Genomic DNA, 72,089 nt, shown 5'->3' on the forward strand with positions numbered 1-72,089 from the left:
AAGAATTTAAATTCTGTAATGGGAAGTCGCTCGTAACCAAAAATGGGCGGAGAGTTCATTGCGTTAAAGAGATGAGCTTTGCTTTCAAACTGTAATTTGAATGACCGAGTACTACCAATTTGTACGGCCTTAACACAGTTCGGTACAACTGAGCGCAGTTCGTCATCTGAAGTTTCAGTGGGAACGTGGCGGATTATTCCGAAGAAAGCGGGAGTTTTTACTTTAACACTTATAGTTGAGTCACTTTTACCCACTGCCTCAGCCAGGGACTCGGCAGCATTCTTGTTGTTCAAGACTACTCTCCATTCAGATTTCCTAGGTTTCAGCTCCACAATATTCGAACTAGTATCACCACATACTCTGTCCAAATAGGATTTCCGAGCGCTAGGGTTCGAAAGATCTTTCGGGGGATTCTTCAAAACAACCGCATATGACAGTTTCGACATGATCGATATATATATCATATATATATATATATATATATATATATATATATATATATATATATATATATTATAATTATATTACATAGTGTTTTTTCTTTTTATATTGTGCTGAGGACGCCTAGTTTATATACAGGTGAAATATCCACGTTGTTTTAGTCTTTCATCTCTTTTCTCTTTGCTGGCTGCAGTCTTGTTTGATGTTTTTGTTTTCTCTCTTTATAGAAGATCAAGTCCCTTCAGACAATGGGCAACAATTCAGCTCAGAAGAAAGTTTTCATAGAAACCTGGGATATCAGTTATAACCCATCAAGTCCCCAGTACGTCTAATCATGTAAGATGAGCAAAAAGGCAGTCCACACTGCAAAACAGATAATGTGAAAGCTTTAGAAAGTGAAACAGATCTGTAGATTGTATTGTAACAAAATACTACAGTTAATGGAGCAAATCCTCTGGTCCAGCTGCTTCTGAGCAGAAAAAGACAGTCAATGATCCAACAGCTGCCATCACAACTGCAGCCAAAAATAATCACAAAGCCTGTTTTTGAGAAAGCTCAAGTTAAACAACAGAGCACTCACAACAAGAACAGCAAGGAGCTGAAAGAATTGTGCCCAATTCTTTGGGGGGGGGAATTTGATGAGTAGTAAATGATGTAAAGATATAGCAGAAAAAAGGTTGGAGCAGCCAGAGGACTGGTATAGAAGATGGCAGCTTGCTTTGTAGAAACAGGTGCCACTTAAACCCAAGGTGGAGCCGTTCATGATTGAGTCAGCACTAACACAAATATATCCATGAAAGGTCAGCTACTTTAACCAGTAGACTTTCAAAACGACCTGTTAATATGAACCTGAGCATAGGATGCAAAGACAACAATCACTGCCAGCCATTCTGCTCATGATCCAAATCTTTCTACATGAGGAAGAAAAAATACACTGATTTGCTTGCTTACTTTTGTTTATCATGGAAATGGAATAAAATGACTTAAAAATTTGGTACAGCTTTTAGATTACCATCTTGAAGATAAACTGAAGTTAAAGGTGTCTGGGAAGAGTCAAAATTATAGACTAGCCTAAGAATTTGGATCACAGTTTGAAATACTCATTACTAGCCAATAGGCAGAAATAACAGGATGCTCAGAGTTTATGTTATGGTTTGTTAATTCTTGATCCTGTATAGTACTGGGATACATTTTTACAGTTACAAGTTTAGTCAATTAACATAATCAAGTTAATGGACAGACCTTTTGTGTAGGCTATTCAGTTTTTCATTCTAACAAAATGTATCCAATATTAAGCTTAGTTTATTGAAACTTGTATTTTTAATTCAACTTGTCTATTAGACCATTCAACAAATTCTTGACTTCACTACTGTTTTGTAGAAGAAGCATACATTTTTTGAGATTAAGATGAGCTTAATTAAATTAAGATGAGCAAAATTAAGATTTTGAAATTAATTAATTAATTAAGGTAGTATTAGTGTTGTAACTGGTAAAATTTGTCATGGTAAAATTGTGTGTTTTATGTATTTTACTGTAATTTTATAGACCCGTGTAAAATCGGTGTTTTACCTGCTTTACCAATATTTTATATATTTTATGTACTTTACCAGTATCTTACATATTTTACTGATATATTTTATGACACCTTATAATTTTCACAGCACAAAAGTGCAAAGAGGCTGACAGAAACAGAGTTGGATAAAATTTTTAAAAGGCTGCTTGTCTTAATTCAGTCTCTTATGAGAACAGTAAAGTGTACCATACAACAGGTAATTATAATTTTAAAATGGTGAAATATTAGCAAAAAGAAAATTATATTAGTTCTATGAGCTGTTTAAAACAGAAAGGGCTACAAGCAAGATTGACATATGACAACCAAGGATAAAATAATAAAATTAGATCGTCAAGAAAATGAGTGTTTGTCAGCCAGTGGACAGAAAAGAAGCAAAAATGACAGAAGCAGATATTTTGTCAGGGACTTCTGCCCAACTGTCTTCAGTGCTCAAAAACAAAAGGAAAACTGACCTTTTGAAGTAATGCTAAACAGAGCATAAAGACTGAATAAAACAAACCAAGCTGGTATAAATGAAAGATAATTCACTAATTAGATTAGACAATAATTCTCTTCTTAGTGATTGAGTTAGCTTATCTGCTGACCTGATTTTCATTAAGAATGTGGTCAGATAATCTTTGCTTAAACTAAAGAAAAATTTTATTTGAATCCTTTAATTTTGAGTTATTGTAAATTCAGTTTATAAGAATATTTCCAGTATCTCTATTTATGATTTTTTTTTTCATTTCAATTGCCTTCCTAAAAGAATATTGGAAGCCATTTGCTTCAGATAATAAAGTTGGCTCATTGAAAAGAACTAGATGATCTGGATGTTCGAAAATGTGAAGGGCCAAAGCAGAATCAAATTCTCATTTTTATTCGAAATTTAATATCTCAGAGAAATCTTGTGCTCATGCTGTCATTTCCTAGTGAGCCAGCAGGTATCTCCTCCTCCCCTGGAAAATACTCCAAAGGAGAATATCCCCCAATTTTCCCAATGGATAATTCTGGATCTTCAATAGAAGGGATATTGAAATGTCTACTCTCTTTTTTTAAATTTGAGACAATCATAAGGCATTGCCTGTAGTAAAGACCCATAAGAGTTTAATATATTGATATTTATTCATTGATTTTTTCTCAGAGGCATTTCACGTGGAAGGGGTGGTCAAATTAACTGTGGAGGGGGCTCAGTCAATTGGGAATCAAAAGTTCCAGTGCTCTTTTCAAAAATTTAGCCTGCTTTTCAACTAATTGCTGCTAAATGAGTTGTTACTGATTACAATCTCTTTAAAGAAATTATTATTCTAGTTTAATAGCCATTGTGCTTCAGCAGTTGTTTTGAGATAATTTTTGAATAAATATAGAATTAGTTCCAAGGGAACAACAAGGGGATATGGGAAGTTGAAATTGGACAGACACATTTATCTGAATCATATTATGAAGAAGAGGAGTTAGATTTGCCACCAGATCCTTTTAAAGACAGCCTTAATGACTGAATTTTCTGCTATCTGATCTAGTTCTTAGTTAATTAAAGTGTTACAAACCCCTATTTACTTGTATTTAGTGTTTTTATAAATAAATGAAAAATAACATGTATGGGGTATGAGAAATGTGTCTGAATACAGCTATTTAAATATGTTAGACTGTTAGGGTAACATTTCTTAGGTTTAAATGTAGAAACAATTGTAAATCTGATCTTACTCCCAAATAATTGTAAATAGGGTAAAGGCACTGACAATTCAACAGTGCAATTTTGGAACCACTGTCAAAATTTTCAAAAAAAAAACAGAATAAGTCTGCTTAGTCAAGATTTGGAACACCATCTGTTGAAGCCATTGTTATATTTTGACAAAGCATAACATAGACACTATATCTAATACACCCAGACAAGAAAAGAATATTCAATTCAATCAGTTTCCTGTTTTCAACACAAAATGAGTTCTCAACAATTTTTTAGCTATGTAATGCTCAAAATGTCATTACTTGGTTACTTTTTTGTAAAAAAAAAAGTTGGGATCAGCATCAATGTATTCAGATACCTGATCATCTGATCTTCTGATCTTCTCTAAAATGCAGCCACATTGGCCTTTTCTTGATAAAATTAAGTTAAACTGGCAGTTAATATTATATTGACAAAACTGTGTTCCAAGTGTTGAAAATTCTTGCCTGAAGTAGTAAAATACCAGACCAACCAAAAATGTTCCTTCAGCTGAATTTAAATCTAGATATTGGCTTCTATTATGAGATTTTTTTTTCTTTTGAGAATACCTTGTTGTAACCTTGTCAAAATTTTTGACACACAGCAACAGACCTTGTCAAAATATAGGTGACTGTTGAAACTTCACTGAACATGTAAAATAGATAAGAAATAGTTGGTGTCAAAATGCAAGGGTTGAAAATACAATTTTTGAAAATGTTGAAAATACAACAAAAACATAGTTGTCAAATTACAGGTACTTTCTCAACAACAAGAGATTTTGATGATTATTATTTGTAATAATATTTCACATGAAAAAAAATTAAATGTTTATTTTTTAGATTGTAGTTTTACTGATTTGATGCTAATCAGACAGATAGTCCAATTAAGCCTTTAGACACATCCCTGAAACTTTCATTTTCCTAACCTAACCCCTTTCTGTGACAGCCAAAAGTCAATAAACTAGAATTTTACCTGAAGTCCTTTACAAACCTTCAAAGATGATAACCTTTTTTCTTATTCTAGACAGAGCTTATACACCTATGTTAACATCATTGCTGTTCAAACCAGTTTACCCATAAAGTGAATTAACAGAGACAAACATGAGAATCAATAAATGCCTGGAAAATATAAAATATGGCATATGTAGCCTATTTGGGTAAGGTTAGGTTAAAATTTAATTTTTGCCAAAAATGATTATTAAATTTGGAAAGAGCTTAAAAGGCACTGAGTGTTATGTTAAATTTATTTGTAGGTTGTTTATATAAATCATTCAAGATTTACTAAAAAGTTTTAAGGTAAAATTCTAGTTAATTGACTAATGAAAGTTCTTAAGCCAAACTGGCCAGATACAACAATAAACAACAAAGAGAGATAAAACTCTACAAAAAGAATATCTCAAACGAGACAATGGCCAGTAGAGAGGAAAGACTAAAACAATGCAGATATTTTGCCTGTATCCAAACAAGGTGTCCTCAACACAAGATAAAAAATTTTAAAAATCAAAAGAAAACTAATCTAAAAACAAATAAAAACCATCACCAATAATAAAAAATATAATTGTCACTACTTATCCACATAGAGAAAAGCAGCTATTTGAGTTACTTCTATGCTCTTTGATTCTCATTGAAGTAACTCAAATAGCTGCTTTTCTCTACGTGGATAAGTAGCAACAATTCTATTTATTATTATTGGTGGTGGTTTTTATTTGTTTTTAGATTAGTTTTCTTTTAAATTTATTTTAATTTTTTATCTTGTGCTGATGATGCCTTGTTTGGATACAGGCAAAATATCCACGTTGTTTTAGTCTTTCCTCTCTACTGGCCATCATCTTGTTTGAAGTTTTCTTTTTGTAGAGTTTTATCTTTCTTTGTTGTTTATAGTTAATTTACTTCTTACTATCTCAGAAAGGATTTAGGTTAGGAAAATGAAACTTTCAGGGATAAATCTACAGACTAAAGTATGTCCCAGGAAGGAATTTTGAAGCAACTACCTCTACTCCTTCTCCCTTTAGAGAGCCCTGACCTTTGATGACCTTTAAAAATATGTGTGTTATTAAAGTGAAATCTTGCAAAATAGATCTTCTGCTTAATTGAAGTACAACAAAGTTGTTTTCAGCTTCATAACTTTGCTCAATTCCATTTTATGAGGTTTTAAAGATGTGTAAACACATTTCCTACGTTTTGAAAAAAAACATTTATATGGCTCAAAAATCTACTCAAATAACAGGAATTGTATTTTCAGAACTAAAGGCAGAGAAAAAGCAACTAGTAACTGAAAATTAATGTAAAATGTTGTTTTGCCAAAATTTTGATAGATATAGACCTGTCATGTAGGCACATTTCAGAGGCCTCTAGAGGGAGAAGGAGAGGAGGTGGGTAGATTAAAATACCTTTCCCGTGACATACTTTAGCCTGTAGACCCATCCCTGAAAGTTTCATTTTTCTAACCTAAACCCTTTCCGAGATAGAAAGAAGTCAATTCACTAGAATTTTACCACCAATATTTGCAAAAGAAAGTCGTTCAAGAACCAATTAGTCATCCCTTTTTAGAACTACCAAAACTTACAAAGACTGAGCTATTTGGCAATTTTTTCGGCATGTATATTAAAGAATATAAAATAAAATAAAGAGTGGTGCTTGTTTGGCCACATACTTATATTATTTTTTAAACAAGGAAGTATGAAATTCCCCTATTCCTTGCCGGTTTATGTTTGAAAATAGTATATTTGTGAATTAGAAATGAAATAGCTAATACCAATAAATGTAATCCCAAAATATCACTTGAAAAAATGAAATAATTATGAACAGAACTTTATATTTCCTCTATGAATAAAAACTTTCAAAGAAAAATTTTTGTGAGATTTGAATGAGATAAATAATGTAAATGTTTATCCCCTAAAATATGTGATGTAGTTAACTAAATACCTGTTAATCAAAAACGAACATAAGTTAATAAAAAAAAAAAAATCCCAAAAAGAAGCTTTTTCGAAGAAAAGTAAAAGCAATATTAAGCTTAAAATCAGTAAACATGAATTTTTGTAATAATTCAAACTCAAAACGACTAGAAATTACCATTATAGAATAAATAACACCTACAACAAACAAAAAGTTAAATACACAATGATAGCAAACAAACAAACAACTGTTACAAATGGAAATGAATAAACAGATCTTAAACCGAGCAAAACAAAAAGTGAATATGCAAATAAAGCTTAAAATGAACAAAAATGACTAAAAACAAGATTTTGTATACGACCTCCCTCCTTCTGTGTAAAAACCCAAAGTCTACTGTGTCATTGACGTTTTATCGAAAATTATAGGCCTACGTGTCTTGAACAGTCATAGAAAGAACTAATATACTAAACTGAATTTTTTATATATATAATGATGTTAATCGCTTAAAGCTCATTAGTTAGCATTTTATTTCACTGTTTTCTTAATTTTTATGTTCAATGTTGTAATAACTACAAAAAATATTTGTGATACAAATCATTGTTCTACTGTTTGTTTTGAAGAGTCCTTGAAAAGAATTAATGAAATGTAATTGAATGTTACTAATATCAATTGTTGAAAACTCAGCAATTCAAAGTTTTATTTCATTGCAACTATTATTTTTGTTTTCAATATTGTAAGTACATAAAAAATATTTGTAATTTGAATTAATTGTTGGCAAATAAAATAGAATTCATCAACAAATCATTTCTTTTTTACGTTAGGCCAACACAGCGCCGCAAGGATGTATCAGTTTCTTGGCTAAATTCAAGTTTGAGATTACCAATCCCTTAGAAACTATTTACAGACAGGTTCAAACTATGGACCTCAGATTTCTAGGTGTGGTTATATCTAGTCCCCGAAGCCACACCGAAATAATATTCGGCGGAGGTGGCGCACCGACAAGTACATTTGCACGACACTGAAATTTTTTTAGTGACGATCCACCGATAATTGATTGGCTGCACGTCGTCAATGGATTGGCGTTTGTTCTATTTTTAGAATTGTATTACTTATTTCTTAAAAGTTTCAAAAACTAAATTAGTGTCAGTTCTTTCCGGAATTCCTTTTCAGCAAGTGTCTTTGGGGTCCTCAATTCCTTTTCAACTTCGTTACCACGACGAAACCTGGGACAAAATAAAGACGGGACTTTAATATTAACTTCTCCCATACATTTTTTTTAGCCCAAATGATTGACAGTGAGACCTTAAACTGTTTAAATAGATCCTACACCATAGGGAATTTAAAATTTAAACGGAATTTAAATCTTAAGACTTAAATAAAAAAATATTATTTTCGCCATATTTGGTGCAAAAAACGTCAATTGAAATCTCAATGGAATCTGATGCATATGTTTTACTCTTTTTCTGGATTTACTGGTCTTGCAACCTACATTCCACTTGTTTTTTTTTTTACTATCCTCCACCTATTTTGCGACATCTTCTCCTTTCATTACAATAGACCGTTGTTTCACATTCAATGGCATCACAACAAAAACTAAATGTGAAGGTAAAGAGTATAGCATTGGACTTAATAGTTCCTACTGCCGGTGCTGTTCTTCGTTTTTTGGCCCTTCAGCCTGGAAGAGCAAAGGAAGGCCGGGGGCCAGGTATCCTTTGCTTTCAAACACCCTTACTCTTTGCCATCACTAAATTTCTCCAGGTGCACATCTAGAGCTGGTTCGACTTTGGCTCATCCTAAAGAATCGCGCCAGTGAACCCTATTTCAGACCAAATAACCAGTGATACTAGGATTCGAACCCTGTCCTCACACACAAAGGATTTCAGCCCAGTATGCTAATTTTAACCTAACCTTGGCAGAGGATAAGGAGATAGCTAATTGACTTTGGACTTCTAAAGGCTATATGAATATCATTTTAGTTTTAGAGGCCATATTGCTACGTAGTGTCATATTTACCTCTAAACGTTAAGTCTTTTAGCCCATTCATGATGGCTAAATGATGATGGTTATTTACTATTGCATTATTGAACACAAACTTTTGGGAAAGTTGGGAAAGTCCGTGAGTTTCTTTTCTTTGGGGAAGGGGTTTTGGAAACTCTCAAATTTGTAGTTTTTAGGGCCAAATTCTCGTGAGCAGTTCTTCCTATCAATTTGGAGAGAGGATTTAACTTGTATTATCCCTTCAGCTGGAGTTTAAGAAGTTCATCACTTGTACCACGATCAAAGGCTAATTCAAAACTTTCACCTCCACTATCACATATAATGTATTCTTGAACCTGTTGATATCTATTTTTTATATTATTTTTCGCTTTGATACCAATATTAGCGAAAAAATAACCAAACTTATTTGCAATTCAAGACTTATCATCAGGGGCGAACCTTTCAAGTTGTGAATCCTCCTCTAAGAAATGAACGTAACAACCCGAGGCTGAAGAGAAGGCTGTAATCTCATGTGCTGTCAGGTGATCAGCTACCCCAATCAGTTGTTTGAATTTGACTTTTGGGTTTTCTAAAATCTTTTGAGAAATCAAGGGCGTGGTAGGGGGCCTAGTTGCGCTCCAATTTTTTTGGTCGCTTAAAAAGGGCACTGTAACTTTTAATTTCCGTTCGAATGAGCCCTCTCGCGATATTATAGAATCCCTGGGTAGACACGACCACCCCTGAAAAAACAAACAAACAACTAAACACACAAAAAATACCAAAATTCCACATTTTTTCAGACAGGTGCTTGAAACCTCTACAGTAGGGTTCCCTGATACGCTGAATCTGATGCTGTATTTTTCATTAAGATTTTATTACTTTTAGGGGGTATGTATTCCTTTTTTTCAAAAATCAGGTAAATTTTCATAGGCTCGTGACCTTTGATGAGTACGATTAAACTTAGTGAAACTTATATAATGGAAATCAGCATAAAACCCCGATTTGTTTGAATTATCTATTGGTATTAAATTTCTGCTTTTCAGAGTTTCGGCTACTATTGAGCCGTGTCGCTCCTTACTTACAGTTCGCTACCACGAGCTGTTTGATTTTATTACTCTTTTAACGCCCTTGTTAAAGTGAACTGTGTGTTTCAAATGAAAGTTGCTTTGCATCTTATTGTTATGCAAGTCGTTTTTCCATATTTTTTAAACCGGGCAATAATTATAGCACGTGACTGCAAAAAAAGCCAACAATGTCAGTCACTCTGACCCAATAAAACCTCGTGACAAAATTAACAAGTCAAACTACCATTGCTTATGTAGACTTTAATAAGGTAATTTGGAATGCTAAGTTTTTTTTAGTTTTCAATGTCGATTCAAATGACTTTGTCTATGCATAGTAATTGTGAGTTGACATTACAATAAATCCTGGTATGAAAGGAAGGGGGGGGTGGTTCATGCCCACATCCTTCAATATTTTCTTGCTTTTACTTAAAATTTCACTTAATATGTACTTATCCACTATTTACCCTTTTAGCCACCTCCTTCAAGATTTTGGACTCCTTCTAGAATCAATTTGTACCTAATTAAGCAATTAGAACAGCTGGAGCTTAAAACTGAAAATAAGAACTTATGAAATAAATTACAATAAAACAAAACAAATTAAAACTTTTTCTGCTGAGAAAGTTGACAGAGTAACTGATACTTACAAGTGTCAGGGCTACAGCAGGTACTACAGCCTAGTAAAGAGTGAATCATGACCCACACTAGCCAAAATTTCAAAATGGGTTTTTAAGGGAACTGCTGAGTGAGAATCACTTTTAAGAAACATAATTGTAAAGACAGTAGTTTTAAATTGCCTAAACAGTATTTTGTGATTAAGAGAAGGAATTTTGAGAGATTGTAAAAAGAGCCTAAAACCCCTCAAGAATGAATCAAACGGTTCGTGGTAACGAACTGTAGTAAGGAGCGACCCGACTCAATAGTAACCGAACTCTAAAAATTGAATTTTGATACCAATAGTTACATCAAAAGAATCGCATTTTGCTGCTGATTTTAAATATATAAGTTTCATTCATTCATTATATTCAAGTTTCAAGATCAGTTATACCCATCAAAAGTTACGAGCCTGGGAAAATTTGCCTCACTTTAGAAAATAGGGGAAAACACCCCCTAAAAGTCATGCAATCTTAACGAGAATCACACCATCAGATTCAGCGTATCAGAGAACCTTATTGTAGGATTTTCAAACTCCTATCTACAAAAGTATGGAATTTCGCATTTTTTGCCAGAAGACAGATCACGGATGCGTGTTTATTTGTTTGTTTTTTTTTGTTTTCTTCCCCAGGGGTGATCGTATCGACTGAGTGGTCCTAGAATGTTGCGAGAGGGCTCATTCTAACGGAAATTAAAAGTTCTAGGGCCCTTTTTAAGTGACCAAAAATATTGGAGGGCAGCCAGGCCCCCTCCCACGCTCATTTTTTCCGCAAAGTCACCGGATCAAAATTCTGAGATAGCCATTTTATTCATCATAGACGAACAACCTATTGACTATGTCTTTTGGGATAACTTAATCCCCCGCAGTCCCTGTGGGAGGGGCTGCAAGTTACAAACTTTGACCTGTGTTTACATATAGTAATGGCTACTGGGAAGTGTACAGACGTTTTGAGGGGGATTTTTTGGTTTAGGGGGAGATTTGAGGGGGGGTGTTATGTGGGAGGATATTTCCACGAAGAAACTTCTCATGGGGGAAGAGAATTTCAATGAAGGGGGCGCAAGATTTTCTAGCATTACTTGAAAAAACAATGAAAAAATAAATATGAAATTTTTTTTATACTGAAAGTAAGGAGCAGCATTAAAACAAAACGAACAAAAATTATTACGCATATGAGGGGTTTACCTCCTCGTTATACCTCACTCTTTACGCCAAAGTATTTTTAGTAATTTGAATTATTTATTCTACGGTCTTTGTGATTCGGGGGTCATTCTTAAGGAATTGGGACAAAATCTAAGCTTTAGTGTAAAGAGCGAGGTATCGACGAAGGTTGAACCCGCTCATATACGCAATAAAAACGTACGAAATTAGAAGCTCGTTACGTAAGTTAATTCGTAAGTTACGTATATTTTTTACCAATGAAAACGTTTATAAAAAATTAAAAGTTCTAGTTGCTTTTTTAAATAATCAAAAACTTGGAGGGCAACTAGGCCTCCTCCCTTGCTTCCTTTTTCTCAAAATCTTCCGATTAATTGCAATTAATTAATATGCAAATTTCGTTTTAATTACTTATGTGTGGAGAGCCAAGATCAAAACATGCATTAATTCAAAAACGTCCAGAAATTATATAAAAAAACTAGTTTTTTTAAATGAAAGTAAGGAGCAACATTAAAACTTAAATGAACAGAAATTACTCCGTATATGAAAGGAGCTTTTCCCCCTCAACGCCTCGCTCTTCGCTGAAGTCTGACTCTTTCTCTTAACTCTACTTTTTACAACAGTAAGAAACTTTAGGGTAAAGGGGGTGTTGATGAGGAAAAGCCCTTTTCATATACAGAGTAATTTCTGTTCGTTTTCAGTTTTAATGTTCCTCCTTATTTTCATTTAAAAAAACTTATTTTTTTATTCAATTTCTGGACGTTTTTGAATTAATGCATGTTTTGATCTTGGCTCTCCGCACATATATAATTAAAACAAAATTTGCATATTAATTAATTGCAATCAATCGGAAGATTTTGAGAAAAAAGGAGTGAGGGAGGAGGCATAGGTGCCCTCCAATTTTTTGATTACTTAAAAAGGCAACTAGAACTTTAAATTTTTTACAAACATTTTCATTGGTAAAAAATATACGTAACTTACGAATTAACTTACGTAACGAATCTCTATATTCGTATGTTTTTATTGCGTATATGAGGGGGCTCAAACCTCGTTGATATATCGCTTTTTACACTAAATCTTAAATTTTGTCTCAATTCCTTAAGAATGACCTCTGAATCACAAAGGCCGTAGAATAAATAGTTGAAATTACTAAAAATACTTTAGCGTAAAGAGTGAGGTATAATGAGGAGGTAAACCCCTCATATGCGTAATAATTTTGTTCGTTCTAAGTTTTAATGCTGCTTCTTAAATTTATTAGAAAAAACTTTTCATATTTATTTTTTCATTGTCTTTTCAAATAATGCTAGAAAATCCTGCGCCCCCTTCATTGAAACTCTCTTCCCCCATGAGAAGTTTGTCCGTGGTAATATCCTCCCCCGTAACCCCTCCCCTTCCTCAACTCTCTCCCCTAAACCCAAAAGATCCCCCTGAAAACGTCTGTACACTTCCCAGTAACCAGTTACTTTATGTAAACACAGTCGAAGTTTGTAACTTGCAGCCCCTCCAACGGGGACTGCGGGAGTGTAAGTCGTCCCTAAAGACATAGTTATTAGGCTTTTCGACTATGGTGAATAAAATGTCTATCTCAGTATTTTGATCCAGTGACTTTTGGGAAAAAATGAGCGTGGGAGGGGTCCTAGGGGCCCTCCAATTTTTTTGGTCACTTAAAAAGGGCACTAGAGATTTTAATTTCCGCTAGAATGAGCCCTCTCGCAACATTCTAGGACCACTCAGTCGATACGATCACCCCTGGTAAAAACAAAAAAACGAACAAAAAACAAATAAACACGCATCCGTGATCTGTCTTCTGGCAAAAAATGCGAAATTCCACATTTTTGTAGATAGGAGCTTGAAACTTCTACAAAAAGATTTTCTGATACGCTGAATCTGATGGTGTGATTTTCGTTAAGATTGTATGACTTTTAGGGGGTGTTTCCCCTTAATTCCTAAAATGAGGCAAATTTTCTCAGGTTCGTAACTTTTGATGGGTAAGACTAAACTTGATGAAACTTATATATTTAAAATCAACATTAAAATGCAATTCTTTTGATGCAACTATTGGTATCAAAATTCAATTTTTTAGAGTTTCGGTTACCATTGATCGGGGTCGCTCCTTACTACAGTTCGTTACCACGAACTGTTTGACAAGTACAGCCCTATTGTTTTTTAGACAATTTAAAAAAAATGTTTGTATGTCTTTTTTTCAGTTTTATGTGCATGATTGCTTTTAAACCCGTATCTATGTAGGCCCAGGTATGTTTTTTTTTGGCAATTTTGGTTTAATGACGGTGTGGTCTTTTGCCAGTTTCATCTGTATGATTGCTTTTAAACCCGTATATGTACAGGCCTATGCTTGTTTTTTAATTTTTTTTTATTGACATTTTTGACAATTTTGAAAAAAGGACAGTGCGTTCTTTTTCTAGTTTCAGGTGTATGATTGTTTTGAACCCGTATAGTCATGGGGCTATGCATGTTTATATTTTTTCTTTAATTTCTTTTGACAATTTTGATAAAATGACGGTACTTTCTTTTGCCAATTTCTTGTGTATGATTGCTTTTAAACTGGTATATGTATAGGTCTATGCATGTAATTAAATTTTTCATTGATTTTTTCTTGACAATTTTCATAAAATGAGGATGTCTTCTTTTTCCAGTTTCATATGTATGATTATATTAAAACCATATAGGCCTATGCGCTTTTTTTTACTTTTTTTATTGATTCTTTTTTGACAGTTTTGTTAAAATTACAGTCTTTTCTTTTCCAGTTTCATGTGTTATTAAACCAATTTTTTTGTTAGTCTGTTTTTGTATTGACGTTGAAATATGAATTCGGTCCAGCTGGGCTTTCGATAGCTATTTTTTTTCAAAAAATCCTTAACTTATATATCAGTTGTATGGCTGTAATAGGTATTGGGAAAAAAAATCCTCATTTAGACACTACGGACTCCCTAGACTAAACTATAGCATTGACCTAAATACATGACAAGCTGCCAAGACAGCAATTAGACACTTTTGGGTGAAACTTACATATTCCTGTCAGGACATGATTAAGAAATATTCGATCTTCACTGAAAAAAAGCAATGCCCAGTTATTATAAGTACTTAATATTTAAGTCATGACAATGATATGAAAGAATTTTTTGTCTTTTGAAAAAACTGTTTAGTATTGGGGTATGCATAAAGTTAAAATTACTAAAGTCGTATATATTTTAAGCCATGATAGTCCTCAGTTATCCATGTCCGAACCTAGAAGGGTGCCTTCAATAGCCCTTCTCTCAACTTTTTTGCTCCTCATACCCCCCTAGAAAATGAAGAAAAATAAAAACAAGTTTAAAATGAAAGAGTACAAAATAAAACAATTTAAAAATAAATGAAAATGAAAAATACAAATGAATTTAAACATGAAAAAAATAATGAAAAAAAGCTAATTTCTAAAAGTATTTAGGTATGCATAAAGTCGAAATTAATAAAGTCGAGTATAATTTAAGCCATGAAACGAAAGCCCTATGAATCAAATGATAGAATAAAGCCTTTTGAAAAGTATTGTTTAGTATTGAGGTATGCCCAAAGTCAAAATTAATAGTTACATGTATTTTAAGTGACGATACGACAGCTCTGTGAGGGAAATGATGTAACAAAGCCCTTTCAAGACTATTGTTTAGTATTAGGGTGTGCATAAAGTCGAAATTAATGAAGTTGTATACATTTTAAGCGATGATAGGAAATCCCCATGAGAGAAATGATATAAAGAAGCCTTTTCAAAATTTTGTTTAATATTAATGTATACGTAAACTTGAAATTCATAAAGTCGTATACGGTATATTTTAAGCGATGATACGACAGTCCTATGATGGAAGTAATATAATTAAGTCTTTAGAAAAGCATAGAATAATATTGGGGTATTGATAAAGTCGAAATCAATAAAGTTTTATTTATTTTAAGCGATAATACTACAGCTATGCATGAAGTTGAAACTAATAAAGTTACATATATTTTAAGAGATGATACGACAGCCCTATGGGAGAAATGATTGGACAGGTGAACATGTTTTTTTATGTGGTAGTCCCAGTGGTACTGTATGGCTAGTCATTGACACAATCCTGCCTTATTATATGTTTTCAATCAGTATTTCTGTACATTAGAATGATAAATATTTACATCATGTTTAAAAACAGTGAAGATGAAACACTCAAAACACATGTGTGCACATGATAAAGTTATAGTTGCGTTGATTGTTAACAAAATCGAACATTTGAACTTTGAAATAAGTACTAGTGGTATAACCATTGGAAATATACGCGTGCATTTTCATGACAGTGAAAGACTATATTTCTTTGGACTACCCATAAACCTCAAATTTTACGCTGGTGGCTATGAAATAGTAGCATCTCTAGAGAAGTTTGTACTCAAAGAAAATACAAGCTTGAATCTAATAGTTGATAGTAACGTTCAACTTCTTGATAATGGTTCTGGTAACATGTTACCTGCTGATAGATCATATTACCATTTTTCTGTTATTAGCATTCAAATGAAAGCAAAGGGAAAATAAAAAGCCTACTTCTGCACTAATGTCATTATGCTTATCTAATGTGCCAAAGCTGCAAATTATGTTAAAGCAATGTAGTAATAGACAGTCAAGTCGAAAGCAGAATAAAAAGGCATTGTCAGAAAATATAACAACGAGCGTAAAGATGAATGAATGAAAAAAGAAAGTACACGTGAATATATTGCTAGTCGACCGTACGTAGTAAGGTACGCTAGAAAGTCGACCGTATAGAATATTTATTAAAAAAGTCAGAGATGTAAGAAAAGGAATTTTCAGAGACATAGATACTACTAACGGGCTCATGAGGGGTATATGAGAATCTGATATAGGTTAACTGAGGTTTTACCAAAGTCTGAGAGAGATTAACTGCATTTTCCCCAAAATCCACACAGGCAGGTAAACACCTGCTCAGGCACACAGGCACATACACAGAGATAAGCGATCAGTCGCTCAGATACACATATACAGGGAGAGAGAGAGAAAAAGGCCATACAAACACACTGAGTCAAACACACAAACACAAAAAGACAGACACACAGACAAAAAACAACCGCTCAGACAAACAGACACACAGAGAGAGAAACAAAAGCACGTAGACACACACACAGAGTCAGACGAACAAACAGAAACAAAGATAGACACAGAGCTATGCAAACACCTGCTCAGACACATAGCCATAGAGGGATAGAGAGAGAGAGAGAGAGAGAGAGAGAGAGAGAGAGAGAGAGAGAGAGAGAGAGAGAGAGAGAGAGAGAGAGAGAGAGAGAGAGAGAGAGAGAGAGATAAACAAACAAACAGCCGCGCTAACGTGGTTTATGTTATCGGTAACGTGTTAACAGAACCTTTAGTAAGAAGTTGAACGTTATTCTCTACTATTAGATTCAGGATTGCATTACCTTTACTTGCTACTCTCGTATATCCACCAGCATAAAAATTTAAGTTTTTGGGTAATCCCAAGAAATTTAGTCTCTAACTGTCAGGACAACGCACGGATACATTTACAATTTTGTTACCACTAGTGCTTATTTCATAGTTAAAATATTTGTCTTGGTCTGCATTCAACGCAACGATAACTTTATCATCTGCACACACTTTCTTAGAAGATATCATCCACACTTCTTTTTTAAATATGATGCAAGTGTTTATTATTCCAATGTGCAAAAACACTGATTTAAAAGATACATCTTTCTAGGTAGTGTCGTTGACCAGCCATAGTTTACAACGAGGGCAGGAGCTTCAAAAAAATCTATAAAACCAAGTTCACCAATCCAATCATTTACTCCATAGAGCAGTTTTATCATTACACAAAACATACATGACTTTATTAATTTTGACTTTATGCATGCCCCAATACTAAGCAGCATATTTCAAAAGGCTTTATTGTGTCGTTTCCCTCATAGGACTGTCGTATCATCGCCTAAAAAATACACAACTTTATGAATTTCGACTCTACGCATACCCCAACAATAAGCAATATTTTCAAAAGGCTTTATTATACCAATTTCCTCGTAGACCTGTCATATCATCGCTTAAAATATATATGATTTTATTACGTTTACTTTATGCATACCTTAATACTAAGAGACATCCTTCAAAAGGCTTTATAATATCATTTCCCACATAGAGCTGTCGTATCATCACTTAAAATATATACAATTTTATTAATTTTGATTTTATGCATATCCCAGTACTAATCATTACTTTTCAAATCTTTTATCGTGTTTCACTATTTCTTTCGTGTTTAAATTTGTTTTTTTTTATCATTTTATTTTTTTTATTTCTAATTATTTTTAATTAGTATTTATTTTTCGATAGTTTTTTATTATTATTTTTCTTCATCTTTTTTTTTGGGGGGGGAGGTCAAATAAGTAGAGGTATAAGGTTTAGGGGTATAAGGGGTATAAGAAGGGATATTGAAGGTTCCCTTTGATGTTGGAACATGAATGACAAAGGGCTGTTGTATCATTGCTTTAAATATATACGACTTTATTAATTTCAACTTTATGCATACCCCTATATTAAACAATATTTTTCAAAAATAAAGAATTTATTCATATAATGTTTGTGGCTTTAATATCAAGTATTACGATAAATGGACATTGCTTTTCGTTAGTGAAGATTGAATGTGTAGGTCATACACCCAAAAGTGTCGTATACCTGTCTTGACAGCAAGTCATGTATGTAGGTCAATGCTCTAGTTTAGTATAGGCAATCTTTAATGCCCAAATAAGGGTGTATTTTTTGTGCCTGCTACAGCCATAGGCCTACTACTTCTATTCTATTAATTTCCGTAAGAATGTTTTTGTTTTTAATTAAATATAAATGTGAAGGCAGAATGGTCTAGAAAATCATTTCCCTAAACTGTGTTCAAGTTTGATGTAGTTGTAGAGGGAGGACTGATGGGGCACTTGCCCCCGGTGCAGAAATATTAGGGGCATAAAATTTCAGATAAATAATCCAGCGCTTTTAATAATTTTTTAATTTTAAAATTTTTATTGAAATAAAATAAGAGATTCAGTTAATGATGAACTAATTGATAAAATGCATTGAAAAAGTGACTAAAAATACTAATTAAATGATACATTTCAATAACAAAATTAATAATAAATAGATAAGCCATAGCATCTCTTGTGGCTTGGTCTCTAATGTGCAATTTGAAATGACTTTAATTTATATGGCAGCCACCTGCCTAGTTTTTGGTTTTGGTGAATTTTGAGGAAAAGTATTTTTTTTTTTTTTATTATTTTCTTTTCTGGAGTTGATTTTCTTAAAGTTGGGAACGTATTGCGTTGAAGATGTTTTTCTTAAGGACAATTTTTATTTTTGATTCTCCCCTCTTTTTTTTCCTGGCCACAGAGCCTTACGAGGGATACTATGTTGAAATCTTTTTCTTACCCAATCTTTATTTCCTGACTACAGAGCCTTACGGGGGAGACTATATTGAAAATGTTTTTTATATACTTTTTTCATTTTTGTTTTTTCCCTCTTTTTTTCCTTGCCACAGAGCCTTACACGGGGGAGACTATGTTGAAGATATTTTTCTTATGTACAATTTTCATTTTTGTATCTCCCCTCTTTTTTTCCTGGCCTTGGAGCCTTACGGGGGAGACTATGTTGAAATGTTTTTCTTATGTATAACTTTCATTTTTGTTTCTCCCCTTTTTTTCCTTGCCACAGACCCTTACGGGAGAGAATATGTTTAAATGTTTTCTTATGTACAATTTTTATTTTTGTTTCTCCCCTCTTTTTTCCTGGCCACAGAGCCTTACGGGGGAGACTATGTTGAAAATTTGTTTCTTATTTACAAGTTTCACTTTAGTTTCTCCTCTGTTCTTTACCTGGTCATAGAGCCTTAGTGGGGAAAATATGTTGAAATGTTTCTCTTATGTACAAGTTCTATTTTATTTTCTCTCGTCTTTTTTCTTGGCCACAGAACCTTACGGGGAGACTATGTTGAAAATGTTTTTTATGTACAAGTTTCAGTTTTGTTTCTCCGCTCTTTATTTCCTGGCTACAGAGCCTTACAGGGGAAACTATGTTGACACTATTTTTCTTATGTGCTTTTTTCATTTTTGTTTCTCCCCTTTTTTTACTCCTTGCCACAGAGCCTTGCGGGGAGACTATGTTGAAATGTTTTCTTTTATACAAGTTTCATTTTTGTTTCTCCCCTCTTTTTCCCTGACCACAAAGCCTTACGGGAGAGACTATGTATAAATGTTTTTCTTATGTATAATCTTTATTTTTGTTTCTCCCCTCTTTCTTTCCTGGCCGCAGAGCCTTACGGGGGAGACTATGTTGAAAGTGTTTTTCTTATGTACTTTTTTCATTTTTGTTTCTCGCCTCTTTTTCCTGGCCACAGAGCCTTACGGGGGAGACTACATTGAAATGTTCTTTTATTGATTGAATAAATTGATCGATTGATTGAACGGAAAATGACAAATAATTATTAATTAATTAATAGATTAAATACGATTTCGTTAGTAAATGAAAATTTTGCTAAAATTTGACTCGGAAATTTTTGTGGGATGTTGACTAATAGCAATATTTCAAGATCATGATGTCAATTTTTTGAAAGTATCATGCGGCTTGCGAGTGAAAGCCAAATTAGACACAAAGAAATCCCTTAGCGGTATTTACCTAAAAACTTAGTAGTTTAACTTGTTGAGTAAGTCACGAGGTTTTATTGGGTTAGAATGGCCGATATTGCAACTTGCTCTTCAGTCACGAGCCATAGAAAATCGGCCAGTATACACAATATTGCAAAAACTACTTTAATAAGAAAAGGGGAGGCATAACAAGTTTTACCAAATACTAAAAGACTTGTGTAAAAAAGATGCCAAAAAGCTTCAAAGACTTTATTGTATTCTGTTTTTCGTTATTTAATTATGAAATTTGTCCGTCAGTTCAAAGTGAAAGAACGATAATAAAATTAAAAATACCAAGGAAATCAAAATCAAAAAATTCAGCCTCTGGGCCCATCTTGGGTCTATTTACACCAGAAAACATAAATTTTCAAAGATTTTTCGTTTAGTTATTGCGTAAAAAGACTTGTGTAAGAAGATTCCAAAAAGCTCTAAAGGCTTGATTGGTTTTTGTTGCATGATTAAATATGAAATTTGTCCGTCAGTTCAAAGTGAAAGAACCATAATAAAATTTAAAATACCAAGTTCATCAAAATTAAAACAATTTTAACTTCTTGGCCCATCTTGGGTCTATTCACATCAGAAAACACGGATTTTCTAAGATTTTTTGTTTAGTTGTTTCAAAATTATAAAGTTTTTAGGGAAGTATCCTATTTTTGTTAGTGATGCCACGTTGAACCGTGAAGCGAAATAAGTGAAACTAATGAGTTAAAGAAATTTGTCTATTGAATCAAAGTAAAAGACGTTAAATTAAGTATAAACAGGGATAATTCCTTTGGCAGTGCAGTGGGTTTATCCCAGTTTGGTAGTGCCCATAGCTCAAACTCGAATTGACGAACCAATAATTATTGCAGCAATTGATTTTCCATATAATTGAAAGGAATACGTTTAAAAGCAAGAAAATATGATTAAAATTTCACTGTCTATCCAATAGGTCGTGGCAACAAACTGTAAGTGAGCGACTTGGCTCAATAAAAATCGAAAATCTAAGGACTAAATTTGATATCAAAAACAAATCGAAAGAATTGTATTTTAAGTAAATTCCAAATATATATCGCTTATTAAGTTTAATGCTACCCATGAAAACTTACGAGCATGAGAAAATTTGCCAAATTTTGAAAAGAAGGTAAAAAAAAAAAAAAAATTTATCTAAATGAAAATCACACTACCACATTCAGCACCATATTCAGCACCATATTCACCAGATCAAAAGGTTGGAGGGCAAATAGCCTCCCTCCCACGCCCCTTTTTTCTTTGAAGACATCTAATGACAATTTTTAGATAACCATTAGATTCAGCATAGTTGAAAAGTCCCATAACTATACCTTTGGGTATGACATCACCCTCATTGTCCCTGGGAAAAGGGCTGTAAGTTACGAAATTTGCCCATTGTTCACATCCATCATTTATTCTTGGGAAATACACGGAAAGTTTTTTGGGTATTGTCTGCAGGGGGATTTTCAACAGAGAGAATTTTCCGCGGGTAGGAAAATCACCAGGGGGAATTTTCAAGGGAAACTTTTACACCAAGGGGGGATTTCATGGTATTATTTGAAAAATATCAAAAATGAAAAAAGAAACAAGATTTCCGATCAAATCAGCCCCCAACTAGACTTCTAGGATCACTGGTTCGATGCGATCACCCCAAGAAAAAAACATTCATACGTGATTTTTCTTCCTGCAAAAATACGGAATTTACAATTTTTTAATATAGAAGCTTGAAACCTCTACACCATAAACTGGATCGTTTCTGTCCGTTTTAATTTTTAATGTTGCTCCACACTTTCAGTTTGAAAAACTTCATTTTTTGTTGTTTTTTAGATCTTACGAGGCTATTCCCTCCCCCATGAAAAATTCCCCTGGGAAAATTCCCCCTGAAATTTTCCTCTCCTAAGAAAATTCTCTCTGTAGAGCCCCCCTCCAGAAAATCCCCCGAAAAATTTTCGTATGCTCCCCAATTGTAAATACTATATGAAGATAATGGGCAAATTGCATAGCTTACAGCCCATTTCTCAGGGATGGGAGGGCCCTGGTCATCCCCAGAGGCTTAGCTATTGGACCTTGCAAGTACGATAAATCAAATGACTAAATTAAAATTCCGATTCAATGTGTTAGGGAGAAAAAAGGCGTTAGATACCCTCCAGTATCTTAGGTAATTTAAAAAGGACACTAGAACTTTCGATTTTCTTTCGAATGATTCTTTTCCTGATGTTCAAGAGCCATTGGTTCTGCACCATCACCCCCCCCCCAAAAAACAAAAACAAAAACGAATAAACATGTATCCGTGATCTTTCTTCTAGCAAAAAATCCACATTTTGTAGACAGAAGCTTGAAACCTCTAAAACAGGGCTCTCTGATACGCTGAATAACTATAGATATAAATAGACCGTATATTTTATTGGGGACGTTTCCGCCTTTTATAAAAATCAGATGCATTTTCTCAGGCTCGTAGCTTTTCCGGGGTAACATTAAACTTAATAAGTTATATATATACATTTCGAAATTGCATAACAACAATATATTTCGAATTGGCATAAAAACAAATTCTTTTGAATCAACTATTGTTTTCGAAGTTGCTCATTTTAAAGTTTCGACTACTATTGGGCCGAGTCACTCCTTACTCACAGTTTGTTACCACAAACTGTTAGACTGAAAAGAACGGAGCAAAAAATCTGGGAGTCAACTTTATAATGAATTTGAATTGAATTTATGTTGAGTTCATATTGAACTTATTTTGAATTGTACTTTATGGCCCTCTTAAGTAAAAGGGGGAGTACCACCTTATCAACTCCCTTTAAAGTTCAAGTTTTTAAATCAGTGCTTCGTGAATGATAATCATCCCAGAAAAATCGCACCCCTTAAGGAGAACACCAAAAACAAGAAGAACAATAGGGAATTTTTTAAGACAGTGAGAAACAAATTAAAATGAATATTTCGACCCTATGTCCAAGGGCCGTCCTCAGCAATACAAATAAGAAAAAACAACTTACAAAAGGATAAAATCAACAAAACTAAAATGAACAGTTTTCTAAAACAGTCCCAGCATCCTTACCTCAGCGAAGTCAAATAGTTCGTGGTAACGAACTGTAGTAAGGAGCGACCCGGCTCAATAGTAACCAAAACTCTAAAAAATTGAATTTTGATATCAATAGCTACATCAAAGGAATCGCATTTTAATGCTGATTTTAAATATATAAGTTTCATCAAGTTTAGTCTTACCCATCAAAAGTTACGAGCCTGAGAAAATTTGCCTTATTTAGGAAAATAGGGGGAAACACCCCCTAAAAGTCGTAGGATCTTAACTAAAATGACACCATCAGATTCAGCGTATCAGAGAACCCTACTGTAGAAGTTTCAAGCTCCTATCTACAAAAAAGTGGAATTTTGTATTTTTTGCTAGAATCACGGGTGCGTGTTTATTTGTTTGTTTGTTTTTTTTTTGTTTTTTTTCCCCAGGGGTCATTGTATCGACCAAGTGGTCCTAGAATGTCACAAGAGGGCTCATTCTAACGGAAATGAAAAGTTCTAGTGCCCTTTTTAAGTGACCAAAAAATTGGAGGCCATCTAGGCCCCCTCCCACGCTCATTTTTTCCTCAAAGTCAACAGATCAAAATTTTGAGATAGCCATTTTGTTCAGCATAGTCGAAAACCATAATAACTATGTCTTTGGGATGACTTACACAATCCCTGGGGGAGGGGCTGCAAGTTACAAACTTTGACCAGTGTTTACATATAGTAATGGTTATTGGGAAGTGTGCAGACGTTTTCAAGGGGATTTTATTTTGTTTGGGGGTGGGGCTGAGGAGAGGGTGCTATGTTGGAGGATCTTTCCTTGAAGGAATCTATCATGGGGGAAGAAAAATTCAATGATAAGGGCGCAGGATCCTCTAGCATTACTATAAGAAAACAATGAAAAATAAACATGAAAACGTTTTTTCAAATGAAAGGAAGAAGTAGCATTGAAACTTAAAACGAACAGAGATTATTACGCATATGAGGGGTTCTAAAAATACTTTAGCATAAAGAGCGAAGTATTTAGGAGGAGATAAATACCTTGCTCTTTATGCTAAAGTATTTTTAGTAATTTCAACTATTTATTCTACGGCATTTCTGATTCAGGGGTCATTCTTAAAGAATTGGGACAAAACTTAGGATTTAGTGTAAAGAGCGAGGTATTAACGAGGGTACAAACCCCCTCGTATACATAATAAAAACATAAGGTTATGAAAGTTTGTTACGTAAGTTAATTCTTAAGTTACGTATATTTTTTTACTAATAAAAACGTTCGTTAAAAATTAAAAGTTCTAGTTGCCTTTTTAAGTAACCGAAAAATTGGAGGGCAACTAGGCCTCCTTCTCCAGCCCTTATTTCTCAATATCGTCTGATCAAAACTAAGAGAAAGCCATTTAGCCAAAAAAAGAATTAATATACAAATTTCATTTTAATAATTTATGTGCGGAGAGCCAAAACCAAACATGCATTAATTCAAAAACGTTCAGAAATTAAATAAAAAAAAATTAATTTTTTTAGCTGAAAGTAAGGAGCGATATTAAAACTTAAAACGAACAGAAATTAATCCGTATATGAAATGAGTTGTCCCCTCCGCAATCCCTCGCTCTTTACGCTAAAGTTTGACTCTTTGCCACAATTCTACTTTTTAAAACAATTAAAAGCTTTAGCGGAAAGAGCGAGGGATTGCGGAGGGGGCAACTCATTTCATATACGGATTAATTTCTGTTTGTTTTAAGTTTTAATGTCGCTCCTTACTTTCAGCTAAAAAAATTATTTATTTTTTATTTAATTCAACCAGGACTGATAAATAAATTGTTATGAAACGAGGCAATTCATTCCAGCCTAGCTTTTTTCGTTTCTGATCTTACAGGTGTATTTGTAACAGGTTCTGTGTTAATATCTATTGTTTTTTTTATAATATTTCGTAAGGTCATTTTTAATTAAATTTGTGGATAAGCATTCATTGAATATTCTCCTAAATCCCTATTTAAGGAAATATTGTTGTTAATCTTAAGTCTGATTTCAATTGCTTCTCGAACTACTTACTTTATGCCTTGATCATTGCTCATAATGGCGGATTCTTCAAAAAGTATTTTGTGGCTAGGATCAAACAGTTCGTGGTAACGAACTGTAGTAAGGAGCGACCCGGCTCAGTAGTAACCAAAACTCTAAAAAATGAATTTTTGATACCAATAGCTACATCAAAAGAATCGCATTTTAATGCTGGTTTTAAATATATAAGTTTCATCAAGTTTAGTCTTACCCATCAAAAGTTACGAGCCTGAGAAAATTTGCGTTATTTTAGAAAATAGGGGGAAACGCCCCCTAAAAGTCATAGAATCTTAACGAAAATCACACCGTCAGATTCAGCGTATCAGAGAACCCTACTGTAGAAGTTTCGAGCTCCTATCTACAAAAATGTGGAATTTTGCATTTTTTGCCAGAAGGCAGATCACGGATGCGTGTTTATTTGTTTTTTTGTTTTTTTTTCTTTTTCCCAGGGGTGATCGTATCGATCCAGTTGTCCTAGAATGTTGCAAGAGGGCTCATTCTAACGGAAATGAAAAGTTCTAGTGCCCTTTTTAAGTGACCAAAAAATTGGAGGGCACCTAGGCCCCCTCCCACGCTAATTATTTTCCCAAAGTCAACGGATCAAAATTCTGAGATAGCCATTTTATTCAGCGTAGTCGAAAAACCTTATAACTATGTCTTTGGGGACGACTTACTCCCCCACAGTCCCCGTGGGAGGGGCAACAAGTTACAAACTTTGACCTGTGCTTACATATAGTAATGGTTATTGGGAAGTATACAGGCGTTTTCAGGAGGATTTTTTTTTGGTTTGGGGGAGGGGTTGAGAAGAGGGGGATATGCTGGGGGAACTTTCCTTCGAGAATTTGTAATGGGAGAAGAAAATTTCCATGAAGGGAGAGCAGGATTTACTAGCATTATTTAAAAAAAAAAACAATTAAAAAATAAATGTGAAAAAGCTTTTTCAGCTGGAAGTAAGGAACAGCAATAAAACTTAAAACAAACAGAAATTATTACCCATATGAGGGGCTCACCTCCTTCTAATACCTCGCTCTTTACGCTAAAGTATTTTTAGTAATTTCAACTACTTATTCTACGGCTTTTGTGATTCAGGGGGTCATTCTTAATGAATTGGGATAAAATTTAAGCTTTAGTGTAAAGAGCGAGGTACTGACGATGGGGCGAATCCCCTCATATCTATATATATAAAAATAAGTTGTCTGTGTGTGGATCTGTGGATCAGGTGACGTCATGTTTGTCCGCATATGACGTCTGAATTATTTCACACTAATACAAAAGAAGAAAAAAACTAAAAAAGGTAAAAACTACAAAAAAAACTAAAAAGAAAAAAAAACTAAAAAAGCTAAAAAACTAAAAAAAACTAAAAAAAGGTAAAAATCTAATAACTAAAAAAAAACTGAAAAAAATAAAAAAAAGGCAAAAACTACAAAAAAAATAAAAACTAATAAAAAAACTAAAAAAGCTAAAAAACTAAAAAAACTAAAAAAAACTAAAAAAAGGTAAAAAACTAAAAAAAACTAAAAACTAAAAAAGAAAAAAACTAAAAAAAAGGAAAAAACTGAAAAATAAAAGAGAAAAAGAAAACTAAAAAAATATGAATAAATATATATAAAAATAAGTTGTTTGTGGGTTATGTCTGTCTGTCTGTCTGTCGAGTGACGTCGTGTTTGTCCGCATATGACGTCTGAATTATTTCACACTAATACAAAAGAAGAAAAAAAACTAAAAAAGGTAAAAACTACAAAAAAAACTAAAAAGAAAAAAAAACTAAAAAAGCTAAAAAACTAAAAAAAAACTAAAAAAAGGTAAAAAACTAAAAACTAAAAAAAACTGAAAAAACTAAAAAAAGGCAAAAACTAAAAAAAAACTAAAAACTAATAAAAAAACTAAAAAAGCTAAAAAACTAAAAAAACTAAAAAAACTAAAAAAAGGTAAAAAACAAAAAAAAACTAAAAACTAAAAAAGAAAAAACTAAAAAAAAGGAAAAAACTGAAAAATAAGAGAAAAAGAAAACTAAAAAAACATTAATAAATATAAAAAATATAAATATAAATATAATATAAATTAGCAATCAACAAAGCACCGAGACACAAATGACGACCGGGACACAGGGAGTATAAATGACGACCAGGACATAAGTAAAAAAAAAAAAACTAAAAAAACTAAAAAAATGGTAAAAACTACAAAAAAACTAAAAACTAATAAAAAAACTAAAAAATCTAAAAATCTAAATAAACTAAAAAAGAAAAAAAAGAAAAAAGGAAAAAAATAAAGGAGAAAAACAAAACTAAAAAACGAATGTATATACAGACCGGGACACCGGGATACAAATGACGACCGGGACACAGGGAATATAAATGACGACCGGGACACAGGGACACAACTACAATGGGGACGCCGGGGGGCACAGGGGGATATAAATGACGACCGGGACACCGGGACACAAGGAATATAAATGACGCCCGGGACACTCAAAGAGAAATCACAGACTGGAACACCGGGACACAAATGACGACCGGGACACAGGGAATATAAATGACGACCGGGACACAGGGACATAACTACAAAGGGGACGCCGGGGTGCACAGGGGGATATATAAATGACGATGGCGACTCAGGGAATGGTCGATTAGCAATCACCATCAACAAAGCTCAAGGGCAATCATTAGAATCATGAGGTATAGATCTGAATACGGATTGTTTTCCCATGGACCATTATATGTTGCATGTTCAAGAGTCGGTAAACCTGAAAATCTATTTATATGCACAGACAATGGGACAGCAAAGAATGTTGTATATTCGCAAGTTTTACGTAGTTAAAAACATATATATATATATATATATATATATATATATATATATATATATATATATATATATATATATATATATATATATATCTATCTATATTCACAGGTGGGACATAGGGACACAACTACAATGGCGCGTAACTAATATGGCGCGTAACGACTTACGCGCGCGGGGGGGGCTTGGGGGGCGCGAAGCGCCCCCACCAACTAGGTGTTGGGTACCCCAACAGCTAGTATGTAATAAAAACATGAGAATACAAAAGTTCTTTACGTAAGCAAATTTATAAGTTACGTAAATCTTTTACCAATAAAAAGATTCGTAAAAAATTAAAAGTTCTAGTTGCCTTTTTAATTAACCAAAAAATCGGAGGGCAACTAGGCTTCGTCCCCCCCTCTGTTTTTCTCAAAATCATTCGATCAAAATTATGAGAAAGCCATTGAGCTAAAAAAAAAAATATGCAAATTTCGTTTTGATTATTCCTCTGCGGAGAGCCAAAATCAAAACATGCATTGATTGAAAAACGTTCAGAAATTAAATAAAAAAAACAAGTTTTTTTAACTGAAAGTAAGGAGCGACATTAAAACTTAAAACGCACAGAAATTACTTCGTATATGAAAGAGGCTGCTTCCTCATCAACGCCCCGCTCTTTACGCTAAAGTTTTTTACTGTTTTAAAAAGAAGAATTGAGAGAAAGAGTCAAACTTTAGCGTAAAGAGCGAGGCGTTGATGAGGAAGCAGCCTCTTTCATATACGAAGTAATTTCTGTGCGTTTTAAGTTTTAATGTTGCTCCTTACTTTCAGTTAAAAAAAACTTGTTTTTTTTATTTAATTTTCGAAAACATGTCTAGTGAAAACACTAGGTGCTCTATGCACAAATTTGTTTAAAATTGACTTTGCGAAATACTATAAAAACTAATTGATATTAACACAGAACCTGTCACAAACAGACCTATGAGATCAGCAGCCAAAAAAGCAAGGCTGGCATAAAAACCGTATTTTTACATAAAGAAAAATAAATCAAAAAGAGTCCTGGTTGAACTTTGCTGAGGTAAGGATGCTAAGACTGCTTTGAAAATTTTTCTTTTTAGTTTTATTGATTTTATCCTGTTGTAAGTTGTTTCCTCTTATATATTTTTGTATTGCTGAGGACGGCCCTTGGACCTAGGGCCGAAATATTCATTCTAATTTGTTTCCCACTGTCTTGAGAAATTCCCTATTGTTCTTCTTGTTTTTTTTTGTGTTTATTACTGACAACAAAATATATTTTAACCAGTTTCCTTTTTACTAGTAAATAATTTTAAAAACTAGGTTTTTCTCATAAAAGTCAAGAGCAAAGTTGAAATTTAAAATCGATACACAAAACAACTTTTACAACTTTTACTTATAGACCAATGATGTCAGAGTAGGTCAGGGGCCAATCTTCTGATACTCTGCCCTCAATAAGGAGTGCTATCCATGGTTGAGGGCAAGTCATCTAAAGCTTTCCGTGTTTTCCTCGGGAGTTGTCTAGGCACCTATTTTAAGCTTGCTTATAGGGAAATGCCAGTCATCTTCACGCCTAAGCCCAACAATTTCCGCCTCTAAGACTCAAAACAGCGACCCTTCGCTGATATGTCTTGTGTGCTAACCATTCGGCCAGCTTGAACCTTAAATTTTAAAAGGAACAAAATTAAAAACTAAGTTTTTCTGATAAAAATAAAGAGCGAAGTCGAAATTTAAAATCAATACACAAGACAACTTTCACATGTAGGCCAATGATGTCAGAGCAGGTAAGGTGCCGATCTCGAGGACTAGTAAGGAGAGCTATGCATGGTTGAGGGCAAGTAATCTAGAGCAAGTAATCATGGTTTCCATGTTTTACGCGGGAATTGTCTAGGCACCTGTTTGAAACTTACTTGTAGGGAAATGCCAGTCATACTCACGCCCAAGCCAAACGATTGGTGCCGCTAAAACTCAAAACAGCAACCCTTTGCCCATATGTCGTGTGTGCTAACCATTCGGCCAGCTTGAACCTTAAAGTTTAAAAGGAACAAAATTACTGCTTCGCAGCCTATGCAATACATATCAGAAAAACTGCTTCAAATAAACTGCCACGTAATATTTCTTTATTTGTAGAATTTTGAAAAACTACAAAAAACTGAGCTTGTTTGAGTTTTTAGAGAATTGAAACTGTGTAATAAATTTTATCGATTTCATGGCTGGTGAAAAACTATTGAAAACTTTATAAATTAATCTTTTATTATTTTCTGCAGGCTACTTAAAGATTTTCCTGCTCCTAATCCTGCTTTATTGCATTGTTTTTGTTTTTTTTTCGACGAAGTGCTAGCTTTTCAGAATTTTACAATCAGAGATCAGAGACAAGGACGTAGCTCCAGCACTTTACTGGGAGGGGGACAAGAGGGGTCCATATCCAGATAGTCAAGGGGGCATGGACTATATAGTAAATTTCTCTCCAAATTATTGGGAGAGGGCAACTCCCCCTCCCCTCTGAAATGATGGCCCCGATCAAAGGGTACCCTTTGTCACGGGCTGTAAAAATTTGCCCAATCAGGGGCAAGGTCATAGCGTTGCCTATAATAAAGGCAACAAGACTTCAATGTTTTATTATTTATTTATTTGTAGATTCATGCTGCCAAGAAAAATTATCATCTTGGACCAAGCAATTCTAATTCTGATTTCAAGGTCCATATATGCATATCAATTTTATTATTAAAGGCATATTCATAATGAGATTTCATAATGCGATAAGGAGATTTTACTCGCAACCACTATTTTGAGCCAGTTTTGCACTAGTTCGAGCCAGATTTTTCATTGATTTTTGATTTGTCGAAAAATTCTGATTGCCTCAAATTAGCACTAGCTAAATCTTGATATTAGTAAAATCTCATTGTGAGTGGGCCTTAAACACACTTAATAGGCTAAGAAACCAGAGCAAGGCCAATGACTTGTCAAGGATCTAAGAATTTCTCCCATGGGACCTAAAGATGAAGAAAAAATGCCCAAAATAAGTACATTGTGCTATTTGGAGGAGAATGGCACTTGGGAGGTGAGTGCAAGCAACCTTGTATAACTTTCAGAATGTTCCTAACGAAGTTCCTCAATGACTCGGTTTTTGTCTTTTAACTCCGAGAATCTGTATCTCGAAAGCTACTTTTTCCCGACCTGGTCCTCTTTATTTCTGGTTCTTATAAGTTGGCTTTAGTTTAGTTGGCTTTAGTTTCTTATAAGTTATAAGTTGCACTAGTTCGAGCCAGATTTTTCCTTGATTTTTGATTTGTCAAAAAATTCTGATTGCCTCAAATTAGCACTAGCTAAATCTTGATTTTAGTAAAATCTCATTGTGAGTGGGCCTTAAACACACTTAATAGGCTAAGAAACCAGAGCAAGGCCAATGACTTGTCAAGGATTTAAGAATTTCTCCCATGGGACCTAAAGATGAAGAAAAAATGTCCAAAATAAGAAAAGCGTCCAATATATGCTAATAGACCAACCAAAACTGACACGTTCAACTGCTTCGCCAAATAGGAGGAGAAAGAAGGAAGACTGGATATTTTAGACTACTACTTATGCCTAATTAGCATATCATGTGACTCTGTCTCCGCGAAAAAATATAACCCTTGAAACTTCATAAACTTTGGGAGCCTAAAGGGAAATGGAGTTATTTCAAACCGGCTTATGGTTAGTGATTACGGCTGTGTCCACAATTTGTCCTCCTTTGGGTTTTGCGCTGCTCAATTGTCCTTATCATTTCGTTTGTGAAAGCAGCCGAATATGGACTTACATATACACATCTTGCTTTTCATGCTCCTTAGCCCGTTACTTTCAGAAGTGAGTTTTTTCTTTTTAACAAGACATGGGCAACTGTGGACTGGATTCGAACTGACATTTTTTTTTTCGTTTTTTTTTTACTATAGATCCATGCCAAGGGTAGTATTTTGGGGACGAAGATTATTTGCTACTGAAGTTTAAAGTAAAAAAAAAACATAAAAAGTAACTTTCCAAAAATAGAGCCTTTCCTTATTCTTGGCATGGACGCATGAATTTTTTTTCGGGGGTTACAAAAAATAAAAGAATAAATTTTGTTTGATAATTTGAATCAGAAGTGCCCAGAATTTGAAGACAATTTAGGGCGAAAGCCTCGAATTGGGAGCATTGAAGGGCCATCGAATTGAGGCCATTGAATTGGGGCTCGAATTTTCTGTTAAGAAGAAAATTCAATAAATATGTCACAGTTCATATTATTGACTTTTTTATAAAGTGAACATACCACTCGATGCCTTTTTTTATGCTCTTTACGAATATAATGATCGCTTCTATCGCAAATTGAAATTTAAGCACTATTTGACATAACCCAGCCTAACTATAAATAATTTTGGCACTGAGAAAATGTAGTATTATTTTGTCGAAAACGACCGAGAAAACGGCGCTGACAAAACGTATTATTTTCTCAAAAACGACCGATACCTCATAGTTGAAAATTTGTCATTTTTAAGAGCTCAAAAAGTGCCTAAATTTGGATTTACCATAGAAGCGACTATTATGTTCGTAAAGAGCATAAAAAAGGCATCAACTGGTATGATCACTTTAATGGTAAGTCAATAATATGAACTGTGATACATTCTTGCTTTTATATACAGAACAATTGCAGTTAATAGGTTTTGAATGTGCTTCCATTATACTTTAACCCCCCTCCTAATGTGCAAATATATAGCCCAAATAATACAATTTCCATGTATTTTGCCATGCGTCAGTATTGTTTCAACCCATGTACCCGTAAACTGAAACAACACTGCCAAACTCAAGAAACGGAAAGCACATAGCAAATATATAATTTGGCCAATATATTCGCACTTTAGGGGGAAGGGGGCTTCGGGCAAAGCATAGTGGAAGCACATTCAAACTGTGTTAACTATAATTCTTTTGCATATTATGAAGTAAAAATTGTTCTCTTAACATGTTTCCTTCTCAATAGCCCCAATTCTTGGCTTCTACCCAATTTAAGATTTCGAGGGACCCAGGCTCAAGGCCCCCTCCTGCTTACGTACATCCTTTCCTTGGCTTAATCCCCCATGGAGAAATTATTGTCTTTGACCTTACAGAGGAAATGCGAAAGGTCTCGGTGCTTACGTATTATATCGACCACACTGAATCAGTGAAGTTAGGTTAATCATAATGAAATATACCAAAATATGATGAAAATATAATACTTTGATAATAAATTTATGGAAATTACAACAGAGAATCATGGAAAGCAGGCCACCCAGAACGCATTATATCAAATACCTAACATAACCAACTCTATATATTAAATATTTAATTAAAAGATGCCTCCATAGTAGTTCATCTCACTCAGGCTAAGTTAGTTGTATTCGACTGTAACAGAGAAACCGGTTTTACAATAGACCAAGAACAGCAGTGTGGTCGATATAATACGTAAGTACCAGGGTCTCTCTGGAACAAATATTTTAGCGCCTGAAATTATATTAGTTGTCTTAAAAAATTAGATTTTCTCCGTGAAGAAATAAATTACTTAGTGAGCATACAAAGATACTTAGAAATTGCAAATTATTTTGGCTATTTTCAACTTTATATGGCTCTTTTAAACTTTTTGGCAAAAAGGTCATTTTTTAATCTATCTGATCTTGCTGTTTTCCTGCGAGTGAAGATTTCTATGATCCATATTTCTCCTAAAATATTTATTTGATCCAAATAACTTTTATATTTTTAAATTTGCTCGCACCACAATAAATTCCTGCTAACTTGTCTAACCCCCCCCCTTCTGTCAAAGTTCTTTAGGCTTGTCCACCATTTCAATAATTTTCAACGGATCCCACAGGAAAAATGGTTCTTGTCTGTTAAACGGAACACACTCAAGAAGTGAAGTTAGGCAAATCGTTATGAAATATACCGGTACATGGTGGTAATATAATATTTTAGAAACAAATTATGGAAACTACGACAAAGAATTATGGAAAGCAGGCAGCTCAAAATGCATTATATTAAATGCCTAACGTAACCCCTAACCACCTTTAAATATTAAATATTTTATTAAAATATACCTATATCGTAGTTGTCTCACTCAAAATAAGCAAATCATGACCGATTCCAAAGAGGCAAACCGCTTTTTTCAGATCTTAGCATAATTCTTATGTATGCTCTGTTTAACAGACAAGTACCGGAAAAGTTGTTTTTTCTTAATTATTTACTTTATTTCTTGAAAACCAAGGGATGGTTAACAGACATTGGCCGACCCCCAACCACAGGAAAGTTGATAGAGTTTATATCCGGCACAGGTTTAATAGAGCGTCCGAATGGTTTGCTTTCTTAGACAGCTTCCTAAATCAAACGAGGTTAATGCGTAGGATATAAAATTGCTTGTCAGCTAGGCTGTATCCAGGGTTTTTGTTCGGGGGGGGGCTATTTTTCATTTTTTCAAAAAAGCTCAAAAATTCATCAAAAATGCATTTTATACATTTCATTACGTTTTACGGGTTGGACAAACATTTCAGGGGGGCGATTCCTACACCCTCTAGATACGTCTTCCTTATTAGGTAGGCTACGTCTTTTTCGATATTTTGAAACACAAAGGCCATCAAAATAAAAAATCATTACCCACCTTTGGCCTACTATTACCTGAAAATCGTGGTTTTCTAAGATTTTTCTTTTGGTTGTTTCAAAATTATGGAGTTTCTTGGGTGGTATCACATTTTCGTCAGTATAGGCACATAGAATTATGGAAAGAAATAAGAAAAACGAATAAGTAAAATTTGACAACATTTTTTGTCCGTAAGAATTCACAGATTAACGATCTGTTGATTCTCAAAGGCAACTACATCTTAAAAAAATGTGTTACTGCAAATCGAGGTCTTTTTCACTAAAAATTGGCCTCTCAATTTTTCTTAATTATTTTAATAAGTTTCAATCCAACCAATTTTGACAATCATGTTCATTTTTATTATCCTCGGTAATGTGCAGAAAGTAGTTGGACTAGCAAAGTAGACTAGAAAGTAGAGACTAGAAAGAGACTAGAAAGTAGATTGGACTAGAAAGTAGTTGGACCTGAACTTTGAGAAATCAACCCTGAAAATCCATGAGAGTTTTGTTCATGCAGCCCAACTAATTGCTTGAAAATTATGAAGACCTTGGGATCCAAAAAGTAATTGTTTATCCTGCCGATTCTGTTCACCGTTATTGGTTATCTAACAAAAGATAATGTTCTCAATCCATATTTTTCCTGGTATTTATCTAAAGGAACGTTTTCGTTTAATGTATTAACGGACCAAATGCTAAGTTAATCAGCCAATTTGAAACCCTGTTTTCCTACGCTGTGTTGAGAAAAAAGTTTTCTTGCTGTTTCATTGGTTCATCTGCTTTTCAGTCTGTCCTGCTATTGGAAGTGAACGTGATCTTAAAAAAAAGGATTGCAGACCTTCGATTTCTTTTCACACTTGTTTCTCATGCCACTAAGGGGCAATATTTTTTTTCATATGTCTAGATGTAAATTTGCACCATGAGATTTGACATGTCTGAGAGCCCCTTTGCAGAATTTCCAATCTCCTCTTCGAAAATAAAAGTTTATTTGAATTGTTCTGGTTAAGGATATTTACAGACGTGTCCCTTAACCGTAATCGTTATTTTTTGTTTTGTTTTTAATTTGTTTGTGAAAGAATGTTGACATTGTTCTGGATTTATTGGTTCCGGTTTCTTGGAGTTAATCCATATAAGTAGTAAATGTCCGTTGTTTCATGACTATTTATTGCCTTCACTTATTTAATGGAATTAAATAGCTAATTGAATGTAAGTAATTCTTTCCATCATGCACATTTATGCACAATAAGTTCGCATGATGCACATATCACTGTTTATCAAAACGTATCAGGAACCGTATATGAGAGATACGCTTAACACCTTGTATATCAGGTATCTTCACTATATCCCAGAAGTAATCATATTTATTATTTGTACCCAACTCCCATCTTTAGATTATGACTAAAATCAAACTTCTTATGAAAAAATATTGTTTTTGAAATTTTCTTTGAATAAATTTTTATTCTGTTACACGCCCTCCAATAGTGTCAATTGGGGGGTCCTGGGCCTCCCACAAGATTTTCTGCCCCTTCTAGACTTAGAAAAATACCCTTTTTCGGTATTTTCATTGAAAAGTGGCATTTTTGTTGGTGCTTTCATCGAAAAAAAAAAAAAAATCAAATTACCCCTCTAGATTTTCAAGAACACACCCCCTCGTAATTTTCTTGTGAATTTAACGCCATAGCCTTCAATAAGTTGCACAAAAGTCCGATAACAAAAAAAAATCGACCTTAGGGCTACGTAGATAACTGATGATGAACACTGTATATGTGTTCGAAATATCCAGTTAAAAATTTTTATATCTGTTCATCCCTATTTTGAACTGTTATACTTTCGTTTGTGCTACGTGGTACAGTCTATTGAGATTAAACATCCTTCACAATTGAAAGCCTCCTTTATCAAGATTTTAAGTTGATTTCCACGATTTGGTTTTGCTTTGGTACGTTATATAATTTTGGAAAGTAAATTTTCAATTATGGTTCACATAAATCAAAATGCAGAGCATGTATAGCTTTAATTCTACCCTGGGATTAAGGTCAAGCTTTGGCCATAGATCGTGGAATAAAATTGAATTAAGGTTAAAGCTTCATTATTCATGTGACCTGTCTCCCTGATGTGCAGAAATTTGAGAAAATCATGGTCGTATCTGCAAATTTATCCACGGCGGATAGGGTAACCTACAAAGTTGTCCAAGGAGGGAGGGGCAAAGAAAAAGCTTTGTTGAGGGAGGTGTTATGTTTATTTATATGCATACAAATGGTATTGTATGTCTATTTTAGGCGTCTAAGAAAGGTAAATGCCTTATCCTTCCCCCATTTTGGACGCCTTAGTCTTAATCTAGATAATAAATCAGAGCTTAATTGAAGTGTTTAGTTTTTCGCGTTATTAATTAAATTTGTTTTTGCCTATTTTAAATACTTCTAAGGAATTAAATAAGATAAGATCTATTCAATGACAATTAAACTAAAAATTAAACATGAAAACAAATGCATGGTGCTTGTCTCCATAAACGGCCTTTAAAAATGTTTAATTAACAATTAAACAGAAAAATAAACATATGGTGCTTGTCTCCATAGGCGCCCTGTAAAAATATGATTAATAATTAAACTGGAAAACAAACAAATGGTGCCTGTCTCCATAAACGGCCTGTAAAATATTTGATTAACAATTAAACAGAGAAATAAACAAACGGTGTTCGTCTCCATATGGCCTGTAAAAAATATCTGTCGGCCTGTAATAATGCTCAATGGCCTGTAACAAGAATCCATGATCTATAAAAAAATTGCACAGCAACTAAGTTGGTGCACAGGTATTCTGCAATTACAAATGACTTTTCCAAATATAGAAAATCAAAGTATATTCGGGACCGCATACTATTCATTTTAAGGGGATCACACATCTGGACCATTTTTTTTCTGGAAAATATTTTCTGCTGCCTAGGGCCCACACACTTAATTGTTGATTAAAGATTGGTGAATGCTATACAAAAGTGAGTAAATTAGTGTTTATTGAACAAATAATTATAACAAATACATTTGTTAAAATTATTTAACAAATGTGTTTAATTGCTTTGTATTTAATTAAGTTTTGTTTACTTTGTAATTAAAACGACTGAATAGAATCTAATATGATTAAAGCGTATTCAGGGTGAGATTTAGCTACCGCCAAACTTAAGCTGAAACCGAGATTTAGCTAATGCCGGACCCATTTATAATAAAACTTACCTTAAAGGCTATTTCAGAATAGTCTAGATAGTCAGATATTTCTTCATCTTCTTCTTGTCCCATTATTTGGAGACTCTAATGCGCAATCCTTGTGCAATTCTAGGTTAGAATTGCAGTCCGACCCATAAAAATATGATCGACTCGGGTAAAATGGGTCGGAGAATGTAATTGTCTGACCCGTTTGTCCGACCGTAAAAATGTAATAAAATGCAGTCTCTGTTTCAGAATAGTTTAGACGGTCAGATATTTCATAGCTAAATCTCGGCGTTTTCTAGTGAACGGTCTTTAGCTAAAGCGGTTTACGCCCTATCTTCATTGTTGCTTCTTTCAAGTTGGCCGGATGAATACAGCTTCTCGTTCACAGTATTTAACTTCTGCTGAAAATGGCCACCTCAAATGGCCCAACTTCCCTTTGAGCTACCAGAAAAATTTTAAAAAAAACGCCTGAAAAAATCCATAGTGAAGACACAGCTTTATTTACGACAGCCCATATCTTAATGGTCCATATTGTCAGCAATAAATATTCAATAGAAACAATTGTTCAAAAACAGATATAGAGCAAAATCTTGGAGGGGGGATGTTACAAGGGTGCCAATAATTGACGAAATTGACAAGTCTATTTAAAAAAAGGTAAAAAAGAGCAATGAAAACAAATGAGGGCACCAACAAAATTTTTGGGGACCTTCGGTCCCCATCTCCCTGTATTTACCTTTGGCATTGTCAGCTTATCAGACCAGGGATTGGAAGTTATCGCTAACTGCTGGAAAAATTCGAAAAGCCATAATGAAGACACTGCTTTATTTGTAGAAAAACAAACATGTCTTAGCGGTTAATATTGTCGGTAATGAGTATTTAATACAAAGCATTGTTGGCTTATAAGGTTGGCAAGTCGAAACATCGACTAAAAAAGCAAGCAATTTGAAAATTAACCATGCTTCTAATCTTAATCAGTTTTGTCTTAACAGACTCGGATTACTTATTGGTCCCATCCAAGATTCTGTAAGATTTCCAAAGTATCCTTCATTTCATGAATTTACTGATTGCAAAATAAAAAAAAAGTATAAGTCACGAGTGAAATAATTTGAATTCAGCGCTAGAAAACACTAGCCGGGAATGTTTTGCAGTATCGGCTTCGATTCGCTTTCCAAGTCTATACAACTCTTGTCTTCTTACGAATATTATTCTTTCAGCTTTCTGCTAGCTACGAGTATCAGCTGACTTTGCTAGCCAGCTCACAATTCACACCCGTAGATAATCTAAACGCCTAGGCATGCTATATTTTTTCTGCATTCTAGATGGCGATATATTTTTACTTTTGCCAAGATCAATGGCAGTCAACAATCTGATTAGTTGTCGTATTTTAAGCATTTTTGAATCATTTTTTCGGTTTCCAGTTGCCTTCAAATGGCCAAGAGAACTGATAGACTCTCAGAATTGCCCCTAAGATATGTCTACCTTCCTTAGTTCTGCCTTGGGGTAATAGACCCTCATGAAAACGTGAAAATAATCATTTTGATAGAGCTCCAAAAAGCTATGCCAGCTTTACCTGTTACAAGACTATATGTCTTGGTTTAACTCTTGTTAGACTTTCAAGTTTTTGATAACTTAGACCAAATTTTTCACTTGGACCAGGCCGGACACGATATCAGCATTAAAACTGTTAAGCTTTAAAACTGCCCAAGTATCTCTATATCATAGTACCTTAGACAGATGAGTTTTATCTTTCAACCAAATCCTGTACACATTGGACATACATATAAACATTGGACATTTTAGGTGGAAAACAGGGTTAACAGTTGGAGGGGAGATTAGCACCCTCTATAAATTTTCAAAAATGTCTTTTCTTGTTGTTTTTGCTGAAAAAACTGAAAAAGGAAAATTGCCACCCATCCCCAAGACCCCAAAAAATCCCTTTTTCCCAGGTTCAGTAACCAAAAAAAAAGATAAAAAAAATCTTTGCTGTCCCTCTGTTTTCGTGAATTAGTACCCTGGGAGAAACTTCAAAGAAAAGCAAAAACTGGAAAATTTTATCAAAAATATAAAAGGCCAATGGCCCAATACTTGGATTTGGGCGGCATTGGCTTAAAGACCACTCCTCACTTGAGTGCTCCGGATCCTCCAAACACGCTCAAAATGAATCCTAGAAAATAATGCAACACATTGTAAACCAGAGCTTCTCAAATTTTAAATCTCAATCTCATTTTGGGTTTGGTAGCTAAATTAGAGTGTCTAGATTGGAGTGTCAAATCCTACCCTTGGGATTTGAGTGTTATGGATATTGTCTTAAAGTACCCTCCTCTTGTGATTGTGCCGAGAAATACACTGAAAGTAAAATCCTAGAAAATATTGTGGTCACAGCTTCTCAGATTTTGATTTTCGATCGCGTTTGGGGACGGGTAACTAAGTTAGAGTGTCGAGATGTGAGTGTTAAATCTTGGCCTTTGGATTTGAGGGGTGGGGGTATAGGCTCAGATACCCTTCATTATGTGATTGTGCCTCTCCTACAGTTACACTGAAAGTGAAATCCTAGAAAAAAAAAATGAAATGCGCTATATTGTGCATCAAAGTTTCTCAAATTTTGAACCGTGACCTCATTTTGGGTTGCGTAATAAATTTGGAGTGTCGGAGAAACTATTGCGTACTGAAAATTTTCAGGCTAGCGTACCATATCACGAATCATGAGGCAGTATAACTAAATGTTAATTTATTGTAAAAACGAGATATAAGCTAATTAAATGCTTTTAACTAAAATGGTCAGATATTATCATTATATACAAGAAAAATCAACAGTTATCGAAAATGATAGGTTAAAACCTGAAGTCGCAAAATAACAATAATGTACCAAGGACGCTTGATAAATGATCTTGACAAACGACCACCAACATCCGCTATACTATGACGACCACAAAGATATGACTTCATTATTTATAGCCCCCTCTCGTATTCCTAATTTTTTTTTTTATTTAAAAATAATATCATGGTTTATAGCGCTAAATCCTTATTTTTATATCAAAGAATATGGTTGATATATAGTGCTGTAAAACCAAGAAATAAAGAGGACACATCAGCACTGTCCATGCAAAAAAAAAGTGATTCTCCATGCTCTTTTAAGTGATTCTTCCTCTTAAAGTGATTCTCTCCTCTCGATTCTCGCTCTTAAAAGTGATTCTTCCTCTTGATAAGAAATATCCCGTTCGCGTAGGGACAGCTAAAAGTAAAACTGATTTTATACTCAAATTTGACAATAACGGTATATTCTTTAGAAAAGGAACAAAAAGGCACTAAGCATATAACAAAATATAAGACCAGATATTACTTTCGTATAATTGAGGATTAATTTCCAATAATTAGTTGTAAACTAAATTATTTTTGTACATATGGGATTTCATAAATAAATCCAGACAGAGGGAGTTTGCCTCCCGTAGAATGGGAAGTTTGTTTTCTTTTGAAAGATAACCCATAAATATTGGGGACATGAGCCAACGACTTTTAGTTTCCAATCAAAGAAAAGAATATCCGTCAAGGGCAAAGGGATCCTATGGTGTTTTTTAGACTAACGAAGAAAAAAAGGACACATCAGCGCTGCCCATGCAAAAAAGCGATTCTTCTTGTTGTTCAAGTTGGGGGGCTGTAACTTTCCTGAATGGGGTTTTCAACAACGATGATTTCAATGGCGCATTTTTCATTTCTATGTAACACCGTTTGGGGGTTTTCAGGCTATCTTTTGAAATTCCCATAAATTTGATTAGCATTAAACTTGAACCGTAAGGACACCGTAATAGACACATAATACACCGTAGTATATACACCGTAATATAACCATGATAGACACCGTAGTCAGCATTCCTCAATCAGATTCTAATGGCAATTGGTCTCACATGGCAGTTTTTTAAAAGTTTTTTTTTTTAATTTGTGGCCACTGGGCGGTAGTTCTTTACTAGTTTGCAGATGTCGCTGCAACTATGAGTATCTAAGCTGTCATTTAATTTTAATAGAGTTGCTATTAAAGATGCTATTAAAGATGCAAAAAGATGCTTTTTGCAGAGTTTATACTAGTCTATTCTTCTCTAGTTCGTATTTGAAATGCAAGGCCAGGGACCGCACTTCATGTCTTTAAATCGAAATCACTGATGGTGTATATCGAACTCATATATCGAATAGCTGTATCGTATAAAGATGTTAAGAAGGTCAAGCAGATTATGTGAAGTGAGGAAGACTAGAGCGCATCAAAATTTCACGTGTTTTCTTTTTTGTCGGATATTATAGTGGAGATAAATAACAATGCCCATATCATTTCAGGGGCAGCTAGCGTCGTTCCTCCTGTCTCGGATGCACCAGCACCACAATAAGAATGTCCCAATAAAGACGAGTAGAAGTGATGCTAGTAAGCGGTATAAACCTGGGGATCACAAACCTTTTCACCATCTTAACAAGAAAGTCAATTACTGGCGCTCTCTTAAAGCGGTTATCAATGCTGAAACTCCCGAAGAAAAATTTGAACGAAAAGAAATTTTTATAACATACGGTGAAGGCAATGCTTATTTGGCCTTAGCAATCCTCAATTTCTTAGAAGCGATTAAACGACATGTGGAGCTTAATATTAAAAAGGCAAGACTTGAAAGAGAAAAGGAAGAACTGAAGGCTGAAGAAGGAAGTGAAGAGGGAGGAGAAGGAAGCGAAGAGGGAGGGACAGGAAGTGCAGAAGCAGGTACAGGAAGCACAGAAGGAGGAAATGGAAGTACAGAGGGGGGTGCAGGAAGTGCAGAAGGAGGTACAGGAAGTACAGAAGGAGGAAATGGAAGTGCTGAGGGAGACGCAGGGAGTGTGGAGGGAGGAGCGGGAAATATGGAGGGAGGAGTAGAAAGTGTAGAGGGAGGAGTGGTAAGCGCAGAGGGAGAAACAGGAGGTGTAGAGGCTGGAGCAGTAAGTACAGAAGCTGGTGGAGCAAATGAAGGAGTGCAAGAAAACGAGAATGAAATCCAAGAATCAAGAGAACAAAATAATCAATTGCGGGGTCAAGAAGAAGTAAGAAGTCAGCTGCAAGGAATGCAAGAGCTCAGAAGTCAAGTCCAAGCACCACAAGAGCTGAGAAACCCAGGGCAGGGGCCACGGCTGGGAAACCAAGTGCAAGGATCCCAAAAACTAAGAAATCCATTGCAAGGGATGCAAGGGCTCAGAACCCAAATGGAAGTATCACCAAAACTAAGAAGCCCAAGCCAAGGACCACAACTAAGAAATCAAGTGCAAGTACCCCTAGAACTAAGAAACCCAGGCCAAGGACCACAACTGAGAAATCAAGGCCAAGGTCCCGTAGAACTAAGAAATCAAGTGCAAAGGGAACAACAACAAAGAAATCAAATGCAGGGGCTGCCAAAACTAAGAAACCCAGCTCAAAGACCCCAAGAACTAAGAAATCGGCTGCAATCAATGCAACCACCCAGAAACCAAATGCAAAGAACCCAAGAACTAAGAAACCAAGTGCAAAGGGTACAACAGCAAAGAAACCAAATGCCACAAGAACTAAAAAAACAGCTGACACAAGAACTAAGAAACCAAGTGCATGGACAACAAGAATTAAGAAATCAAGTGCAGGGTCCGCAAAGACTAAGAAACAAAGTGCAAGGACCGCAAAAACTAAGAGATCAAATTCTAGGACTATCAAAGAGAAACCTCAACACTCAAAAAAGTTCCCCCAGTGACCAGATATTTTACTACACTTATAAAAATTTAAATACTATACGTGATTATAATGAGAGAACTTACAACAGATTTCATGGCAATAGAAATTTTTGATAGTGTCATAAAATTCTATAAGACTGATACTGCCTCGCGAGACATCGAATTTACGGTTTGTCGATTCGTTGTCGACTAATTCCTTGTGAAAATTAAAAATTTGCCTATTAGGGCAAAAAATTTGCCCTAATAGGGCAAACATAAATTGCCCTACTACACGACGCCTACCAATAGTGGCACAAGCCTGTGGCACTGGCACTTACTCTATGAGTATTTTTACAGCTATCAAGTTACCAAATGCAACTACTCTACGAGTAATTGCAGTCTTCAAGGGACGGATTATCAAAGCAACGTGAAACTGTTGGTGAAAATTTTTCGGAGGGGTACCAATTTGTGGAAGAGTTGACTTCAAAAAGTTGAAGTCAAACAGGTAATTATGATATTGTCTATCGCATAACAATATAAAGTCCTTAGTAAATCTTCATATTAAACTGTAAAAACCTAAAGCAAACTACAAAATTCAAACTGGATTTTCAGCTTTACTGGGGGTGAGTTGACATCCTTCGGTGCCTTTAATATTGATTGCATAATGATAGGTTTTGTCGAATCTTCTTGAGCCCAATGGGTCTGAAATCTCACAATAATAAAGAATTGTGTGGGGGATGATTTGGTTTTGTCTTGTCTTAAAGTTTAAGCGCGATAATCCGTTTCTCCGTTCTGGTGGAATTTTACTAAAATGAAAAAAACCTTTCTTTTGCAAAAATATAATGTTGAATTTAGCACTGCAATGAATCAAATATGAATTAAATATTCAAAATTAACTAGATGAATTTTAATATTTAGATGAGCGTTAAAATTACTGGGAAATTATCAGGAAGGAAATTCAGAATAAAAGGCATGTACACACAAATTTTTCTGGCGAGGGCCATTAGTAAAAACCATATTATTTTATAATTAAAGTCCCAAGAAAATTATGAAATTTTCGGATTTCGGGGGGAGGTCCAGACTCCAAGAACCACTCCTTCTGCGTATGTCGAATAATTGATTATTGATTGTCTCTTTCATAGAGGGCACTGAGGCTAGAGTGAAAAAGAAGCCCAAGTATTTGACAGGGTGTATGTCAAAGTGGGAGGATGGATATTAATTGCACCCTCGTAATACAGTGCTTTGATGAAACCTCAAAGGAATACTCTAGGGCTATTGTGTTTGACTGAATTTTCATTTACTAAACTATATTTACTTGATACTATACTTTACGGGAGCTGGCTTTGACCTCCCCTAGAAAATATCCCCCCATGGTAAATACCCTAACAGAAAATACCCCCCGGGAAATCCCACACGGGACCCCCCCCCCCTTCACGTGGAAAAATTTCCCTTGGTAAATTCCTCTCATAGAAAATTACCGCCCCCGATAATTCCCACAATGGAAAATTCCCCAACGCGCAAAGTTGAGCAGCCAAAGAGAATGTACAAAAAAGGTACATGTTTTATTTAGGTATAATGCCAAGTATTTTTTTTTTAGTTAAACTATATGTTCTTTAAATTAGCCTACATTTAAAAAACTTGTCCCTTAAGCAGTTCTTTTATTGCGGCATAATACCCAATCTATTTTTATTTAGACTAGATGTTCTTTAAGTTATATTAAAATATAGAAAATAAAACAGTTCCTTTAATGTAGAAAGTTCTTTTATTTCGGCATAATGCTCTATATTTTTTTTTAGTTACGCTACATGTTTCTTAAACTTTAAATATTTACTTGATACTATACTTTACAGGAGCTGGCTTTGACCTTCCCTAGAAAATGTCCCCCCTTCACGAAAAGTAACCTCACAGGAAATACCCCCTGGAAAATGCCACCCGGAAAATACCCCCCCTCACCTGGAAAACTTTCCTTGGTAAATTCCTCCCATGGAAAATCCCCTCCCCCAGATAATTCACACAATGGAAAACTCCCTAACACCCAACATTTAGCAGCCAAAGAGAATGTACAAAATAGGTACATGTTTTGTTTAGGTATAATGTCAAGTATTTTGTTTAGTTAGACTACAAGTTCTTTAAATTAGCCTAAATTTAAGAAATATGCCCCTTAAAGTAGGCAGTTCTTTTATTGCGCATAAAACCCAATATATTTTTATTTAGACTAGACATTCTTTAAGTTATATTAAGAGATTGAAAATAAAACAGTTCCCTTAAATTAGAAAGTTCTTTTATTTCGGCATAATACCCTATATATATTTTTTTTAGTTTCACTAAATGTTTCTAAACTTTAAACCTAGGGGGCACTTGCATTCCTATCCCCAACTGGCACCCCTGGGGGCGGCTATTATACAATAATGTATAGCCATAACCTGCTGAACTAAAATTATTAATTTCCTAGACAATTCTTGATTACTGACATCCTTAGTTGACAGTATTACAGCGACTGTTTTACTATTTAACCCTCAAACTCAATCAAGGAATTATCTAGCGCTCTCAGTGCCTCAGCGCCTCAGTCAAGAGGAGAGGACCCTCTCCTCCATTCACTGTCTTGATTGCAATTTATAATGAAATAACCTCTCGTAAACTATTGAATTCTGGCTTGATCAATCGTTACTGGAAGTCTATTACTTTGTATATCCACTATGGTTTTTCAAACAGTTCGTGGTAACGAACTGTAATAAGGAGCGACCCGGCTCAATAGTAACCAAAACTCTAAAAAATTGAATTTTGATATCAATACCTACATCAAAAGAATCGCATTTTAATGCTGATTTTAAATATATAATTTTAATCAAGTTTAGTCTTACCCATCAAAAGTTACGAGCCTGAGAAAATTTCCCTTATTTAGGAAAATAGGGGGAAAAACCCCCTAAAAGTCGTAGGATCTTAACGAAAATGATGTCCGAGAACCCTACTGTAGAAGTTTCAAGCTCCTATCTACAAAAATGTGGAATTTTGTATTTTTTGCCAGAAGACAAATCACGGGTGCGTGTTTATTTGTTTGTTTTTTTTTGTTTTGTTTTTTTCCCCAGGGGTCATCGTATCGACCAAGTGGTCCTAGAATGTCGCAAGAGGGCTCATTATAACGGAAATGAAAAGTTCTAGTGCCCTTTTTAAGTGACCAAAAAAATTGGAGGGCATCTAGGCCCCCTCCCACGCTCATTTTTTCCCAAAGTCAACGGATCAAAATTTTGAGATAGCCATTTTGTTCAGCATAGTCTAAAACCATAATAACTATGTCTTTGGGGATGACTTACTCCCCCACCATTCCTGGGGAGGGGCTGCAAGTTACAAACTTTGACCAGTGTTTACATATAGTAATGGTTATTGGGAAGTGTACAGACGTTTTCAGGGGGATTTTATTTTGTTTGGGGGTGGGGCTGAGGAGAGGGGGCTATGTTGGAGGATCTTTCCTTGGAGGAATCTGTCATGGGGGAAGAAAAATTCAATGAAAAGGGCGCAGGATTTTCTAGCATTACTATAAGAAAACAATGAAAAATAAATATGAAAACGTTTTTTCAAATGAAAGGAAGGGGTAGCATTGAAACTTAAAACGAACAGAGATTATTACGCAAATGAGGGGTTCTAAAAATACTTTAGCATAAAGGGCGAGGTATTTAGGAGGAGATAAATACCTTGCTCTTTATGCTAAAGTATTTTTAGTAATTTCAACTATATATTCTACGGCCTTTCTGATTCAGGGGTCATTCTTAAAGAATTGGGACAAAACTTACGATTTAGTGTAAAGAGCGAGGTATTAACGAGGGTACAAACCCCCTCGTATACATAATAAAAATATAAGGTTATGAAAGTTTGTTACGTAAGTTAATTCTTAAGTTACGTATATTTTTTACTAATAAAAACGTTCGTTAAAAATTAAAAGTTCTAGTTGCCTTTTTAAGTAACCGAAAAATTGGAGGGCAACTTGGCCTCCTTCTCCACCCCTTATTTCTCAAAATTGTCTGATCAAAACTAAGAGAAAGCCATTTAGCCAAAAAAAGAATTAATATACAAATTTCATTTTAATAATTTATGTGCGGAGAGCCAAAACCAAACATGCATTAATTCAAAAACGTTCAGAAATTAAATAAAAAAAACTAATTTTTTTTAGCTGAAAGTAAGGAGCGACATTAAAACTTGAAACGAACAGAAATTACTCCGTATATGAAATGAGTTGTCCCCTCCACAATCCCTGTTCGTTTTAAGTTTCAATGCTACTTCTTCCTTTCATTTGAAAAAACGTTTCATGTTTATTTTTCATTGTTTTCTTATAGTAATGGTAGAGAATCCTGTGCCCTTGTCATTGAATTTTTCTTCCCCCATGACAGATTCCTCCAAGGAAAGATCCTCCAACATAGCCCCCTCTCCTCAGCCCCACCCCCAAACAAAATAAAATCCCCCTGAAAACGTCTGTACACTTCCCAATAACCATTACTATATGTAAACACTGGTCAAAGTTTATAACTTGCAGCCCCTCCCCCAGGGATTGTGGGGGAGTAAGTCATCCCCAAAGACATAGTTATTATGGTTTTTGACTATGCTGAACAAAATGGCTATCTCGAAATTTCGATCCGTTAACTTTGGGAAAAAATGAGCGTGGGAGGGGGCCTAGATGCCCTCCAATTTTTTTGTTCACTTAAAAAGGGCACTAGAACTTTTCATTTCCGTTATAATGAGTCTTCTTGCGACATTCTAGGACCACTTGGTCGATACGATGACCCCTGGAAAAAACAAAACAAAAAAAACAAATAAACACGCACCCGTGATTTGTCTTCTGGCAAAAAAATACAAAATTCCACATTTTTGTAGATGGGAGCTTGAAACTTCTACAGTAGGGTTCTCTGATACGCTGAATCTGATGGTGTCATTTTCGTTAAGATCCTACGACTTTTAGGGGGTGTTTTCCCCTATTTTTCCAAATAAGGGAAATTTTCTCAGTCTCGTAACTTTTGATGGGTAAGACTAAACTTGATGAAACTTATATATTTAAAATCAGGATTAAAATGCGATTCTTTTGATGTAGCTATTGATATCAAAATTCAATTTTTTTGAGTGTTGGTTACTATTGAGCCGGGTCGCTCCTTACTACAGTTCGTTACCACGATCTGTTTGATTTTTGGCATCACCATTAAAAGCCGATTCTTTTGATGTATATATTATAATCGAAACTCTCTTTTCAGAGTTTCGGTTATTATTAGCACGAGTTGCTCCTTATTAACAGTTCGTCCCCACAAACTGATAGATATGATTCATTATAAATCCAGGATTGAAATCCAGGATTTTTTTTTTGTTGAGCCATAAAGAAAGTTTCAACACTAAAGGTATTAAAGTTGCTATAGGGATTGAGATGTATCAAACAGTTCGTGGTAACGAACTAAGGAGCGACCCGGCTCAATAGTAACCAAAACTAAAAAAAAAGGAATTTTGATAGCAATAGCTAAATCAAAAGAATCGCATTTTAATGCTGATTTCAAATATATAATTTTAATCAAGTTTAGTCTTATCCATCAAAAGTTACGAGCCTGAGAAAATGTGTTTTATTTTAGAAATAGGGGGAAAATAATCCCTAAGTCATAGAATCTTAACGAAAATCACACCATCAGATTCAGCGTATCAGAAAATCCTATTGTAGAAGTTTCAAGCTCATACCTACAAAAATGTGGAATTTTGTATTTTTTGCCAGAAGGCAGATCACGATCGCGTGTTAGTTTGTTTTTTTGTTTGTTTTTTTCGCCAGGGGTGATCGTATCGACCCAGTGGTCCTAGAATCTTGCGAGAGGGCTCATTCTAACGAAAATGAAAATTTCCAGTGCCCTTTTTAAGTGACCAAAAAATTGGAGGGCACCTAGGCCCCCTCCCACGCTAATTATTTTCCCAAAGTCACCAGATCAAAATCTGAGATAGCCATTTTATTCAGTGTAGTCAAAAAACTTATAACTATGTTTTTGGGACGACTTACTCCCCCACAGTCCCCGTGGGAGGAGCCACAAGTTACAAACTTTGACCAGTGCATACATATAGTAATGGTTATTTGGAAGTGGACAGACGTTTTGAGGGGAATTTTTAGGTTGGGGGTGGTGAGAAGAGGGGTATATGTTGGAGGAACTTTCCTTGGAGGAATTTGTCATGGGGGAAAAAATTTTCATGAAGGTAGTGCAGAATTTTCTAGCATTATTAAAAAAAACAATAAAAAAATAAATATGAAAAAGTTTTTTCAACTGAAAGTAAGCAGAAGCATTAAAACTTAAAACAAACAGAAATTATTACGCATATGATGGGCTCACCTCCTCCTAATACCTCGCTCTTTACGCTAAGTATTTTAGTAATTTCAACTATTTATTCTGCGGCTTTTGTGATTCAGGGGTCATTCTTAAGAAACTGAGAAAAATTTTAAGCTTTAATGTAAACAGCGAGCTACTGACGAGGGGGTGAACCCCTTCATATACGTAATAAAAAATGAGAATGTAGAAGTTCGTTACGTAAGCTAATTTGTAAGTTACGTATATTTTTTCTAATAAAAACATTCGTAAAAAAATTAAAAGTTCTAGTTTTCTTTTTAAGTAACCAAAAATTCGGAGGGCAACTAGGCCTCCTCCTCCGATTCATTTTTGTCAACATCATTCGATCAAAACTATGAGAAAGCCATTTAGAAAAAAAATAAATATGCAAATTTCGTTTTAATTATTCATCTGCGGAGAGCCAAAATCAAAACATGCATTGATTCTAAAACGTTCAGAAATTAAATAAAGAAACGAGTTTTTTAACAGAAAGTAAGGAGCGACATTAAAACTTAAAACGAACAGATATTACTTCATATATGAAGGGGATGCTGCCTCATCAACACCCCGCTCTTTACGCTAAAGTTTTTTACTGTTTTAAAAAGTAGAGTTAAGAGAAAGAGTCAAAATTTAGCGTACAAAGCAGGGATATGTAAAGAGGATCGTGGATATGTATGTGCATGCAAACAACATGCAAATGCGCCCATTCATCTTTATTTTATATTATCACTTTCTTTATATTATAGTATAAGCTCTATAGCTACAAATAAAAGGCTTGACAAATAATTACCAAACCATATAACACACAGTTTAAATGTAAAATAAAGTTATTCGTCAGGGAGCAGAGCTTCTCCAAAGAAGCAGATAAAATAATAAAATAAAGCTTAGAAAGTCGTTTTTTATTGCGGTTTAGTCCTTGAAAGTTTAGAGAAGAGAGGGAAAGTAGATTATATACATAAACTAGCTGTTGGGGTGGCGCTTCGCGCCACCCCAACACCTAGTTGGTGGGGGCGCTTCGCGCCCCCCCCCCCAAGCCCCCCCGCGCGCGTAAGTCGTTACGCGCCATATTAGTTACGCGCCATTGTAGTTGTGTCCCTATGTCCCACCTGTGAATATAGATATATATATATATATATATATATATATATATATATATATATATATATATATATATATATATATATATATGTTTTTAACTACGTAAAACTTGCGAATATACAACATTCTTTGCTGTCCCATTGTCTGTGCATATAAATAGATTGTCAGGTTTACCGACTCTTGAACATGCAACATATAATGGTCCATGGGAAAACAATCCGTATTCAGATCTATACCTCATGATTCTAATGATTGCCCTTGAGCTTTGTATATGGTGATTGCTAATCGACCATTCCCTGAGTCGCCATCGTCATTTATATATCCCCCTGTGCACCCCGGCGTCCCCTTTGTAGTTATGTCCCTGTGTCCCGGTCGTCGTCATTTATACTCCCTGTGTCCCGGTGCTTTGTTGATTGCTAATCGAACATTCCTTTTGTCCCGGTCGCTTTCTCTTTGAGTGTCGTCATTTATTTAGATTGTCAGGTTTACCGACTCTTGAACATGCAACATATAATTGTCCATGGGAAAAACAATCCATATTCAGATCTATACCTCATGATTCTAATGATTGCCCTTGAGATTTGTTGATGGTGATTGCTAATTGAACATTCCCTGTGTCCCGGTCGTCATTTATATTCCCAGTATTCCGGTCGTCATTTGTGTCCCAGTGTTCCCCTTTTAGTTTTTTTTTATTGGTTTTGACCTTTTTTTAGGTTTTTTAGTTTTTTTCTTTTTTCTTTTTAGTTTTTTTTGAAGTTTTTATCTTTTTAGTTTTTTTATTTTTATTTATATTTTTTTAGTTTTCTTTTTCTCCTTTATTTTTCAGTTTTTTTCCTTTTTTTAGTTTTTTTCTTTTTTAGTTCTTTTAGTTTTTACCTTTTTTAGTTTTTTTTAGTTTTTTAGATGAAATTTTTTTTTAGTTTTTTTCCTTTTTTTCTTTTTAGTTTTTTATTGGTTTTTACCTTTTTTTTAGCTTTTTTAGTTTTTTTTCGTTTTTTCATTTTACTTTTTTTTTTAGTTTTTATCTTTTTTATTTTTTTTTATTTTTATTCTTAATTTTATTAGTTTTCTTTTTCTCTTCTATTTTTCAGTTTTTTCCTTTTTTTTAAGTTTTTTTTTTAGTTTTTAGTTTTTTTAGTTTTTTTTCCTTTTTTTCTTTTTAGTTTTTTATTGGTTTTTACCTTTTTTTTAGCTTTTTTAGTTTTTTTCGTTTTTTCTTTTTACTTTTTTCTTTAGTTTTTATCTTTTTTATTTTTTTTTATTTTATTCTTAATTTTATTAGTTTTCTTTTTCTCTTCTATTTTTCAGTTTTTTCCTTTTTTAAGTTTTTTTTTAGTTTTTAGTTTTTTTAGTTTTTTAGTTTTTTTAGTTTTTTTAGTTTTTTTAGTTTTTAGTTTTTTTAGTTTTTTTTTCCTTTTTTTCTTTTTAGTTTTTTATTAGTTTTTACCTTTTTTTTAGCTTTTTTAGTTTTTTTCGTTTTTTCTTTTTACTTTTTTTTTAGTTTTTATCTTTTTTAATTTTTTTTATTTTATTCTTAATTTTATTAGTTTTCTTTTTCTCTTCTATTTTTCAGTTTTTTCCTTTTTTTAAGTTTTTTTTAGTTTTTAGTTTTTTTAGTTTTTTAGTTTTTTTTAGTTTTTTTAGTTTTTTAGCTTTTTTATTTTTTTTATTAGTTTTTAGTTTTTTTTTGTAGTTTTTGCCTTTTTTTAGTTTTTTCAGTTTTTTTTTTTTAGTTTTTAGTTTTTTACCTTTTTTGTGGATCGTCACCTGATCCACAGATCCACAGATCCACAGACAACTTATTTTTATATACATAAATATAAAAACAATTCAGTCACCACAGTCCACAAGGTTACGTTTGAAAAAGATGGAACATGATATCTACCAGCTGAAATAATTTACAAATTCCTCCCGTGTCAAGAAATGAAAAAGAAATGTAAAAAATAGAAAAAAAGAAACGAAATTTTTACCGCTAAACTACCGCTTTTGCATCTGTAAATTCAACTCTTGAGTACGAGGTAGGCACTTAAGCAAGGGAGGTTCTTTATGCCCATTCCCCTTTCTAATCTGATAGTTTTTATAAGGTACCATATTTTTATTGTCCATATAATTCATCCATTTGCGGCATATTGTATTTTTTGTGCCCAAACCCAAAAGCACAATACTTTGCACCAGAGTTGTCTCCAGGATTTTCGTTCTGGAGGGGAAGGGATTGTAAAAAAGAATGAAAATTAAACTTGTTTCACTTCTTTACCATTTTGTTGGTTTCTTTTTGAAGAGTGTTCTGAAACAGGAGAAGAAAGACACCTAAAAAGAGGTTAAATTTTGATTAGACGGATCAATGTAGGCAGGGACGTATCCATGATTTTTTCGGGGAGGAGCTTTACAAAATGATTGTTTTTCGAGGGGGGAGGGTACAAAAAAACGTTAAGAACATACCAAAAATCGGTTTTTATCCATTTTCGATATGTTTCTACGAGTCGGACAGACATTGTTTTTGAGAGGGGAGTCAAACCTCCTTACCCTCCCCCTCCCTGTATACAGCCTTGAGAGAACGAAAAACCCAACTCTCACGAAAATAAAGCCTGGAACTGAGAAAGCTCATTAACTTAATTCGTTTGGAATTATTAATTCGTAGATTTTGTTTGATTCAGATTTATCTTATTTATCAGATGAAAAAGATTTATCAGAATCAGTTAGCAATAACTTGTAGTCAGTAATTTTGATTAAGATCAAGCAATAGATATAAAATACAAACTCGGTGTGTTTTGATTTGGGAGAGTAAGCATCCCTAAATATTGCTAAGAGTCTCACAACAGCTAGCTGGGTAGAGGGGGTATAAGTGGGCCTGTTTTTTCTTAGGACTGATGTCTGAAACCACAGAAAGCATATTATTAGGGCCAAGGTTTTCAAGTTTTCACTAGGTCGCTCTGGTGAATACAGAGGGGGATTATCCTAAACCTCCATTCGCTTGGGAGAATACAATTTGAGTACTCGTATAATTTAAATGGTTAGGGGGTGATCGCTCCCAGTTTATTGCAGATTATTTTTAGTGTGAAATAAAGGATCACATTCCTACGCTTCCCTGCAGATAGCTGAAGGGTGGAGGACATCCCCCAGGAGCAAGATGTATGACTTCCCTGCCGTTTTAAAAATTGAAAATAAGCCCTGAAAATGGTTCGTGGGACTTCAGAGTCCCTTTCTACCAGCCCTTCTCCCTTTCACCAGAATAAAGTTTAAGAAGTCACTTCTTAGAAGTGATTATCATTTTAAAACCAGCAGAAGTTGAACTTCCACCTAAATTGAGAAGGGCTAAGGATATCAAAGCTCCCCTTTTATAAAACAGTTCGTGGTAACGAACTGTAGTAAGGAGCGACCCGGCTCAATAGAAACCAAAACTCTAAAAAATTGAATTTTGATATCAATAGCTACATCAAAAGAATCGCATTTTAATGCTGATTTTAAATATATAAGTTTCATCAAGTTTAGTCTTAGCCATCAAAAGTTACGAGCCTGAGAAAATTTGCCTTATTTAGGAAAATAGGGGAAAACACCCCCTAAAAGTCGTAGGATCTTAACGAAAATGACACCATCAGATTCAGCGTATCAGAGAACCCTACTGTAGAAGTTTCAAGCTCCTATCTACAAAAATGTGGAATTTTGAATTTTTTGCCAGAAGACAAATCACGGGTGCGTGTTTATTTGTTTTTTTTTTTTTTTTTGTTTTTTTTTTCCCCAGGGGTCATCGCATCGACCAAGTGGTCCTAGAATGTCGCAAGAGGGCTCATTCTAACGGAAATGAAAAGTTCTAGTGCCCTTTTTAAGTGACCAAAAAAATCGGAGGGCATCTAGGCCCCCTCCCACGCTCATTTTTTTCCCAAAGTCAACGGATCAAAATTTTGAGATAGCCATTTTGTTTAGCATAGTCGAAAACCATAATAACTATGTTTTTGGGGATGACTTGCTCCCCCACAGCCCCTGGGGGAGGGGCTGAAAGTTACAAACTTCAACCAGTGTTTACATATAATAATGGTTATTGGAAAATGTACAGACGTTTTCAGGGTTATTTTTTTGGTTTTGGGGGTAGGGTTGAGGGAGGGGGCTATGTGGGAGGATCTTTCCTTGGAGAAATATGCCATGGGGGAAAAAAATTCAATGAAAAGGGCGCAGGACGAATCTGGTCACGTTAGAAAAAAACGTCAAATTAAGAGCTTAATATACAATGCTGGGTGTTCGGAGCCTCTCTATTATGGAGTATAATTTGAAAATAACACAACTATACGAGCGATAAAACATATATACCACAACCATAACTCAACTAACGAAAGAACTGCTAAGAGATAACACAACTATAAAGCGAAAACAGGTGAAAACTAACGGGAAAATAAACGAACTAAGAGGTGGAAGGGGCCCAGAGAAAAAATATAATCCTTTTTCAATTTTGAGCCTAACTTCCGCAAAGGAGTAATAATGTCAGAAGCCCCGAAATACCGAATTATTTTCTTTTCAAACAGTTCGTGGTAAGGAACTGTAGAAAGGGGCGACCCGGCTCAATAGTAAACGAAACTCTAAAAGACGGAATTTTGATGCTAAAAGATACATCAAAAGATTCGAATTTTTACGCTGATTCTAAATATTAAGTTTCAATTAATTTAGTCTTTGTCATCAAAAGTTACGAGCCTGAGAAAATTTGCCCTATTTTGGAAAAAGGGGGAAACATCCATTAAAAGTCACAGAATCTTAACGAAAATCACACTATCGCATTCGGTATATCAGAGAACTCTATAGCAAAAATTTCAAGCTCCTATCTAAAAAATGTGGAATTTTGTATTTTTTGCCAGAAGACAAATCACGGGTGCGTATTTATTTATTTTTTTTTATTTTTTTTTCCAGGGGTCATCTTATCGACCAAGTGGTCCTTGGATGTCGCGAGAGGGCTCATTCTAACGGAAATGAAAAGTTCTAGTGCCCTTTTTAAGTGACCAAAAAATTGGAGGGCAAATAGGCCCCCTCCCATGCTCATTTTTTTCCAAAAGTCAACAGATTAAAATTTTAAGATAGCCATTTTGTTCAGCATAGTCGAAAACCATAATAACTATGTCTTTGGGAATGACTTACTCCCCCACAATCCCTGAGGGAGGGGCTGCAAGTTACAAACTTTGACCAGTGTTTACATATAGTAATGGTTATTGGGAAGTGTACAGACGTTTTCATGGGGATTTTTTGGTTTGGGGGGTGGGGTTGATGGGAGAGGGCTTTGTGGGAGAATCTTTCCTTTGAGGAATATGTCACGGGGGAAGAAAAATTCAATGAAAAGGGCGCAGGATTTTCTAGCATTACTATAAAAAAAAACAATGAAAAATAAACATGAAAACGTTTTTTCAAATGAAAGTAAGGAATAGCATTGAAATTTAAAACGAACAGAGATTATTACGCATATGAGGGGTTCTAAAAATACTTTAGCATAAAGAGCGAGGTATTTAGGAGGAGATAGATACCTCGCTCTTGATGCTAAAATATTTTTAGTGATTTCAACTATTTATTCTACGGCCTTTTTGATTCAGGGGTCATTCTTAAAGAATTGGGACAAAACTTACGATTTAGTGTAAAGAGCGAGGTATTAACGAGGGTACAAACCCCCTCGTACACATAATAAAAATATAAGAATATAAAAGTTTGTTACGTAAGTTAATTCTTAAGTTACGTATATTTTTTATTAATAAAAACGTTCGTTGAATATTAAAAGTTCTAGTAGCCTTTTTAAGTAACCGAAAAATTGGAGGGCAGCTAGGCCTCCTTCCCCACCCCTTATTTCTCAAAATCGTCTGATCAAAACTAAGAGAAAGCCATTTAGCCAAAAAAAAATTAATATACTAATTTCATTTCAATAATTTATGTGCGGAGAGCCAAAATCAAACATGCATTAATTCAAAAACGTTCAGAAATTAAATAAAAAAACTAGTTTTTTTAACTGAAAGTAAGGAGCGACATTAAAACTTAAAACGAACAGAAATTACTCCGTATATGAAATGGGTTGTCCCCTCCGCAGTCCCTCGCTCTTTACGCTAAAGTTTGACTCTTTGCCACAATTCTACTTTTTAAAACAATTAAAAACTTTAGCGTAAAGAGCGTGGGACTGCGGAGGGGACAACCCATTTCATATACGGAGTAATTTCTGTTCGTTTTAAGTTTTAATGTCGCTCCTTACTTTCAGTTAAAAAAACTAGTTTTTTTTTATTTAATTTAGGGTAGCCTTGAATATGATATTAAAAAGTGAAGACTTTTTTACAGGTTTTTTTTTCAAATAAAAAGTAATAAAAAGGTACAACTGAAGATGTGAGAACGACTATCACCCACTAAAATATTTATTCCTAATAAAATAATCACTACTATTACCACTAGTTATGTTACCACTTTAATTTTTAATAAAAATGAACAATTGAAGATTTGAGGATGAGTAACACCTACTAAAATAATTACTCCTAATATAATAATTACCACAACTACCACTAATATTATTACCACTTTAATATTTAATAAAAAGGAACAATTGAAGATACGAGGACGACTACCACCCCCTGAAGTGTTTACCCTAAAGTCTCAGCATATAATGGATAGTGATCATGTAAATAATGAAGAAGATGTGGCACTAGATTTCATAGTCCAAACAGGTGATGCTCATATCCGTTTCATGACCCTTCAGCAAGGAAGTACAATGGGGGAGGGATGTACTTTTGTAGGGTTCATTTTATCTAAGTCCTATATCATTATTCTAATAAACAGCTGGGAATATTATACTATGTTTTAATAAAAACGTGAGAAACCCATTTAGCTCGGGAATGCTACAATAGTGTTGCATGCATTGCACTTTCGTTTGGTTAAAAATGTAACCACGGTACATTTCACAGTAGCATGAAATGAACATGTGTCGGTATGAAAGTGTACTCTATTCGGGGGCATAAAAAATAGTGCTGAGGTTATAATTCAAGTTATTATGTTTTTTAGATGTCTTTTGCATATTTTCAATTTACTTTGCACATACGCACAAATAAAGATTTTATACACACATTTTTAAAAATTTTTTTCATTTTGGTATGAAATGCAAGTAAGAAATGCAAATATTATGGTAGGATGGCCTACTATATTCAGCAGTATGAATAGTGTTGCAGACATATGTGCTACAGACATAAGTATGCGCACATACTTTGGGCATTTGCATAAATAAAGATTTGCACATATTACACCTATTTAGTAAGAGGTACAACCACTTTATGTTTCGATGTGGTATGAAATGAACATATTTTGTGATTGTGTTCTATTTATTGGTGTGAGATGGTGCTGCGGTTACATTAAGTAACCGCAGTTGCGGTTACATTTAGACGGTGCTGCGGCTATTTCGACTGGTTAACTAAAATGTTTCAATTTTTTCAGGGTTTCTTCTTGCATTCTAGAAAAAGGAATGACAGGACTGTTGATTTGAATGAACTAATCCCTGAAGAACTGATCGAAGATGATATTGCTTTTGAAGAATTTGAACAACAAATAGAAGTAAAAGAAATTGCACTTGGGTACCTAGAAGGGGCCGCGTATATTTGTTTAACGGTTTTTAACTTTGTAACTGCAGTTGCTACACAGTTTGAATTCTATCGCAAAAAATTAGAAGAGGAGGAAGAGGCCGAGCATGGAGAGGAGGGAGAAGAAGAAGAACACCATCACGAAGAGGGGCATCATGAATCTGGTCATACTCACAACGAAGCCGGAGAACATCACGAAGAGTCAGAACAACATGGAAATGAGTTGGTTCATTACGAAGGAAAAAATAATGAAATTGAAGCAAGTGAAATTGATAAAGGTAACTCTGAACCAAATGAGATCAACGAATTAAATGCTTCAACTGATGAGCCTAAAGGAGAAGATGAAGAACTCGTTGATGAAATGCCAGGAATCGTGCACGATAAGGTTGAAGATAATGAAGTAGACATAGATCATACCGTTGGCAAATCTCTCTCGAAACGAGGGAAACGCACACTGCGAAATTTTGTTAAAAATTGGGTAGCTTCGAAGATATTTAATTATATTTAAATATTCTAAAGAGGCGTCAATTTGTTATTTAAAGTGACTAGTCAATCGTGCCACTAAAACTAAGTTTATATCTGAAAGCCAAGGGGGCAAACAAAAATCAATGAAGTGATAATGTTTATTTATTTTATTTATATCAATAAATTATTTCAACAATTAAAAATGTTTAATCATTTGCGTCCAGCTAAGGCTTTGTTCAAACATACAGCTTTTTTTTAGTAAAAACGATCGCCTTTCTTGCAACAACCGGTTTTTGCGTGTATTTTCTTGAACTTCTTTTTTCTACTTAAAATATAGAAGTGAAAAACCTATTTTTACAGCCTAAAATTCGGCCACAAAGAACAATCGGTTTACAGAATAAATCTATATGAACAAATTATGGACCAAACCGTAAATTAGGCCCAGTATAACCCATAACACCCACAATAAGTATGAACCCATGACAACCCACAAGACGCAACCCATAGTAAAACCCATAGCAAGCATTGAAGACAGTGATTTCTCGACCTAACTATACTCATGCTGCTGCTGTGAAGGAGGATTTCAAACAACGAAGGTAAAGGGATAGAGTGCTTTATGCAATTGAGAGAATCGTATGTGCTTGAGCTTAGGACCTTGGAAAAAGTCTAGGTACTTGTATGATATGCGCCCTATCTAATGTTCTTCTAATGTGTTTCTCTGACACTCAATCCTATGAAATACACAAAATTAAGATACAAATTTAATGCTTTGGAAGCAAATTTGGGCTACATATTTGCACATTAGGGGGTGGGAGGTGGTAAAGCATAGCAGGTCTGCATGCCTAATGTGTTAGGTGCAATTATTCTACATGTTATCTAGTAAGATTTGTTTTATAACTTCACACTGTCCAAATACTTTACCCCAACCCCTCCCCCTAATATGCGAATACATGGCCTAAATTATATGTTTTCCATCTATTCTGTCACTCTCTTTTTCTTGTCCCGCGCTAAGCTGAAAGAAAAAAAAAACGGTTTCTATTAGGTGTCAATGAATAAACAACTTGAGTGTTAGGGCTTTTATCGGTAGACCAAAGTCTGTGTATGAAATGTGACGCTCAAAGAATCAGGAATATATATTATTCTATTTTTATTTTATTATTTCATTATTATTTAATATCTTTGGATTTTTATCGAACCTTGCGATTTCTTGCAAGTAACTTTTGGGATAAGGTTAAACTGTCAGTGGCAACCCTTGAGTACTTTTCTAGATAAAGAAAAAAACATTTAAAAAAACTGTGTTTTTTCAAAAATGTTACAATTAATAAATAGTATATTATGGTACTCTGTAAGCTATACAGTTTGTTGGAAAACATACCATCTACATTCCCCACTACCACTTGTTTTCTAGATAGTCCTAATTGTTTTAAGTAAACTAACTTTTGCGGAGTGAAAGTAATTGAAAATTAGGAAGTAACTTCTGCCTTACGGAAAGACAAATTTAAAAGTTTAGGTTTGGAGGGATCCGTAAAATCAAAATTTTTTTAATTCGATTTTTAATATCAAGCTTTTATTCAGACTGGACTTGTGTAAGAGGATAAATTGAATTTGAGTAGTTTGAGTTTAAAACATTTCGGTAGAACTAAAGTCAGTTCTTTGGTACACGGAAACCCTTTAGATCTAAAGCTGTTTAACACCTTGCGAATTTCGGTACACAGGAACTCTAGAAGTATCTAAAATTGAGGAGACTAATTGCTAATTTCGGTGCTCAGAAAGATCAGAGAAGCCTTAGATTGAATGATAGTAGGATGATTAGCTGCCAAATTCGTTACTGAAGAGCAAAGAATTCAAAAGTGTATATGAAGGAAAACTGGAGGCATTAGTTAATGTTCTGTCCCCCCCCCTTTTTCACGAAACAAAAAATCATAGGTAAAGAGGATAAAAACTATACTTTTGCTAAAAAATATTCATGGTTGTTTTACCTTATATAGAAGGAAAACTATAATTACTGTATAATACTTAAAATACTATGATCGTATCATGACGAGAATGAAGCAAGGTTGCGTGTTATCGCCTCTGCTCTTATGTTCATTATCAACTACAATATTCATACTTTTCTTAGAAATCCAGCTACAAAACAAGAGATTCGGGGACCTAGAATTTGCTAGTGATATTAGTCTCCTAGAGCCCTATAAGCTGAAGCTCCAGCACCTTAACCAAGTCAAAGATACTGCTGAACCTCATTACATCAAGATCAACACCAATAAAAAAAAAGTATGACAAACCCTGGATCCCTGTTAGATTTATGGTGGGATAAACAGATGGTCAACAGACTGTGTATAACATTGGGCTGTTGGAATAAGAAGTCGAACTTAGTATTAGACAAGGCAATACTTCTTGTAGAAAGTTAGCAAAGATTTAGAAAAGTCAACAGTACTGAGTCTAAAGCTGAGATTCATCTATTCCAATGCCCTCTCCACAGACTCTCATGGTTTGATAACACGGCACTAAGAGGAAAAGAAACTACTAGGGCTCGACGACCTCTGCTGAAGACGCATTCTCAACATCCAACAGAGGCAAAAATAACAAATACGTGCGTATGGCAAAAAAACGCAAAAAAATATCTAATAACCGAAGTCATCAAGCACATGAAGTGGAGGTACCATGACACGTGGCTAACAAACCTGAAACCAACCTTTCCGAAATCGTTCTTCAGTGGCAGCTTCAGGACTCCAGTTAAAGAAGAAACGCAAAAAACACTAAGACAGAGCTACCAAACTTATCTACGACGTCTCAACGCCTCTTTTAAACTTGACAGGGAAGAAATCTGGGCGGCTGCATCAATGATAGATTGCTACTGATTCTTCTTGGAGGCCCTAAGCGCTTCTTGGGGCAAAGGAGGATGTTCGATCTAAAGTAAGTTATCTGAACTGTAGATTCAATTACATCTCAAAATTAGCAAGCCGATTAATGAAGGACCGACTTTAGTGAGAACCCTAAAATTTGTTTCGCTCTACAAAGTGATAAAATAAGGAGTCGCAACGTTTTCTACGACGTCGTCTTATAGGTAGTAGGATTCTCCGACAATTTGTGATATTGTTCGTTTAATTGACCACAGCCTTTTTTGAATTTATTTCCCAACTATAGAAAAGGGAGAGGATGTGCCGACTAAATTTTCACTCTCAGATTAATAACTGAGGAGTGCCTGAGTCATCAGGCCCCCTTGGTCTTCAGTTTTATAGATTATGAGCAAGGATTTGATTCAGCCGATAGAAGAGTTTTAGTGAAGGTCCTATCTTTGTATGGTATTCCAGATAAATACATTTAAGTGTCATGTACGAGAAAAACCTTGCTTCGGCTAAGGTAGGAAACGAGGTTATTAGCTGGTTTCGCAATAAATCAGGAGTTAAGCAGAGTTGTATCCTATCCACATTCATATGGATCATTTTGATAGACTTTGTACTAAAGAACTTGGCAAAGACTATGGCAGAGTATGGAATCATACAGGAGGGTAAAATCTCCTAGACTTAATTTAGGCTGGTGACTTGAGTGTCCTAAATGAAAATATTAGCAAAATGAATGACATGAGATTTCGAGGGTTCAGGGTGTTGGAATATACTTGAAAATTAATGTTCAGAAGACAAAGTCGCTTAGACTAGGAATAAATGAAGGTTAAGAAGTGATGCTGGCTAAGAAGAAAATCGATCAAGCGAATAGCTTCACTTACCTGGACAGTATAATTAGCCTTTTTAATAGTCGAAAGCGATTATAGGGCAACTTAACCCCCTCCCACGTACGCTATTCCTCAAACAAATCCAATAAAAATTTTGAGACAGCCATTTTGCTCAACGTAGCTGAAAGGTCCAGAAATTATGCATTTAGGGTGACACCCCCCCCCACACACCTCAGGGCAAGGGTTGTAAGTTATGTCCTGTGGCTAAATAAGGTTTATACTTTGGAGGGGGCTCATTAAATGAGACTCTAGGTGGGCGTGCCTTGCTAAAAGATAACAAACGAGCATTGGTCCAATGAGAGAGGAATACTTACTCCCGCCCTTTACCCGTGCCATTTAACCAGACACTTGGAAAGCTATAGCTTCTATGACTCTCTACCTTAGTTCTTCTGCCCTTGGAATGACGCATGGACAGATAATAAACATAATTATCTATTAACAAACGAACTAACATCATTTTTATACAATCGTAATAAAGGGGTTAATGCCAGATTTGCCTCTCACTCAATCAGACTATCGGTCTTGGCTTTTTCTACAATTAGCCATGGCTTGATGCTCACAACTATTCGATTTTAATTCAACTTCTAATGCCTCTTTTAAGATTCAGAGCGATTGAAGGGTGGATACCCCCCACACCTCACATTTTCCCGAAATGCATCTGATATAAATTCTGAGATGGCCATTTGTTGTGGTAGAGACTTTCATAAAGGCTCATTCAATTGAAAATTGAAGGGGCTATTACCTCTTTTAATAGTCAAAAGGGATTAAAGGGCAACTAGCCCCCCTCCCAGGCCCAACATTTCCCCAAAAACATGCAGTCAAAATTTTTAGATAACCATATTGTTCAGTGAAGTTAAAAGGTTCGGAAATCATACCTTTGAGGATGACATCCCCCCACCCACAGCCCTCAGCGCAAGGACTGTAAGCTACGCAGTAAGTTAGGACTGTAAGGGCTGTAAGTTATGGGTATCATATGCCTTTTAGCATAAGTTTTTGCATTCTTTCGGTTGATCTATGTGGGGACGCAATTCAACCCACTGATGTCTAGCAACATAAATTAATTATTATCTTAATCACGACGTCAGCACTTTTCCTGAGACCAAAATTATCCTACGGGTAAAATTATCATATCCCGCTTGTTTGTTTTAACTTCAGAAGAAAATTTAAGCTGTAACAATTCTATTAATTGGACTATAGAGCGTTTTAAAAGCAGCGTTTGAAATCTTTAATCGTGTTTTTCCCAGAGTGAGTTTTCGAAGAGTAAGACAATTTCATTCCCATATATTATTATGTCAAATAACCATGCGAAGTTTCACTTTAAGACGAAAAAGCTTGGGAGATAAAAATATCTAATAATATTACTTATTTAATATATCTTATTAAAGCAAAATGTACAGATATATGTGAGGCTACATTTGTTTGTTGGTTACATATGTGTGATCAGCGTGAGAGTGAGGAATAGCTCTAGTACAAAAGGAAGTCCTAAAAAAAGAGTTTAAAAAATTCATATCCAGACAGCAAAAAATTCAGCAAAATAAGGGAAAATCAATGAAACTGGCATTCCAGGACCTACATTTTGACAGGCACATATTTCTCGAGAAAGAAGGTGAAAAAAAAAAATCATTTTTCAATTTTCCCCCTTTTCTGAGCCAAACGCAAGGGGTTTATTGTGTCTATGCGTTTGGTATAATTTCGGGATAATTCCGTTTAAAATTGAAATCGACCCTTTTGAGTTTTCTCAGACTCAAAGAAGTAAGGAAATTCGATAGAGCTTTTTCAAGCCGTTGAGCCACTTCAATTTTCCTCAACCAACTTCAAGTTCCAAATGAGAAAATACATCATCTCATTTAACTTACATTTCATTACATCTCATCCAGGTACATCATTTCAAGTCAATTCATCCAGATATATCATTTCATTATATTTTCAGGAAATGAATAATTTTGTTTTTCATTTTAATATGCGTTTTATTTATTTCACTTTCATATTATTTGGGAGGAAAGCAGAGAGTTTTACCAATAGGAGAGAGGGAAAGCAAATCAATATTTAATTTTTCAGTTCAGCAAGAAACTTAGGAAGTTTAAGCACGGATGTAGTGGGATAATGATTTTTCTTTTTCTCTTTTTTTTTGCGAAGACAGAAGAAAAAAAATGTATATTTCAAAATCGAGGTGTAAGGGTATTTATTTTTTTTTTGATTTTTTAGCGGAAGCACCAAAACCGGAATTTTACAAATCTAGGAGGGACATTGGCCATCCGGCGCCATAATTGGTGCCTCTGAACTTCGTTTCCCCTACTAAATCTGATAGATTAGGTTAGGTTATTTTTTTTCTCAATCTTTCGATTAATGTTCTTCAACTAAACTAAAAAGAACAATATGAAAGGTATGACTGAACTTCATTTCAATTCATTTGAGAATCCATATAAATCTGCGATAAGTTTTCAAAAAATTATAAATGTATTTGTGTATAAATTTGTTATCAAGACAATTTTCTAAGCCAGCGTAATTGCTGGACAAAGTTGCTGGACAAAGTTGCTGGACAATGGAGAGAGCATCATTAACCATGCTTGTAGCTTTGCTAGAATTTTCGGCAAAGAATTTATATTTAACTAGCTGTTGGGCTGGCGCTCGCGCACTCCAAAACCTAGTTGGTGGGGGCGCTTCGCGCCCCAAACCCCCAACCCCCCCCCGCGCGCGTAAGTCGTTACGCGCCATATTAGTTACGCGCCATTGTAGTTGTGTCCCTGTGTCCCACCTGTGAATATAGATAAAAGAGAAAAGATTTCTCTTTTCGTTATAGATATATATATGTTTTTAACTACGTAAAACTTGCGAATATACAACATTCTTCGATGTCCCATTGGCTGTGCATATAAATAGATTGTCAGGTTTACCGCCTCTTGAACATGCAACATAAAATCGTCCATGGGAAAAACAATCCGTATTCAGATCTATACCTCATTATTCTAATGATTGCCCTTGAGCTTTGTTGATGGTGATTGCTAATCGAACATACCCTGTGTCCCGGTCGTCATTTATATTCCCAGTATCCCGGTCGTCATTTGTGTCCCAGTCTGTAATTTCTCTTTGAGCGTCCCGTTCGTCATTTATATTCCCTGTGTCCCGGTCGTCATTTGTGTCCCAGTGTCCCGGTCTGTAATTTATCTTTGAGTGTCCCGGTCTTCATCTATATCTCCCGGTCGTTATTTGTGTCCCAGTGTCCCAGTCTGTAATTTCTCTTTGAGTGTCCCGGTCGTAATTTATATTCCCTGTGTCCCGGCTTTTAGTTTTCTTTTTCTCCTTTATTTTTCAGTTTTTTTTCATTTTTTTAGTTTTTTTTTTCTTTTTCAGTTTTTAGTTTTTTTTTAGTTTTTTTTATTAGTTTTAGTTTTTTTTCTTTTTATTTTGTTTTGTAGTTTTTACCTTTTTTTAGTTTTTTTCTTTTTTAGTTTTTTACCTTTTTTTGTTTTTTAGCTTTTTTAGTTTTTTGTAGTATTTTCTTTTTAGTTTTTTTTTTGTAGTTTTTACCTTTTTTAGTTTTTTCTTCTTTTGTATTAATGCTAAAGCCAAGGTTCAAACCTGGAGTCTCTCGGACCTAGAACCTGAAACATAACGCTTTACCAACTCAGCTACTTCGGCTTGAATACATTCGTTTTGAGCAGCTTCCTCGGGTGTTGCCATTGTAGGTTCTTCAGTCATTTTACAATTAGAAATTTCTCTTTCAACGATCTTCTTACAAATAAAAATTTGTCTTTGAACGATATTCTTAAATACCTGTGTCCTGGTCGTCATTTATATTCCCTGTGTCCCGGTCGTCATTTGTGTCCCGGTATCCCAGTCTGTAATTTCTCTTTGAGTGTCCCGGTCGTCATTTATATTCCCTCTGTCCCGGTCTGTAATTTCTCTTTGAGTGTTTTTTCTTTTTAGTTTTTTTTAGTTTTTTACCTTTTTTCTTTTTTCAGTTTTCTTTTTCTTCTTTATTTTTCAGCGTCACTATGAAATACATATCGCCGAACCTTTGTTTTTTTCTTAACTAAAATCTGGTAGGCATTGATGACCTCATCCAAGTCCAAATACCAAAGACAATCATCATCGCTATCATTTTCAGTTTTGATATGTTTTGACTCTCGCTGTCCAGGTGGATTTTCATCTAACTGCGCGGTTTTGCGTTCCTTAGCCGCAAGCCTGTTTTCTTGCTGGTCTTGTGATTCCTCGGCACGCTTTCTTTTCTTACTTTCTCTATCAGCCGCAAGTTTTTTGGCATAGACTCTTTGGCAGCTTCCTTGGCTGTTGCCATTGTAGGTTCTTCAGTCATTTTACAATTAAACATTTTTCCGTCCACGATCTTCTTACAATTAAAAATTTGTCTTTGAACGATTTTCTTAAATACTTTTAATGACGTCATCGTCATAACAAACATGACGACATGACGTCACTCGACAGACCCACATACAAACAACTTATTTTTATATATATAGATTGAGATTGATGATGGTAAGGCACCGGAGTACCGGAGCCATATGCAGTGTTGTAATGCACTTTGGGACAAGCTCTACCGATTTTCTGACAGAATTGTGCCTAAGGATTTTTTGTAGCACAATTATAGCACTCTACGTTTATTCTGAACAGGCGATTTTTTCATTAATATATTCATCCTCTGTCAGATTAAATAAAAAAAACAAGTTTTTTTATTGAAAGTAAGGAGCGACATCAAAACTTCAAAACATCAAAACTAACAGAAATTACTCCGTGTATGAAAGGGGCTGTTTCCTCCTCAATGCCTTGCTCTTTACGCTAAAGTTTGATTCTTTCTCACAGCTCTATTTTTTAAAACAATGGAAATTTTAGCGTAAAGACCGGGGCGTTGTGGAGGGAACAACCCCTTTCATACACGGAGTAATTTCTGTTCGTTTTAAGTTTTAATGTCGCTCCTTACTTTCAGTAAAAAAAACTTGTTTTTTTTATATTTAATTTCTGAAAGTTTTTCAATTAATGCATGTTTGATTTTGGCTCTTCAAAAACGAATAATTGAAACGAAATTATTCTTGGCTAAAACTAAAAACAAAATTTTTGGCTAAATGGCTTTCTCTTAGTTTTGATCAGATGATTTTGAGAAAAAGGGTGGGGGAGGAGGCCTAGTTACCCTCCAATTTTGCAGGTAATTTAAAAAGCCAACTAGAATTTTTAATGTTTAACGAGCGTTTTTATTAATAAGAAATACACGAAACCTACAAATCAACTTACGTAACGAACTTCTATATTAATATATTTTTATTATGGTTATGAGGGGTTTGCCACCTCGTTAATACCTCGCTCTTTACACTAAAGCTTTAATTTTGTCCAAATTCTTAAAGAATGACCCTGAATCACAAAGGCTGTAGAATAAATAGTTGAAATTACTAAAAATACTTTAGCATAAAGAGCGAGGTATTTAGGAGGAGATGAACCCCCCATTAGCGTAATAATCTCTGTTCGTTTTAAGTTTTAATGCTGGTCCTTACTTTCAGCTGAAAAAAAAAACTTTTTCATATTTATTTTTTCATTGTTTTTTTTAATAATGCTAGAAAATCCTGCGCCCCCTTCATGGAATTTCTCTTCTCCCATGACAAATTCCTCCAAGGAAAGATCCTCCCACGTAGCCCCCTCCCCTCAACCCTCCTAAACAAAAAAATCCCCCTCCAAAGGTCTGTTCACTTCCCAATAACCATTATTCTATGTAAACACTGGTCAAAGTTTGTAACTTGCAGCCCCTCCCCCGGGGACTGTGGTGGAGTAAGTCAGCCCCAAAGACATAGTTATTATGTTTTTTGACTATGCTGAACAAAATGACTATCTCAAAATTTTGATCTGTTGACTTTAGGAAAAAATGAGCGGGGGAGGGGGCCTAGGTGCCCTCCAATTTTTTCGGCACTTAAAAAGGGCACTAGAACTTTTAATTTCCGTTAGAATGATCCCTCTCGTAACATTCTAGGACCACTTGGTCGATACGATCACCCACCCCTGGAAAAAAAAAATAAAAACAAACAAACAAACAAATAAACACGCACCCGTGATTTGTCTTCTGGCAAATAATACTAAGTTCCACATTTTTGTAGATAGGGGCTTAAAACTTCTGCAGTAGGGTTCTCTTATGCGCTGAATACGATGGTGTGATTTTGTTAAGATCCTATGATTTTTTGGGGGGTGTTTCCCCCTATTTTCCAAAACAAGGCAAATTTTCTCAGGCTCGTAATTTTTGATGGGCAAGAATAAATTTGATGAAACTTATATGTTTAAAATCAGCATAAAAATTCAATTCTTTTCATGTATCTATTAGTATCAAAATTCCATTTTTAGAGTTTCATTTACTATTGAGCCGGGTCTCTCCTTACTACAGTTTGTTACCACGAACTGTTTGAAACCAATTTTGAAAGCTGCTTCTCGTGTGATGATTAGTCTAAAAATCGTGAAGATTTCTTTTTGTGAAGACTTTTTTCATGTCAACAGAAGTTCCTTGTCTTTGCTTAAATCCTTAATAGGTGACTTGAGAAGTTTCGAATATTTGAAACAATAAAACTTGACCACGCAAATACAGCCCAAACGTACATGAAATCTTTAATCTTTAAAAAACAAGAAATCTTTAAAATATTTTTGATTCTTTTATAAAAGTCAGATACAAATTTCTGGGAGGGGGGTCAAATATGGTAATACCCCTTGGATATGTCTCAGTCAATGGAAACAGGTTCCAGTTTTCACTGGAACCTTTTGATAAATTTTAAGTTGCTGCGAATATTTGAAACAATAAAACTTGACCACGCAAATAGAGCCCAAACGTACAAGAAATCTTATACTTTACCATGAAAAGTCCAAACATACTCTATTTACCAGACCTTTAAAATGTGCTAAAACGGTAAAACTGTACCACATTGGTAAAAGCTGGTTGTGCGCTCAGTGGATTTAACATAACCTAGAGATACGTGGCCTGGAAACTTGTTATTTTTTTGCATTTTTCAGGGATTGGTAATAACCACAAGACAGGATTCAGCAACTGCTGATATCAGTGAAAGGCGCACCATACACAACTCCCTTCTCGGCCCAGAAAAAGACATTGTTGAACTTTTAAGGAGTAAATACGAAGATGAGGAGGCTGAAGCCATTGCCTTAGCCTACTTGGAGTCTGTAGCCTACCTTTCTTTAAGCGTGTTCAACTTTGCAGAGACCGTAGCTAAACAGAAGGAATACTACAAGAAGAAGAAGAATCAAACAGTATCAGCTGACGCTAGGAGGCTCGATAAGGAAAATCATAGAAAGACACTTTTAAATCTTTTAAGAAAGTAGAACTAAAGTGAAAATGTTTTATTTTCTAAGCTAGTCAATATCCAAATATTATAATTTTCTAGCAGCAAATGAAACAAGAAAAGCTACGTTTTCAATAAAAGAAAATCTTGTTTCTTTAAAAAAAAGAAACAAAACCGATTTTTCAAAATAGTAAATAAAAACACACTTAGATTCAACAACAAGATATATTGCTAAACAGATGGGTGTACACAGCATGGGCGAACAAAGGGGGGGCGGGGGCTATGTAGCGCAGAAATCTTTTTGACATTTCCAATTGATTGTTTTAATCGTTTAATGTTACATAGTGAAAGAACAACCCATTTATAATAGTAAACTATTTCATATTTTTTGTGAAGGCATGTTCGAAGCACTACAAAGACAATTTTAATTAGAAATAGTTCTGCGTGAATCAATTTAATATCTGTTCAAAAAGTTTTTAGCATAAAAAAGGGTTTAAACAGATTCTATAGGTATTTCTTAGTTAGATGACCTATAGCTATTAAACTACACGATAATATATCGATATTATGTACTTTAGAATGATTTTGCTACACTGTCACGACAATCTACGTATTGTGATATTAATGACCCACCGAAGAAATATGCCTTAGGCCAATTTTGATAAATACAAATGAATTTAATTACTTGATAACAGTGTATTACCCTATTTTTTCAAAGATATATCAGTAGTGTATACCTTTTGTATTAATAGTATTTCCAAATAAATTTCATAAACAAAATTGTATTGGCATCTTATTTTCTATTTCATAAATTGAACCTTAGCTTTAGGAACATTTCTTCTGATTTCTAAAATTATTTTAAATGGAAAAAGTAGGAGTCTAGATACAAAATCTTTATATTAAAATCTTTCACTTCATTCGATCCTCGACCGCGATCAAAATCGCTGATGATGAAGAATTGTAAATAAAGAACAACCCTCGCAAATAGTAACTCAAAATCTAGAAAAAGGAATTCGAAGTATTTCATATATCAGAATTGTAAACTTTGATACTAATTCCAAATATGTTAACCAGGGCATATGAAATATCTGGAGACGTGTATTAATCTTGATAAAAAAAAAAAAAAATTTTTATACTAATTCTTAATATGTTAACGAGGACGTATCGAGTATTTGGAAATATGTGTTGTTAACCTTTATAAAAAGAATAATATTTTTATACTGACTTCAAATGTGTCAACCAGGAAGGAATATTTGGAGACATGGGTTAACTTTGATAAAAAATAATCAAATTTTTATACTATTTCCAAATTTGTTCACAAGGACGTATGTAATATTTTGAGACAAACCTTCATAAAAAGAATCACATTTTTATACTGACTTCAAATGTGTCAACCAGGAAGGAATATTTGGAGACATGGGTTAACTTTGATAAAAAATAATCAAACTTTTATACTATTTCCAAATTTGTTAACAAGGACGTATGTAATATTTTGAGACAAACCTTCATAAAAAGAATCACATTTTTATACTGACTTCTAATATGTCAACCAGGAAGGAATATTTGGAGGGATGTGTTAATCTTCACCAAAAGAATTAGATCTTTATACTAATTAAATAAAAAAAACTAGTTTTTTTAACTGAAAGTAAGGAGCGACATTAAAACTTAAAACGAACAGAAATTACTCCGTATATGAAATGGGTTGTCCCCTCCGCAGTCCCTCGCTCTTTACGCTAAAGCTTTTAATTGTTTTAAAAAGTAGAATTGTGGCAAAGAGTCAAACTTTAGCGTAAAGAGCGAGGGATTGCGGAGGGGACAACCCATTTCATATACGGAGTAATTTCTGTTCGTTTTAAGTTTTAATGTCGCTCCTTACTTTCAGTTAAAAAAACTATTTTTAGTTTTTTTTTATTTAATTTCTGAACGTTTTTGAATTAATGCATGTTTGATTTAGGCTCTCCGCACATAAATTATTGAAATGAAATTAGTATATTAATTTTTTTTGGCTAAATGGCTTTCTCTTAGTTTTAATCAGACGATTTTGAGAAATAAGGGGTGGGGAAGGAGACCTAGCTGCCCTCCAATTTTTCGGTTACTTAAAAAGGCTACTAGAACTTTTAATTTTCAACGAACGTTTTTATTAGTAAAA

The 72,089-nt window shown here is 34.5% G+C and overlaps 2 protein-coding genes across 4 annotated transcripts in view; one reads left to right on the forward strand and one right to left on the reverse strand.

Annotated features, from left to right (window-relative positions):
• LOC136025830 (uncharacterized) overlaps window positions 1-6,440 on the reverse strand; it is a 113,715-nt gene extending 107,275 nt beyond the window's left edge. Inside the window, exon 1 of one of the 2 annotated variants that reach the window (XM_065701829.1) lies at window positions 6,345-6,440. Coding sequence is in view for 1 of the 2 variants with exons in the window: in XM_065701828.1 (XP_065557900.1) it covers window positions 5,232-5,269 (38 nt within the window). In the remaining variant the exon portion in view is untranslated. Of the gene's footprint in view, window positions 1-5,231; window positions 5,285-6,344 lie in introns of those variants that run through there. The other variant, XM_065701828.1, reaches the window with a different exon arrangement.
• A 24,458-nt stretch (window positions 6,441-30,898) lies between these two features.
• LOC136025848 (uncharacterized) lies at window positions 30,899-59,136 on the forward strand. Of its 2 annotated transcripts, none has more exons than XM_065701870.1 (3): window positions 30,899-31,040; window positions 42,106-43,969; window positions 58,326-59,136. In XM_065701870.1, the coding sequence occupies exons 1-2, from the start codon at window positions 30,966-30,968 to the stop codon at window positions 43,597-43,599; spliced, it is 1,569 nt and encodes a 522-aa protein (XP_065557942.1). In that variant the 5' UTR covers window positions 30,899-30,965; the 3' UTR covers window positions 43,600-43,969; window positions 58,326-59,136. The 2 variants fall into 2 exon arrangements, with proteins under 2 accessions (XP_065557942.1, XP_065557943.1); XM_065701871.1 differs by lacking the exon at window positions 30,899-31,040 and adding an exon at window positions 31,665-31,822.
• Window positions 59,137-72,089: the final 12,953 nt, after the last annotated feature.

This window comes from Artemia franciscana, chromosome 4 (genome assembly GCF_032884065.1).
Source record: "Artemia franciscana chromosome 4, ASM3288406v1, whole genome shotgun sequence".
Classification (NCBI taxonomy): domain Eukaryota; kingdom Metazoa; phylum Arthropoda; class Branchiopoda; order Anostraca; family Artemiidae; genus Artemia; species Artemia franciscana.

Excerpts from the sequence above, each read along its gene's own strand:
- LOC136025848 (XM_065701870.1), top strand. The coding sequence starts at position 30,966 with ATGGGACCTAAAGATGAAGAAAAAATGCCCAAAATAAGTACATTGTGC. Across the intron at positions 31,041-42,105 it reads AGGAGAATGGCACTTGGGAG|GGGCAGCTAGCGTCGTTCCT; the intron begins GTGAGTGCAAGC and ends ATATCATTTCAG.